Genomic DNA, 59,237 nt, shown 5'->3' on the forward strand with positions numbered 1-59,237 from the left:
TAGAGGGGACAGAAGACACAGGAGGGATAGCAGACATTAAACACTTCACATGACAAGAAACGTTCCAGGATAGGATAGAATTACTAGACCAATTAATAGAAGGATTATGACATACTAGCCAGGGATGACCCAAAACAACAGGTGTAAAAGGTGAACGAAAAATCAAAAAGGAAATGGTCTCACTGTGGTTACCAGATACTGTGAGGGTTAAAGGTAGTGTCTCACATCTGATACTGGGGAGAAGACTACCATCTAAGGCGAACATGGGCGTGGGCTTCCCTAACTGTCTGAGAGGAATGTCATGTTTCCGAGCCCATGCTTCGTCCATAAAACAACCCTCAGCCCCAGAGTCTATCAAGGCACTGCAGGAAGCAGCCGAACCGGTCCAGCGTAGATGGACCGACAAGGTAGTACAGGATCTTGATGGAGAGACCTGAGTAGTAGCGCTCACCAGTAGCCCTCCGCTTACTGATGAGCTCTGGCCTTTTACTGGACATGACATGACAAAATGTCCAGCAGAACCGCAATAGAGACAAAGGCGGTTGGTGATTCTCCGTTCCCTCTCCTTAGTCGAGATGCGAATACCTCCCAGCTGCATGGGCTCAGTCTCTGAGCTGATGGGAGAAGATGGTTGAGATGCGGAGAGGGGAAACACCGTTAACGCGAGCTCTCTTCCACGAGCTCGGTGACGAAGATCTACCCGTCGTTCTATGCGGATGGCGAGTGCAATCAAAGAGTCCACGCTGGAAGGAACCTCCCGGGAGAGAATCTCATCCTTAACCTCAGCGTGAAGTCCCTCCAGAAAACGAGCGAGCAACGCCGGCTCGTTCCAGTCACTGGATGCAGCAAGAGTGCGAAACTCTATAGAGTAATCCGTTATGGATCGATCACCTTGACATAGGGAAGCCAGGACCCTGGAAGCCTCCTTCCCAAAAACTGAACGATCAAAAACCCGTATCATCTCCTCTTTAAAGCTCTGATAATCGTTAGTACACTCAGCCCTTGCCTCCCAGATAGCTGTGCCCCACTCCCGAGCCCGACCAGTAAGGAGTGATATGACGTAGGCGATCCGAGCTCTCTCTCGTGAGTATGTGTTGGGCTGGAGAGAAAACACAATATCACACTGGGTCAGAAAGGAGCGGCACTCAGTGGGTTGCCCAGAGTAACATGGTGGGTTATTAACCCTAGGTTCCGAAGACTCGGAAGACCAGGAAGTAACAGGTGGCACGAGACGAAGACTCTGAAACTGTCCTGAGAGGTTGGAAACCTGAGCGGCCAGGGTCTCAACGGCATGACGAGCAGCAGACAATTCCTGCTCGTGTCTGCCGAGCATTGCTCCCTGGATCTCGATGGCAGTGTTGCGAGAATCCGTAGTCGCTGGGTCCATACTGGTCGGATCTTTCTGTTAAGCAGATGAATGAGGACCCAAAAGCGACTTAACAAAAACAGAGTCTTTATTCCAAACATAAACAAAACGGTACTCCTGGATATATCTTAGATGACACCTGCTCACACGCAGCATCTGATGAAGGCAAAAACACGACAGGGCGGAACCAGGACACGGAACAGCAAACATCAAACAAAGATCCGACAAGGACAGAAGCGGAAAACAGAGGGAGAAATAGGAACTCTAATCAGAGGGCAAAATAGGGGACAGGTGTGAAAGATTAAATGAGGTAGTTAGGAGAATGAGGAACAGCTGGGAGCAGGAACGGAACGATAGAGAGAGAGCGAGAGAGGAAGAGAGGGAGGGGAAGAGAGAGGGAAAGAACCTACTAAGACCAGCAGAGGGAGACAAATGGAAGGGAAGCACAGGGACAAGACATGATAATCAAAAGACAAAACATGACAAAACCTTCTTGCCACAGCTCGCATTGATGTGCCATCCTGGATGAGCTGCACTACCTGAGCCACTTGTGTGGGTTGTAGACTCCCGTCTCATGCTACCACTAGAGTGAAAGCACCGCCAGTATTCAAAAGTGACCAAAACATCAGCCAGGAAGCATAGGAACTGAGAAGTGGTCTGTGGTCACCACCTGCAGAACCACTCCTTTATTGGGGGTGTCTTGCTAATTGCCTATAATTTCCACCTGTTGTCTATTCCATTTGCACAACAGCATGTGAAATTTATTGTCAATCAGTGTTGCTTCCTAAGTGGACAGTTTGATTTCACAGAAGTGTGATTGACTTGGAGTTACATTGTGTTGTTTAAGTGTTCCCTTTATTTTTTTGAGCAGTGTATATAAAAGTATGTGTACACCCCTTCAAATTAGTGGATCTGGCTATTTCAGCCACACCTGCTGCTGACAGGTGAATACAACTGAGCAAACAGCCATGCAATCTCCATAGACAAACGTTGGCAGTAGAATAGCTCACTGAAGAGCTCAGTGACTTTCAACATGGCACCGTCATAGGATGCCACCTTTCCAATAAGTCCATTTGACAAATTTCTGCCCTGCTAGAGCTGCCCCGGTCAACTGTAAATGCTGTTATTGTGAAGTGGAAACGTCTAGGAGCATCAATGGCTCAGCCGCGAAGTGTTAGGCCACACAAGCTCACAGAACGGGACCGCTGAGTGCTGAAGCGCATAGCGTGTAAAAATCATCTGTTGTCAGTTGCAACATTCACTACCAAGTTCTAAATTGCCTCTGGAGGCAATGTCAGCACAATAACTCTCAGTTGGGATCTTCATGAAATGGGTTTCCATGTCCGAGCAGCCGCAAACAAGCCTAAAATCATCATGCGCAATGCCAAGCGTCGGCTGGAGTGGTGTATAGCTCGCTGCCATTGGACTCTGGAGCAGTGGAAACGCGTTCTCTGGAGTGACGTATCTGGATTTGGTGGATGCCAGGAGGACTGCCCCAATGCATAGTGCCAACTGTAAAGTTTGGTGGAGGAGGAATAATGGTCTGGGGCTGTTTTTCATGGTTCGGACTAGGCCCTTTAGTTCCAGTGAAGGGAAATCTTAACGCTACAGCATACAATGACATTCCAGAAGATTCTGTGCTTCCAACTTTGTGGCAACAGTTTGGGAAGGACCTTTCCTTTTTTAGCATGACAGTGCCCCTATGCACAAAGTGAGGTCCATACTGAAATGGTTTGTCGGTCGGTGTGGAAGAACTTGACTGGCCTGCATAGAGCCCTGACCTCAACACCATCGAACACCTTTGGGATGAAGTGGAACGCCGACTGCGAGCCAGGCCTAATCACCTAACGTCAGTGCCCGACCTCACTAATGCTCTTGTGGCTGAAGTCCCCGTAGCAATGTTCCAACATCTAGTGGAAAGCCTAACCAGAAGAGTGGAGGCTGTTATATCAGGTGTCCACATCATTTGTGTCATGTAGTGTACCATCACACAGACGCAAACACCCACAAACACAGTTGTTGTTTTGTTGCCCTTATCTGTGCAGCATGCTGTTTCCACTGTGCTTACTCAATTAGCAGAATAGTACTCAATGTTCTCTTTATCTTTCTCAGCATTTAACAGTCTCTTTTAATCTTATTTTTCTTGAGTTACATTTTTATTTAAAAAATCCTTCAATCCACCTTTTGGCTTTACTCTCGTCTCTCTCCTTTTATATTTTTGTCCCCCCCACCCCAGTCTCTTTCCGGGTCTGGGATGTCCATAGATATCGTCCCCACGTGTCTACTGCAGGTACTGCGAACTTGTACGTCTTCTTTTCAACCTCCCTTCGCCGTCTCTTTCTCTTTATTTCCTTATACTTTGGGTGTTAAAGCATGTTTCTAAACACTGGCCCAGGGCCAGTTAGGTGATTGTTAGGGTTTGGCTAGCGCATGTGTGGTGCAAAATGGCTGCCGTAGCATCACCCAGGTGTGAGCTGAGGTGTTTCTCCTGTACAATGTGAGGTTCTGAATTATGCATTACAACCCAATACTATATGTGATTGTGATTGAATACTCAATGTGATTGAATATTAGCAACTGTTGGCCTGGGCGCCTGGGTGTCTGTGTGTGTGTGCTGGAAGTAACAGTTAGCCCCAGATAAGTGTGCTGGGAAGCTGTGGTTAGCCTTGAGCGAGAACAGTGTGCTTTTGTATACAGGTGCAAATAGCTCAGACAATGTTGCAGAGCTGTCTGACCTCAGTCTCTGGGGTGAGGGAGCGTAATCTACACAGCAACAGCGCCGGGACACCAAAGAGCGCAAAGAGGCTAGGACTAGCCTGAGCGCCGGTGATAGGCTGGGTGAGTCTAAACCACGCCCAGTCTCTACTCTGACAGGCCGGCTCGGAAGCGGGAACTATCTCTGTCATGAGTATATTATAATATCTTTGTCAGGAACAAGTCAGTTCTCTGTTCTACCCTGCGGGGTGGTGCAGTGAACCCGTATATACGAAAATTGCATTTGCCATTTATTACTTAGTTAATAAAAAGTACATAGCATACAATTAGTGACTCATTGTCATACTTGTCCTTATACCAGATTGAATTGACGCAACCCTAACAACAATGTAAAGCACTTTGTGTGCACTTAGTTCGGTTTAGCTTCACGTTTGTTTTGTTCGTTTATAAGTGTTTGTTTTTTCCTTCATTAAAAGAAGATGTCTTTTTTCCACGCTGCGCCTTGGTCCACTCATTCGTCTCATAACAATCGTGACAGAATTTCCCACCAACCCAGGACCAAGCAGCGTGTGAAACAGCAACAGGACCCACCTACACAGGATTTATGGAAATGGGAGCAGGATCTGGGCTACACTACGTGGGAGGAGATCGACAGGTGGGCGATCGACCCAGGGCGAATGCCGGAGCCCGCCTGGGATTCTCTGGCGCAGTGCGAGGAGGGATACCGGCGAATGGAGGCAGCACGACGACTCGGTAGGAAGCCTGTGAGGCAGCCCAAAAAATTTCTTGGGGGGGGGGGCTAAAAGGGAGTGTGGCGAAGTCAGGTAGGAGACCTGCGCCTACTCCCTGTACTTACCGTGGAGAGCGAGAGTACGGGCAGACACCGTGTTACGCAGTAGAGCGCATGGTGTCTCCTGTACGTGTGCATAGCCCGGTACGGTACATACCAGCTCCTCGTATCGGCCGGGCTAGATTGAGCCAGATGCCATGAAGCCGGCTCAACGCGTCTGGTCTCCAGTGCGTCTCCTCGGGCCGGCTTACATGGCACCAGCCTTACGCATGGTGTCCCCGGTTCGCCTGCATAGCCCGGTGCGGGTTATTCCACCTCCCCGTACTGGTCGGGCGATGGGGAGCATACAACCAGGTAAGGTTGGGCAGGCTCAGTGCTCAAGGGAGCCAGTACGCCTGCACGGTCCGGTATTTCCGGCGCCACCTCCCAACCCCAGCCCAGTACCACCAGTGCCAACACCACGCACCAGGCTTCCAGTGTGTCTCCAGAGCCCTGTTCCTCCTCCACGCACTCGCCCTATGGTGCGTGTCTCCAGCCCGGTACCACCAGTTCCGGCACCACGCACCAAGCCTCCTGTGCGTCTCCAGAGTCCTGTGCGTCCTGTTGCTGCTCCCCGCACTAGCCTTGCGGTGCGTGTCCCCAGCCCGGTACCACCAGTTCTGGCACCACGCACTAGGCCTAATGTGCATCTCCAGGGTCCAGTATGCCCTGTTCCTTCTCCCCGCACTAGCCTTGAGGTGCGTGTCTCCAGCCCGGTACCACCAGTTCCGGCACCACGCACTAGGCCTAATGTGCGTCTCCAGGGTCCAGTATGCCCTGTTCCTTCTCCCCGCACTAGCCTTGAGGTGCGTGTCTCCAGTCCGGTACAACCAGTTCCGGCACCACGCACCAGGCCTACTGTGCGCCTCAGCAGGTCAGAGTCGGCCGTCTGCCCAACGCCGCCTGCACTGCTCGTCTGCCCAGCGCCATCTGAGCCGCCTGCCTGTCCTGAGCCATCCGTCTGCCCAGCGCCATCTGAGCCATCCGTCTGCCCAGCGCCATCTGAGCCATCCGTCTGCCCAGCGCCATCTGAGCCATCCGTCTGCCCAGCGCCATCTGAGCCATCCGTCTGCCCAGCGCCATCTGAGCCATCCGTCTGCCCAGCGCCATCTGAGCCATCCGTCTGCCCAGCGCCATTAGAGCCGTCCGTCTGTCCCGAGCCGTCAGTGCCGTCCGTCAGTCAGGAGCCGCTAGAGCCGCCAGTCAGCCAGGATCTACCAGAGCCGCCAGTCAGCCAGGATCTGCCAGAGCCGCCAGTCAGCCAGGATCTGCCAGAGCCGCCAGCCAGCCATGAGCAGCCAGAGTCGCCAGCCAGCCAGCCATGAGCAGCCAGAGTCGCCAGCCAGCCAGCCATGAGCAGCCAGAGTCGCCAGCCAGCCAGCCATGAGCAGCCAGAGTCGCCAGCCAGCCAGCCATGAGCAGCCAGAGTCGCCAGCCAGCCAGCCATGAGCAGCCAGAGTCGCCAGCCAGCCAGCCAGAGTCGCCAGCCAGCCAGCCATGAGCAGCCAGAGTCGCCAGCCAGCCAGCCATGAGCAGCCAGAGTCGCCAGCCAGCCAGGATCCGCCAGAGTCGCCAGCCAGCCAGGATCCGCCAGAGCGGGTAGTGACTATGGTGGAGGGGGGTCCACGTCCCGCACCCGAGCCGCCGCCATAGGAAGGCCCATCCGGACCCTCCCCTTCTGTGTCAGGTTTTGCGGCCGTAGTCCGCACCTTTGGGGGGGGGGGGGGGGGGGGGGGTACTGTCACACCCTGGTCTCTGTTATATTGATTTTCTTTATTAGTTTAGTTAGGTCAGGGTGTGACATGGGATGTTTGTGTGTTTTTCTAGTTTAGGGTGTGTGTATTGTTTAGGGGGTTGTGTATGGGGTTGTGTTCAGTAGAGAGGTCTAGGAAAGTCTATGGTTGCCTGGTTTGGTTCTCAATCAGAGACAGCTGTTTATTGTTGTCTCTGATTGGGAGCCATATTTAAGGCAGCCATAGACTTTAGGTGATTGTGGGAAATTGTCTATGTTCTATGTTGCATGTGTGCACTTAGTTCGGTTTAGCTTCACGATCGTTTGTTTTGTTCGTTTATAAGTGTTTGTTTTTTCCTTTATTAAAAGATGTATTTTTTCCACGCTGCGCCTTGGTCCACTCATTCGTCTCATAACAATCGTGACATTTTAACTTAATATAATACAAAAATAACATCTATTTAGTCTCAAATAAATAATGAAACATGTTCAATTTGGTTTACATAATGCAAAAACAAAGTGTTGGAGAAGAAAGTAAAAGTGCAATATGTGCCATGTAAAAAAGCTTACGTTTAAGTTCCTTGCTCAGAACATGAGAACATATGAAAGCTGGTGGTTCCTTTTCACAAGAGTCTTCAATATTCCCAGATAATACGTTTTTTTTTGTTGTGGTTATTATAGGACAATTTCTCTCTATAACATTTGTATTTCATATACCTTTGACTATTGGATGTTCTAATAGGTAATTTAGTATTGCAAATATCAAATATCAAATCATAGACTTAATATAATAAACTCAGAAATAGAAGCCTTTGGTCATTAATATGGTCAAATCCGGAAACTATCATTTTGAAAACAAAACGTTTATTCTTTCAGTGAAATACGAAACCGTTCCATATTTTATCTAACAGGTGGCATCCCTAAGTCTAAATATTGCTGTTACATTGCATAATTATGTAAATTTCTGGCAAATTAATTACGGTCTTTGTTAGGAAGAAATGGTCTTCACACAGTTCGCAACGAGCCAGGCAGCCCAAACTGCTGCATATACCCTGACTCTGCTTGCACAGAACGCAAGAGAAGTGACACAATTTCCTTCGTTAAAATACATTCATGTTAGCAGGCAATATTCACTAAATATGCAGGTTTAAAAAAATATATACTTGTGTATTGATTTTAAGATAGGCATTGATGTTTATGGTTAGGTACACATTGGTGCAACAACAGTGCTTTTTTCGCTAATGCGCTTGTTAAATCATCACCCGTTTGGTGAAGTAGGCTATGATTTGATGATAAATTAACATGCACCGCATTGATTATATGCAACGCAGGATAAGCTAGTAATATCATCAACCATGTGTAGATAACTAGTGATTATGTTAAGATTGATTGTTTTTTATAAGATAAGTTTAATGCTAGCTAGCAACTTACCTAGGCTCCTTTCTGCACTCGCGTAACAAGTGGTCAGCCTGCCACGCAGTCTCCTCGTGGAGTGCAATGTAATCGGCCACAATCGGCGTCCAAAAATGCCGATTACCGATTGTTATGAAAACTTGAAATTGCCCCTAATTAATCGGTCAACCTCTACAATCCATGAATATGATTGTTATTTTAAGCTAACTCTAAGGAGCACTCTACCTACCTGCAGCCAGAGAGCCTACTTCATGGCTCTATGCCCATAGTCCACCCTCTCTTATGTAACAGTTGCCCATCTTTGTTGTAGCGCTAAAAGATAGGTCTGTAAACACCAAACAGTCGAGTGATGTTTACAGGCCTTTACCCTCCCCCATTACATCTCTGGTGTCAAAGGAGGGGTGAGACCGGCGTATTGTTGAGGGAACTGTATATGCATGAATGGTGTTTTCGTCTTGACTCAAATTACATGAATTCTCTCTCTCCCTCTCTTTGTTTGCTCTCCGCTCGGACTCGACTGGCCACTCAGCAGGGCGAGGATCGCTCCTCCTCCCTGTCTCCCACAGGTAAGACACCAGTCACACTATTCCTCCATTTCCCTCTACGGTTACATCACGGCTGCCATACACTGCTCGGTGCAGCTTGTCCTACTGGCTTCCAGGGAAACCAGATTATAAATGGATGTGAACTTGAGCGGCTTCCAACACACTCCTCTCTCTCCTTACTAATTTATGTATTCCAAATTGACCACTACCCCCTAGACGTTCCTGTGGATCTGAAAGAATTTTACTATTCACTCTGCCGCTCTCCCACCTGCTCACATCCTGTTCTGCTTGCAGCCCTCCAATCACCTTCTTACCCCGGCCCTGTTGCCCCGCCCTCCTGCCAGGGGCCCGCCCAGCGGCCAGACAGCTTCTTGTTTCGCCTCAGCCAGAAGGAAGAGCAGAGGAGAGGTATGTCACCGGATCACAACCTCTGGATCTTGCTGCATGGCCTTGGGAGCTTTCAGAAGAGAGTGTTGGTACCTCTTGAGCGTGCAATGCGCATGTCACAATTGAGTGTCGTATGTGACATTGTTCTGGTAACTGTGTCTGGGCTGATAGACATGTCTGGATGGGATCCTGCAAAGTCACTGAGCAACACTGTAGATAGTTGATCAAAATAGAAGGGGGGCAGTGGGGAATAATTTTCAACATGGACAGATTTCTATGTTTTAAATGGGGGAGGGGAAATTGTCGGCTTTTTGACTTGTACGTATGATGTATGATGTTCAGCTCTGTTGGTTTTCTGATCCCATCTGTTACTTTGAGTGCTGTCTGACTATAGGTCACAGCCTGTCTGTTACTGTAGAGTTCCGCCTGTATGTTGCTGTAGAGTTCCGTCTGTCTGTCTGCTGTAGAGTTCCGCCTGTCTGTCTGCTGTAGAGTTCCGCCTGTCTGTCTGCTGTAGAGTTCCGCCAGTCTGTCTGCTGTAGAGTTCCGCCAGTCTGTCTGCTGTAGAGTTCCGCCAGTCTGTCTGCTGTAGAGTTCCGCCAGTCTGTCTGCTGTTGAGTTCCGCCAGTCTGTCTGCTGTAGAGTTCCGCCAGTTTGTCTGCTGTTGAGTTCCGCCAGTCTGTCTGCTGTAGAGTTCCGCCAGTCTGTCTGCTGTTGAGTTCCGCCAGTCTGTCTGCTGTAGAGTTCCGCCAGTTTGTCTGCTGTAGAGTTCCGCCAGTCTGTCTGCTGTAGAGTTCCGCCAGTCTGTCGCTGTAGAGTTCCGCCAGTCTGTCTGCTGTAGAGTTCCGCCAGTCTGTCTGCTGTAGAGTTCCGCCAGTCTGTCTCCTGTAGAGTTCCGCCTGTCTGTCTGCTGTAGAGTTCCGCCAGTCTGTCTCCTGTAGAGTTCCGCCTGTATGTTGCTGTAGAGTTCCGCCAGTCTGTCTGCTGTAGAGTTCCGCCTGTCTGTCTGCTGTAGAGTTCCGCCAGTCTGTCTGCTGTAGAGTTCCGCCAGTCTGTCTGCTGTAGAGTTCCGCCAGTCTGTCTGCTGTAGAGTTCCGCCAATCTGTCTGCTGTAGAGTTCCGCCAGTCTGTCTGCTGTGGAGCTCCGCCTGTCTGCTGTAGAGTTCTCTAGAGTTCCGCCTGTCTGCTGTAGAGTTCTCTAGAGTTTCCCCGTGTCTGTCGGCTGTAGAGTTCCGTCTATCTACTGTAGAGTTCCGCCTGTCTGCTGTAGAGTTCTCTAGAGTTCCGCCTGTCTGTCGGCTGTAGAGTTCCGTCTATCTACTGTAGAGTTCCGCCTGTCTGCTGTAGAGTTCTCTAGAGTTCCGCCTGTCTGTCGGCTGTAGAGTTCCGTCTATCTACTGTAGTTTGTCTTCTGCATTGTTTGCCAGGCGTCTGATCATGCCATTGTATCTGTAGAGAGCTGGACTTCACCCTCTTCAGAATAAATGATTAGCACCCATTCTGCTTTCACCAGCTTTTGATCTTGTATGTGTATGTTTGAGCCTGTCTGGTTCTGCCTTCCCCCCCAGGTGATGGTGCCGCCCCCAGGCCGGAGCCTGAAGAGGTGACCCCTACCCAGCCTCAAGGCCCCATGGGAGAGGAGGCTGCTCTGGTGGAGCAACTGCGGAAGGTGAACAACACCCGACAAACAGATTCTCCCGCCTTTTGACCAAGCCATTAGGGCCTGGAGTTTCTACTGGGTTCCTTGGCCCATATACATAAAGCATTTCAGAGAAGTGCTGAAATAGAATCAGTCTTTCCTTTCAGATCATAATTAGATGGACACGGGATCTGATCCTAGAACATCACTATTACTCTAAGATGCTTTATGAGCCCAGGTCAGATCACAAAGTCAGGAAAAACTCCTGGCCCTACTTGTGCTAATCCCCCTGAAATTGTGTCCTGCTCTATTTTGTAGAACATAGAGTCGCGTCTGAAAGTGTCCTTGCCCAGCGACCTGGGAGCAGCACTGACCGACGGGGTCGTCCTCTGCCATCTGGCAAATTATGTGCGGCCACGATCCGTACCCAGCATCCATGTGCCTCCCCTGCTGTGGTGAGTGTTTGTGTGTGCACTTTATGCGTGTGCTGTGCGTGCATACCATACGTGCATTAGTGAGATGTCAGTTTTAGAATGAATTTAGTCAGTCAGGAACACTACACTTCAAGCATATCAATACAACAATGCTCCTTTTTACTTTGCCATACATTTGCATTTGGGTTATGATCAGACACTGCTTATGTCCCAAATTGCACCCTATTCCCTACATAGTGCACTACTGTGACCGTAGGCCCTGGTCAAAAGTAGTGCACTATACAGGTAATAGGGTGCCATTTGAGACAAGCCAATGTCGTTGTGCTTATCGTTGTCTCTGTCCATCAAGCCCAAACTGACGATGGCCAAGTGTCGGCGGAACGTGGAGAACTTTCTGGAGGCGTGTCGCAGGATCGGGGTTCCACAGGTAAGACCTTCACACTAGTTGAATAAAGGACTGGTATACAACTCACTAGTCCTCATGCTAAAACGTCTGTGTGTTTGTGATGGGTTAGAAAAAGCATGTGATACAAGAGAACCTGTACTGACGGACTGTTCTTCAGATTTTAATTTGCTAGTAGCAGACGGTGACATCACCAATGTAATTAAATACCTAAAGGCTACTGTCAGTGCAGGTTTTTCTCTTCTGTCATAAGATTTCTTCCCTCTACTACTCTGCTTTTTGTATCAACACTAAAGTTTAGCCTAGTTCTCTGTCCCTGCTCTTTTTATCAGCTGACTCCAGGTAACTCAACTGGCAACCTGCAGAGCTTTTGTAAACTTGACTTGGAGAGCCGCTTGCCTGTTACTAACAGTAGCTTTCTCTTTCTGCTCCTCCGCTCTTCTTCCTTTTAACCGTAACACTTCCCCCTCAAACTCATCTTCCATCTGTCCGTCCAAACACACAACTCCCCTATCTATGTAATTGTATCCTTTGCCTGCCCATTCTCTCCCCTGCTTCATCGCCCATGGGACAGGAGAGGCTGTGCACAGTGGAGGAGGTTCTGGATGGCCGGGGAGGCTGTGTTTACTGGACGCTGGGGGTCCTGCTTTCCATGGCTCCTCCCCCCCTCCTAATGCCTTCTCCCCTGGCCCAGCTGGCAGGCTTCGCCCTCTTCTATCTGTCCACCATGTCTGTGCTGTGTGCCCTGTACTGCAACCTGGTGCCCCACCTCTGAACTGTCTGTCTGGACCACACAACCCCTTCCTCACCTTACCCAACTGGCTCTCCACCACTCGTACACACACATGCGCGCTCACACACCACTCGCACTCCTACGCGCTTCTCATTTCATATTGCGCCGACTCCCATCACCACAGCGGTATCCATTCAGACGCAGCAGAACTCGACAAGGGAAAAACGCAAGAATGAGAGTGGACCTCTCTGTCCCACTCTACCATAACAAAGAGGAGCGCTCGCCACTGCCTGGTTTGCCATCCACTGAAAAGGGAACAACTCCATATGCCAAAAGCCATATAGTAGGTTTTATATTTTGTTGTTCCAGTTGTTTGTTGGGGAAGGTTACTTGCTTCCACTCAAGGAGTGGCGAGGTGGACCTTCAATGCTCCCTCGTTACCCTTCTGTGATGTACTGGCACTGCCCCCATTGAGAGAGACAGCGAGACCCGGAGGTTGCTATGTTGTCAATGAGCTGTCTGCTACTGTACCTACCTACTGAACCTCCTTCTGTGCCTTAAGTTTGTCCGCCTGCCGACGTGTGTGCGTGTGTTTTTTAGATGGAACCTTCCCACCCGAAAGCGCTTCCATTGCACAGATAACATCAAAGTAGGAGTGCTTGTCATATGTAGCCTACGTGCTTCCTCCTCCCCGACTGCCTCTGAGAAGAAACAACCACGAGTAATCTGACCATTCAACGCCCTATCGCTTCTCTTCTTTCCTGACTCGAACACGGCTTCGCCTTAGCTGCAAAGTCAGTCGGACGTTTTTGCCTAATCAAGAAGAGAGCAGGTAGCCGAGGGTAATTTGTAAGCCTTTGAGTCCTTGCTGACGCACAATCAAGTATCCTACAGGCACCTTTTTCTCCTTGACTGTCTGTGATCGAGCCCCCCTCTGTCCTAACGCTCATTTTGTGGCTCCGGGGTGATGTTACCCCTAGGTACAGATCTAGGATCTGCTTCCCCAATCCTAACCTAACCTTCCCCTTCCCCAATCCTAACCTGAAATGCTCAAATCAACCTACATTTTACATGTCGACATTAGGTAACGTTGTTGAACGTGATGTTATGAAAATGCTTTTAAAACATATGATAGGTTTTGGAGCACCTAGCACAAGCTTGGAAAGATGTGGCCACAGCCATATTGAAAAAAACGTCATGGGAATGGTAGAGCGTCCGCACCGAACTGTACGCATGGCTTTTTGTTCAAGAAGTGAATAAACGAAAAGCTAAAACTACCAATTTGAGATGGAACAACAATAAAATAATAACAATCATGTTAACAAGCCTGTATTGTCCTGTCAAAAAATCCACTTGCATAAGTTTTGAGCTTAGTCAGATGTAGGCTATATAATTGTAATTTTCACATGGGCAGGGGCATCGGATCTACTGTTTCCCGACATTAGTAAGGAGCTAAATACATGACGTCCACAATAGCAAAGCAGTTAGCTAGCATTGAATAAACTTGTATAGTCCAGTCAATAACCCAATTGCACATGTGTTTGTGTTCATTCAGCGAGCAAGGTCTAGCTGTGTGAGGCATTACAGTAGTTTAGACGGGCATCGATCGTACTGTTAGCCATCAAGCTAGCTAAGAGCAAAAAGCTTAGCAAACCGCATGGTAGTGCCCACAACAATAGTCACTTTTGTAGGCACATGGTGTACACTATGCATAAAACAGTATTCAATATGGTTTGCAGTGAGGGACTTCAGATGTGCCAAACCTAAGCGAGGCTAGCTGGGCTAGAAACAGCTGACTAGTAAAACAAGTATTCAGTTAATGCAAGCTAACGTTAGCTACAGACATGTAGGTTGTTAAATGTCCACTCCTATTAAATCAATTGCAGCTAGTAGTCAGACTTACCACACGATGCTGCCAGTATCCATAGTAAAATTCTGCACTGTCGCAAGCTGTTCTGATAACATCGCTAGCTAACTAACAAAATATCCATCAATGATAGCTGAGCTTGGAGTGGTTTTGGTCTTACTACCTAGCTATGATAGCCCAACTTGCACAAGTTCATTTTTTACTTAACTATGTAAGTCAGTTAAGAACAAGTTCTTATTTACAATGACTGCCTACCAAGAGGCAAAATACCTCCTGTGAGAATGGGGGCTAAAAAATTATAATGTAGGACAAAACACACATCACAACGAAAGAGACAACTACACAACATGACAGAAACACATGACAGCACAACATAGTAGCAACACATCATGACAACATCGCCACATGGTAGCAGCACAAACATGGTAGATAACAATAGATCGTGTTAAGCAACCACAAGTGTCAGTAAGAGTGTCCATGATTGAGTCTTTGAATGTTGAGATTGAGATAAAACTGTCCAGTTTGAGTGTTTGTTGCAGCTCGTTTCCAGTCGCTAGCTGCAGCGAACTGAAAAGACGAGCGGCCCAGGGATGTGTGTAATTTGGGGACCTTTAACAGAATAGGACTGGCAGAACGGGTGGAGTATGTGGAAGATGAGTGTTGCAGTAGGCATCTCAGATAGGGGGAGTGATGCCTAAGAGGGTTTTATAAATAAGCATCAACCAGTGGGTCTTGCGCTGGGTATACTGAGATGGGAGTATAGAGTGCAAGGATGTGTCCTATAAGGAGCATTGGTGGCAAATCTGATGGCCGAATGGTAAAGCACATCTAGCCACTCGAGAGCACCCTTACCTGCTGATCTATAAATTACGTCTTTGTAATGTAGCATGGGTAGGATGGTCATCTGAATTAAGGTTAGTTTGGCTGCTGGGGTGAAAGAGGAGTGATTACGATAGAAAAAAACAACTCTAGATTTTACCTTAGCCTGCAGCTTGGATATGTGCTGAGAGAATGACAGTGTACTGTCTAGCCATACTCCCAAATACAATTTATAGACATGTCTGGAAGCCACTCAAGTTCACACGGCACGCAGTAGTCAATGAGGCAATTTTCTAATGTTTTTTTTTGTACTGGTTTAAGGGTTTGAACTTGCTTCTTTATCACATTTGGTTATCAAAAGCCCTTTTAACTTACTACAATGTTTCACTTTGTCTTTAACCTTTAGTAGGTAAAATGCTAAACTGACCCAAGATCAGTGTAGGGGCAACTTCACTCTACCCCCATTTTGTGTCTCTGGTGTGTGATGAATGTGTTTAACACTAGCCTGGTTCCAGATGCGTTTGTGCGGGTAAGATGGCACAAACAGATCTGGGACCAGTCTATGTAGGCACAAGCTGTGGTAACAATCAGCCCCAGGATATGGCAGGACTACAGTGCCTTCCGAAAGTTTTCACACCCCTTAACTTTTTCCACATTTTGTCACAAAAACTTATTGATTTCAGCGTTAAATTTTTAATTAAAAACATAATTCCACTTTAACATTATGGGGTATTGTGTGTGTTCCAACAAAATGTGGAAAAAGTCAAGAGGTGTGAATACTTTCTGAAGGCACTGTATATCGCAATGAGTGCTCTTATACCGTTCTATACGAAGACAAAGCACATATTTTGTGAGACAGAGTGAATCTGTGGTTTGTTCCAAATAGGACCCTATTCTTTATAGTGCACTACTTTTAATCCGATTCCTATGTGCCCCCTGGTTAGAAGTAGTGCACTCAATAGGGAATAGGGTGCCATTCGGGGGACGCAGGCTGTGTGTGTAGTTTGTTGTTGGTCTATGCTGAATGACAAGGAGTAATGTCTCCTCTGGCTCTGAAGAGCGGTGTGTATGTTCTCTCTGTCAGTGGTCTGTTTGCTTCCAGTGTGTGTAACCACGTGTCTATCTCTCCTGTGTCTTCTGTTGTTGACCTTTCAACTCTTTCCCAGAGCTCCTCCTTTCACAATAAAATGAACCAAATATTTGGTGTGACTTCCTTCCTCTTTGCCGCCTGTCTTCTCTCCTCGCTACTTCTGCTTGTGTTCAGCTTGTTCTCTCTCTCTCCTGCTCCCTCCATATTTGCTCCTGTGGGATATGTTGTTCAGTGGGTGTCTCAGTTCACAAGTCCCTACTTATTGTAACCCTGTGCCTGTGTTTGCACACCTGCTCCCTGCTCCGCTTCCATGCTCTCCTAAAGGTCATGCCGTTTGGATCCCATTCACCTCCTTTTCCATCTTATGTTGAGTTTGTCTTTCCATTTGTGTTGATTTCTGTTATCTTTTGGTAGTTTGTTATTATTTACCCATCCATTGACATACCCTTTTTTGTTCTCCCGTTTTCCCTCCTCCCTTTGTTGTCTGTGTGCGTGTGCTCTTCATCTGGCCTCAGACCCAGCTGTGCCTGCCCCTCCACATCCTGGAGGAGAGAGGGCTCCCCCTGGTGGCCGGGACGGTACGTGCGCTCCTGGAGCTGGCCCCGCCCAAATACACAACCTCCCCTGCCACCACCACTAACCCTCTGGCCATGTAGGGCAGCAGAGTTCCACACTCACTCATGGATGGACAGATACAGGACCCACCCTCTCGCTCTCCGAATGTACGTTATATGGCTTTCCCTCTCGACCACCCCCCACTTCCCCTCAACCCTAGACCCCCCCCCCCCCTCAACCATACAGGGTCACCCAGCCTTCCCAGACAGGTCTTCCCCAATGAAGAGAGAAGAGGGAGCACGAGTACGTCAAAGAAAGGGATGACTGTCTCTTCCTCTTGTGTCCTCACACAGACTGCTTACGACTTGCAGCCTCTAAAGACTGACGGACGAACAGATGGACAACCGAGATTGTCCCAGACAAACAGTCAGTTGGACGGCGAGTAAGAGTGGTTTTTTATTTTCTATTATTAGTCATTTGACTTCTCTCTCCATCCTCCTCTTATCTATGTTCAGTAGGGGTTGTTTTATTTTCTATTATTATTTCATCTTATTTTTCATATTCCTTTTACTTTCACATGTTAGATCCTTGCATGTCAGAGGGGTTGGGTGGGTGTATGGGGAAGGGTTAGGAGACTAGGAAGTTGTCAGTTGCATAAGTAACCTTTTAAGGTCATGTGCTACAAAGAGCAACAATAACGGTGGTGGTCTGTCATCATGGGAACATTGATGCTGCCAACACTTAAAATGGCTGTTATTAAATGAACCCGTCTTTTTTTGTTTTGTTATTGTGGTCAAATCACGAGCTGGCTGAATCAAAAACCGATGCTGGATTAGAGAGAGAGAGGGCGCTCCGGGAATCTACGCTTTATACTTTCTCAAAATGTGTACAAAACATTACGAACACCTTCCTAATATTCAGTTGCACCCCCAGAACAGCCTCAATTCGTCAGGGCCTAGACTCTACAAGGTGTCGAAAGCATTCTACAGGGATGCTGGCCCATGATGACTCCAATGCTTCCCACAGTTGTCAAGTTGGCTGGATGTCCTTTGGGTGGTGAACCTTTCTTGATACACACTGGAAACTGTAGAGTGTAAAAAAAACAGCAGAGTTGCAGTTCTTGACACAAACCGGTGAGCCTGGCATCTACTACCATACCCCGTTCAAAGGCACTTAAATATCTTCTTGCCCATTCACCCTCTGAATGGCACACATACAATCCATATCTCAATTGTCTCAAGTCTAAAAACTCCTTCTTTAACCTGTCTCCTCCCCTTCATCTACACTGATTTGAAGTGGATTTAATAAAGGATCAGCTTTCACCTGGTCAGTCGGTCATGGAAAAGGAGGTTTTCTTAATGTTTTGTACCCTCAGGGTCATTATACAGAAGTGGTGCAAACTGGGACAAAAAAAAAATCGCATTTGTATCCTATTTTTCCCCAACTTTCAGCACACGTCTTCCAACATATTTCAGGTGGACATATATACTACTCACACACTTTGTTTGTATTGCATATTTGAAATATTTATCTGAATTTACCTTACCCCCCCCCCCCCCCCAAAAAAAAAGTGTTATTAGAAAACACAGTGAAAAAGTTGCAATAAAGGAAGAACCATGCACAATAGTGATTATTTTGATTAACCTTCCATTATAGATTCATTGGAGAAATATTTTGCAAACCAAATTGACAAAATAACAGGCGTTTCGGTGGCAAGGGTGTCAATCATAGACATAAATGGAGGACTCCGATAGATATAACTCGTTTCAGTATAGACATTACCATTGAGGGCTTCCACTATTTAAAAGTAGTCAACTGTGTGGGGATTCCTATGGGTTTGGAAGTGATCAGCCAATGATCAGAGAGCATTGGCTTCTTCAAATTGGGTTGCCTATTGTTTGTAAACCAAAGAGTAAGGTAATATCCAGAAGCCAAGACCAAGATTTCTACCAGGACTTTGTTGGTCCCAAGATCCAGACCCAGTGAGTTGAGACCATGACAAGTTAAAGACCGAATGTGGTCTTGGGGGGGGGGGGACTCAGTCAGGCTTTCAATTTACTCCTGAACATTCTAGTAGTATAATGCACAAGGTGCAATTTTGAAAGTGGGTACATGGTGGTCCTCTGTAGCTCAGTTGGTAGATCATGGCGCATGCAACTTTAAAATGAAGATGGCCTCAATGGCACTGCCCGTGCTGTCACAGATGCCATAATGGCATAGATACAAAGATGAAACCTCTGTATATCTCCATGGTGTCAATTGTTTCGGTTGTGACTTTTTCAGTTTGACTTATTTTGAACATCAAATGAGGTTGGTGGCACCTTAATTTGGGAGGACGGGCTTGTTGCAATGGCTGGAGCGGAATGTATGGAATGGTATCAAACACATGGTTTGTTGCCATTCCATTTGCGCTGTTCCAGCCATTTATGAGCCGTCCTCCCCTCAGCAGCCTCCACTGGCTAACATATTGCTAGCTATCTTTAATTTCCACATCTTCTTACGTTACAGCCTTATTCTAAAACATACAATATTTTTTTCACCTCATCAATCTACACACAATACCCCATATTAACAACGCGGAAGCATTTTCTTTGTTTTAAAATGTATCTAAAAAAATATTTTTTAATGAAATATCTTATTTACGTAACTATTCAGATCTTTTGCTATGAGACTCGAAATTGAGCTCAGGTGCATCCTGTTTCCATTGATCATCCTTGAGCTGTTACTACAACTTCATTGGGCATGATTTGCAGAGGCACACACCTGTCTATATAAGCTCCAACAGTTGACAGTGCATGTTAGAGCAAAAACCAAGCCATGAGGTCGAAGAAATTGTCCGTAGGGGAAGGGTACCAAAAAATGTCTGCAGCATTGAAGGTCCCAAAAAACACAGTGGCCTCCATTATTCTTACGTTTGGAACCACCAAGTCTCTTCCTAGAGCTAGGAGGTGACCAAGAACCCAATGGTCATTCTGACAGAGCTCCCGAGTTCCTCTGTGGAGATGGGAGGACCTTCCAGAAGGACAACCATCTCTGCAGCACTCCACCAATCAGGCCTTTATGGTAGAGTGGCCAGACGGAAGCCACTCCTCAGTAAAATGTACTTGACAGCCCGCTTTGAGTTTACCCAAAGGCACCCAAAGGACTCTCAGACCATCAGAAACAAGATTCTCTGCTCTGATGAAACCAACTCTTTGGCCTGAATACCAAGTGTAACGTCTGGAGGAAACCTGGCACCATCACTAAGGTGAAAGATGGTGGTGGTGGCAGCATCATGCTGTGGGGACATTTTTCAGTGGCAGGGACTGGGAGACTAATCAGGATCGAGGGAAAGATGAACAGAGCAAAGTACAGAGATCCTTGATGAAAACCTGCTCCAGAACACTCAGGACCTCAGACTGGGGTGAAGGTTTACCTTCCAACAAGACAATGACCCTAAGCGCACAGCCAAGACAACGCAGGACTGGCTTCAGGACACGTCTCTGAATGTCCTTGAGGGGCCCAGCCAGAGCCTGGAATCTCTGGAGAGACTTGAAAATAGCTGTGCAGCGACGCTCTCCATCCAACCTGACAGAGCTTGAGAGGATCTGCAGAGAAGAATGGGAAGAAACTCCCCAAATATAGGTGTGCTAGGCTTGTAGAGTCAAGGCTGTAATCGCTGCAAAAGGTGCTTCAACAAAGTACGAACTAAAGGGCCTGAATACTTAGGTAAATGTGATATTTCCATTTTTGTATTTTTTATACATGTGCAAAAATGTTTTTAAAAAACTGTTTTTGCTTCGTCATTATAGGGTATTGTGTGTAGATTGATGAGTGGGAAAAAGTCATGGGGTCTGAATACTTTCTGAATGCACTGTATGTACATCCCAAAAGCGTACTTTACACATTTCTTGATATATGAGATGTTTGGTACTGACACTATTTAAAAATAGATTAAGATTTACCAACTTGCTCAAAAATTTTATCGGAAATGTTTGCAGATAGACTACTCACCATGTGGTCATGCTGGAGAGGGGTGCAATCCCAACACCTGGTGATATTTGTAGGAGTTGCTTAAGGCACAGTCTTTTATTGTGTGTGTTTAGTTAGTGATGTCAAAATGTGGGACAGCATTCTTTTTTTGGAAAGATGTTTAAAAATAAACAACTGCTTATTAGATCAGTATCTTTCAATATAATAGAACACCTCTCAAAAGAAATGTGTATAAACAATTACTTTGTACTATAATAATTTAACAATATATTTGGTATTGCCTTAGAACATATTGTGATGTATATAGATGTCCTAAGTTTGGAGACTTAGCTTTTTATTTTTTTTATATATATATATATATTTTTTTCGGGGTGGGATTGCAATTTGCACCGCTTCTGTAGAATCACCCATGTATAAAGCTGTAATTCATGTGTTTTTCCACAAGGAGTTGCGTTCTCGTGTAGCTACATGGATTGGACGATGTCCCTAAGCGCTGGGCCAGGGAAGTAAAATAAAAAGTACTATAAGAAAAGAAAACAGGCCTCTTAAAAGGTTAGTGTTACGAGTGGGATTGGTTCAAGCTGATCCTAGACCAGCGTTTACAGGCAACTTCTTCCTTGAGCACAGCTCAGTCAAGTCTCTAATCAAGGGTGTGTGTATGGGCAGGTTGACTGACAGCATATGGGCAGGTTGACTGACAGCATGACATCAAGGCCTGCAACTTTGCATTAGTATCTGTGTTTTTATCTTGCAGTAACGGTTATTTCTTATTGTAGTCCACTCTACTGATGAGCTGTTGGGGCCGGCCAGGTTCTGGGGCTAAGGCACTGGGGATAAACATACACTACCTTTTTTATTTTCTACAAACAAACGTTTCTTTTTTTCTTGTATTTTTTACAAACCACCTCATCACCTTCACATTTGAGTTCAACATGGAGAGTTGAGACCGTAGACAAGTAGTAGTGAATATGACAGTGTCTCCCTCATGCACAGAACTAATCTTTTTATCACTACATGTAGCCAAGTTTGTATGACATTCAAATGGATCTACAGATTTAACTATTGACAGTGTTCGAGACACCTTTCCAATTCTTCTCATGATCAAGTTGTTTTTGGTGAATTGTTCAAACACATCTTATAGACACAAATGTGGCTCTTGCTACACACACAGGTGTGCATATTGCTAATTTGGTCTGGCAGCGGTTACAGTAATCTGCCAGACCGGAACAGTATTTATTTGTCACTAGCGCTGTCCTTAGTGAACCCCATTGACAAGGTCGTGCTCATTAGGCACCAAACAGAAGAAAACACACTGAAACAGGGATTACCTGTACTTGTCCAATAAGAAACATTGCAGTTCAGTTGCATGCCCTAATGAACATGGCCCAGCTCTACATAGAGCAGTGTTACCCACAGAAAGTCAGGTTAACGGACTGACTCTTAGTTCTAATGAGGCAGACACAACCTCTCGTTCCCAGGGAGGGGGATGAGGGAGTGCTAGCCTTAGAGCTGACAATAATACTCTGGTGAAGATAGACCCAAGGACCACTGATTGATGGGGTCGGGGATCTTGTAGGCAGATTCCCAGCCTCCCTTTTCAGAACTCTTATCTAAAAGAAAGTTAAAATGGTAAAAACATACCTCTGATATATATTTTTCCTTTCAGAAGCTACGTAGGCTGCCTACTTTGATGCACATTCCTACAGTAAAAGCTACGTAGGCTGCCTACATAGATGCACATCCCTACAGTAAAAGCTACGTAGGCTGCCTACATAGATGCACATCCCTACAGTAAAAGCTACGTAGGCTGCCTACATAGATGCACATCCCTACAGTAAAAGCTACGTAGGCTGCCTACATAGATGCACATCCCTACAGTAAAAGCGATGTAGACTGGGAATCTGCCTACATAGATGCACATCCCTACAGTAAAAGCTACGTAGGCTGCCTACATAGATGCACATCCCTACAGTAAAAGCGATGTAGACTGGGAATCTGCCTACATAGATGCACATCCCTACAGTAAAAGCGATGTAGACTGGGAATCAGCCTACATAGATGCACATCCCTACAGTAAAAGCGATGTAGACTGGGAATCTGCCTACATAGATGCACATCCCTACAGTAAAAGCGATGTAGACTGGGAATCTGCCTACATAGATGCACATCCCTACAGTAAAAGCGATGTAGACTGGGAATCTGCCTACATAGATGCACATCCCTACAGTAAAAGCGATGTAGACTGGGAATCTGCCTACATAGATGCACATCCCTACAGTAAAAGCTACGTAGGCTGCCTACATAGATGCACATCCCTACAGTAAAAGCTACGTAGGCTGCCTACATAGATGCACATCCCTACAGTAAAAGCTACGTAGACTGCCTACATAGATGCACATCCCTACAGTAAAAGCTAAGTAGACTGCCTACATAGATGCACATCCCAACAGTAAAAGCTACGTAGCATGCCTACTTAAATGCACATCCCTACAGTAAAAGCGATGTAGACTGGGAATCTGCCTACATAGATGCACATCCCTACAGTAAAAGCGATGTAGACTGGGAATCAGCCTACGTAGCTTCTGAAGTGAAAAAATATATCAGAGGTATGTTTTTGCCATTTTAACTTTTGTTTTTGATAAGACTCAGAGTTCTGAAAAGGGAAGTTAAAGGTGATTTTAAATATATTATAAATGTTTTGTTTAGATATTTTCCCCCCTCCTAACTTATGTCGACTGACTTGGGCTTTCTCCAGCAGAAATCATGTGCCCCTACTGCTGGGTCTGGACCCTGTGACATTTGTACAGTAAAATAGATACATTCCATATGTTTACAAGTAGGTACCAGATAAAGAGAGGACCTTCTTTCATGACCGCAACATGGTCTTTTTAACTTTTTACACCGTTTGCTGAGAAATTGTCCCTGAAAACATGTACAAAATGGAATTATTATTTTCTGGAATTAATATTTGGAATTCTTTAAAGTGCATTAATAAAAGTTACCCATTTCAGTCTCATGAGTACGCTTGTTTATTACCATTCTTGCCCTTGTGTTAGACTGCATATAAGTAAGAACCTGGCAATGGTGGTAGTAGTATTCAAAATGACCATGCCAACTTTACTCTGTTGAAGAAAAAAAAAAGCTTTTCTCATTGAAGATATATTTGCCTACAGGCCAGTGTCGACTTAGATTGTCTGTAATCAGGAATTGAACATTGATGAAAAGTAACATGTCTGTATTGAGATTTTTTTTTGGTTTCCTTTCACTGGAGCTCTTGAAGAAGGGACACCTCACTTTTTCTTCTTTCCCTTCTTTCCCTCCTTGGGCTTCTTGCCTTTCTTATAGGGGCTCAGGCCACGTCGCACTAATGTTCCCCTCCACCACGACTGGATCTGCAAGTGACAGACAGGGAATAAGAAAATGATTTAGTGTAATGAACAAAAGAAGAGGGGAGTACAGTTGTGAACAAGATGCATGGCATTAAACACTGCACTGCCACTGGATGTGATTGGTTTCCTTGCTGGGCAGGTGGTGGTGATTTATTAAAGATTGTTCAATGATTACCTTGGTGGCTGCGTCTCGCTCCATATGTTCCTTCTCCAGCTTCCTGCGTAGGGCCTCTTTCTCCATCCTGTCCTCGATGACCACCTGCTCAATGTCTCTGTACTGGAACAGAAGAAAGTACAAAGACCGAGTCAATATCCAGAGTACAATTTCTGTTCCATACGGGTATACTTTCTAAAAGCGGCAATTTGCAGTCTATTTTAGTAAAAAGCTATGTATGGAAACTCATTACATGGAGCTCCTGATGAACAGTTCTTGTGCTGACGTTGCTTCCAGAGGCAGTTTGGAACTCGGTAGTGAGTGTTGCAACCGAGGACAGACATTTTTACGCGCTTCTGGACTCGGCGGTCCCATTCTGTGAGCTTGTGTGGCCTACCACTTCGCGGCTGAACTGTTGTTGCTCCTAGACGTTTCCACTTCACAATAAGAGCACCTACAGTTGACCAGTGCAGCTCTAGCAGGGCAGAAATTTGACAAACTGACTTTTTGGAAAGGTGGCATCCTATGACAATTCCACGTTGAAAGTCGCTGAACTCTTCAGTAAGGGCCATTCTACTGCCAATGTTTGTCTATGAAGATTGTGTCACAGAACAATGAGACAGATATTTCACCAGATGTGAAGCATCTGCTTGGCGTTTCCACTCAGTACCAAATATGGTAGTGAGAGGAAGCCCAATGACCTGCAGTTGGAGAAGGTGGATTTTGGCCGTCATTCTGCACATTTTCTCCTTGATGAAACATTTGATCTCAATACAGTTTTCTGTTCCCAAAACTACAATCTGTTATGAACAGAGTGGACTATGTTTTGTAGACTTTGCAAAAGGGTAAAAGTTTTTTTTAAATTGCGTTGTTTAGGAGTGCAAGGGTGAATTGAGTTATTGCACAGGCGCACTTCACAGAGTAGGCGTTCCCCGACGGAAATATGCAGATGCATGCTAGAACGCGCCAATATATTGAAAACGACAGACTGTGGTCTATCTCGGGTTTAGTTATAGAATCCACTACTTTGAAGGGGTGTCCACATACTTTTGGCTATGTAGTGTACAATTCATTTAAAAGTTAAAAAAACGTATGTAGCAACTGCAGATTTCCCCTTTAATGATCTGAGGACTTGTAATAACAGTTTATTTGCAGGTGGGATGTGCAACTCAATAATAGGACGGTGTTCCTAATGTTTGGTATACTCAGTGTATATCAGGCCTACTATCCTATTCATTACCTAGTGTCAGTGCGCTAAACCGTATACTACAGAAAGAAATGGGTTGTGAGCCATGCAGACCAGGCTTGTATTCATTAGGGCACACCGAAGCAAAACATTATTCAACGGAAAATGAAAACTACTGTTTCTTTTTAGAAAAGTCCAGGTGGTCCCTCCCTATTTCAGTCTGTTTTTCCCTGTTTGGTGCCTAATGAAATCAACCCAGGCTTTGTCCTCACCTTCTTGGCCAGCTCCTGGAGCTGGGAGAGATTGTTAGCTTTTTTGTTCCTCAGGCTGTTGAGCTCCTGCTGCTTGTCCTCCATGTCTCTCTCATAGCGCTCCATCCACACCTCCAGCTTCTCATCCAGACTCTGAGAGGTGCACACAAACACACATTGTTGCAGCTTCACCTGACAGACAAATATGGCTCTGCTGACGGCCGCTGTCCACTGTTTTGTGGTTCTGAAAGTCAGATTTTGCAGTGATTTGATCTGCAGCTATTCGTGGTGCTAAATCCCAGCTATGGCCGCTATTGCTCTAGAGACAAGGGCTCATCAATTTCTTGTACAGCTCCCCCAACACATTTTTTGTGATTAAAAATGTTTTAATTGCTATTGCTGTCGTAAAGGTTGCCGAACCCTGAATAGGTGCTAGGGATTGATTTGGGATTCTACTATTGCAATAAAATAACAGCATTTAGATGGCAGCTCAAAGAATGTACCAAGTCATCCTACTACACCCAATATACAATACCGGTCCAAAGTTTTAGAACACCTACTCATTCAAGGGTTTTCCTTTATTTTTAACTATTATCTACATTGTAGAATAATAGTGAAGACATCAAAACTATGAAATAACACATATGGAATCATGTTGTAACCAAAAAAGTGTTCAAATAACTCATTATATTTTATACTTTAAATAGCCACCCTTTGCCTTGATGACTGCTTTGCACACTCTTGGCATTCTCTCAAACAGCTTCACCACCTGGAATGCTTTTTCAACAGTCTTGAAGAAGTTCCCACATATGCTGAGCACTTGTTGGCTGCTCTTCTATCACTCTGCGGTCCGACTCATACCAAACCATCTCAATTTGGGTAAGGTCGGGGTTTTTGTGGAGGCCTGGTCATCTGATGCAGCACTCCATCACTCTCCTTCTTGGTCAAATAGCCCTTACACAGCCTGGAGGTGTGTTGGGTCATTTTCCTGTTGTTTTTTAACACTTTTTTGGTTACTACATGATTCCATGTGTTATTTCATTGTTTTGATGTGTTCACTATTATTCTAGAATGTAGAAAATTAGTAAAAATAAAGAAAACCCTGGAATGAGTAGGTATTTTAACACTTTTGACCGGTACTGTATATGTCACACAAAAGATAAATTATGCTCCTATACACAAGTCATGTCATGCCATTTTCCAACCACCACTGCACACGTACTGTCTGATGTTTCTTGAGGAAAGTCTCCATCTCCATATGAACTCTCCTCTCCTCCTCCAACCTCTCCTGCAGTAGCTGAGGACAGAGGAACAATGATTACACAGATGCACATGTAGTGGTAACCATCTCTGTACATCCAAACCTCACAGTTACTACAAAGTCTGTAGCCAAGTCACACCAAAGGCTCTGTCCAGAAACACCCCCTAGCCACTTGTGTAGATCTGAAAGGATGGGATAGCTACAAGAAATGTGTAGGTATTAGCAAAAAGCAATACCTACCCAATTCTATGAGATCTTCATGGGTGGCCTGGAACAAGAATTCATCCCTGGCATTTCATCCACACCAGCCCCCATCACTACATGCGCCGACAACTAACCCCCCCCCCCCCACACACACCCCACACACACACCCTGACCCTACACACCCTAATTAGACACTGGGAGCAGTGTTGACACATGACATTTAAATACATATGTGCACTAAGTAATATCATAGGCTAATTAACTTGAGGTTCAACATCAGAGGAAGTGGAAACTCAATACACATTAACTAGATGGCTGTTGCCCACTGGTCAGCCAAAAGCTCATTATAGATTAGTAGAACATAGAAATTGCGCAAAACTCTGTACAACAAATCTTAACAGGCCCATGGGCCGCCGGCCATGTCTTTATATAAAAATATATATTTGTGTGTGTGTGTCAATTTCGACCAGCCTACCCAACAACAAAAATGGTCCAGCCCATCTGGCATTTGTCAGAATTGCCAATCCGCCACTGCATGAGGCACTTAGACTGCGTTTACACAGGCAGCCCAATTCAGATCTTTTACCACTAATTGGTCTTTTGACCAATAAGATCAGATGTTTGCCACTAATTGGGCAAAAGATCAGATTTGGGCTGCCTGTGTAAACACAGCCTTAGGGGCTAGGGGATGATTCTGGACAGTGCCACAAAGACACACACCCTGATCTCTTCCTCCAGCTGCTTCTCAGAGTGTGTGTTGATCTTCTGTCCCTGGTACACCAGCAGCTCCGCGCTGCTCTTCACATACTTCCTCTCCAGCCCAGTCTTAGCTTTCCTCCCGTGTAGCTGGTCCTTCAGGTGGGCAGTCATCTCCTCACGTCGCTAAAGGGACAACATTAAGACAGTTTGCGCAAAGTATTACATAAGTTGCCAATACTTTGTCATGTATTTACCTGAGAATGAAAAACCGGGAGGCACCCCGATTTTCAAAGACATCGACGTCTGACACCCTCAAGGAACTTGGAGCACCACCAAGAGTCAGTCAATGTGTAGCCTAATTCTAATCTTGCCCATTACTAGATTGAAAATCATATCGGGCACGTGAAGGAATGTGTCTCCGTTGTCTTCCTCAGTTATGGTACCTGCAGCTCCAGAGTTTTTTCCTTGCGGATGTCAAGCAGCTGTCTCTGAAGAGCTTTGGTCCTCCGCCGGCTGCCCTCCTCCCTGCAATACACACAGACAGCAATCAGGCTCAATGTGTAAGTGTGAGTAGACTCCTGGCATTCTCTCAACCAGCTTCATGAGGTAGTCACCTGGAATGTATTTCAATTAACAGGCGTCCCTTGTTAAATTGTTGAATTTATTTCCTTCTTATTGCATTTGAGCCAATCAGTTGTGTTGTTTCAAGGCAGGGGTGATATACAGATGATAGCCCTATTTGGTAAAAGACCAAGTCCATATTATGGCAAGAACAGCTCAAATAAGCAAAGAGAAACGACAGTCCATCATTAAGACATGAAGGTCAGTCAATGTGGACATTTTCAAGAACTTTGAAAGTTTCTTCAAGTGCAGTCGCAAAAACCATCAAGCGCTATGATGAAACTCTCTCTCATGAGGTCCGCCACAGGAAAGGAAGACCCAGAGTTACCTCTGCTGCGGGGGATAAGTTCATTAGAATTACCAGCTTCAGAAATTGCAGCCCAAATATATGCTTCAGTGTTCAAGTAACAGACACATCTCAACATCAACTGTTCAGAGGAGAATGTGTGAATCAGGCCTTCATGGTCGAATTGCTGCAAAGAAACCAATACTAAAGGACACAAATAATAAGAAGAGACTTGCTTGGGCCAAGAAACACGAGCAATGGACATTAGACTGGTGGAAATGAGTCCTTTTGGTCTGATGAGTCCAAATTTGCGATTTTTGGTTACAACCGCCGTGTCTTTGTGAGACGCAGAGTAGGTGAACGGATGACCTCCGCATGTGTGATTCCCATCGTGAAGCATGGAGGAGGAGGTGTGATGGTGCTTTGCTGGTGACACTGTCAGTGATTTATTTAGAATTCAAGGCACACTTAACCAGCATGGCTATCACAGCATTCTGCAGTGAAACACCATCCCATCTGGTTTGCGCTTAGTTCCACTATCATTTGTTTTTCAACAGGACAATGACCCAACACACTTCCAGGCTGGGTAAGGGCTATTTGACCAAGAAAGAGAGTAATGAAATGCTGCATCAGTTGACCTGCCTCCACAATCACCCAATCTCAACCCAGTGATTACTACATGATTCCATATGTGTAATTTCATAGTTTTGATGTATTCACTATTATTCTACAATGTAGAAAATAGTAAAAATAAAGAAACCCTTGAATGAGTAGGTGTGTCCAAACTTTTGACTGGTACTGTAAGTATTCAGACTCTTTACTCAGTACATTGTTGAAGTACCTTTGGCAGCGATTCCCACAGCATGATGCTGCCACCACCATGCTTCACTGTAGGGATGGTGCCAGGTTTCTTCCAGACATGGCACTTGGCATTCAGGCCAAAGAGTTCAATTTGGTTTCATCAGAGCAGAGAATCTCGTATCTCATGCTCAGAGTCCTTTAGGTGCTTTTTGGCAAACGGGCTATCATGTGCCTTTTACGGAGGAGTGGCTTCCGTCTGGCCACTACCATAAAGGCCTGATTGGTGGAGTGCTGCAGAGATGGTCGTCCTTCTGGAAGGTTCTCCCATCTCCACAGAGGAACCCTGGAGCTCTGTCAGAGTGACCATCGGGTTCTTGGTCACCTCCCTGACCAAGGCCCTTCTCCCCCGATTGCTCAGTTTGGCCGGGCGGCCAACTCTAAGAAGATTGTTGGTGGATCTAAACTTATTCCATTTAAGAATGGAGGCCACTGTGTTCTTGGGGACCTTCAATGCTGCAGAATTTTCTTTGGTACCCTTCCCCAGATCTGTGCCTTGACACAATCCTGTCTCGGAGCTCAACGGACAATTCCTTTGACCTCATGGCTTGTTTTTGCTCTGACATGCACTGTCAACTGCGGGACTTTATATAGACAGGTGTGTGACTTTCCAAATCATGTCCAATCAAATGAATTTACCACAGGTGGACTCCAATGAAGATGTAGAAACATCTCAAGGATGATCAATGATAACAGGGTGCACCTGAGCTCAATTGCGAGTCTCATGTCAAAGGGTCTGAATACTTATGTAAATAAGGCATGTTTTTTTTTTTATATAAAAAAATTGTTCACGTCATTATGGGGTATTGCGTGTAGATTGAGGATTTTTAAAATTTAGAATAAGTCTAACGTAACAAAATGTGGGAAAATCAAGGGGTCTGAATATTTTCCAAATGCCTTGCACAGTGCTTATTCTACATTTTATTCTGTTACTGCCTGAATTCAAAATGTATTAAATAAATAAAAATGCTCACGATGTACACACAATAACCCTTTTTTTTTATTTTTTAGAAATGTTGGCAAATGTATTTAAAATTACACCTACTCATTCAAGGGTTTTTCTTTGTTTTTACTATTTTCTACATTGTAGAATCATTTTGAAGACATCAAAACTATGAAATAACACATGGAATTATGTAGTAACCAAAAAAGTGTTAAACAAATCATTTGAGATTCTTCAAATAGCCACCCTTTGCCTTGATGACAGATTTGCGCACACTTGGCTTTCTCTCAACCAGCTTCATCTGGAATGCTTTTCCAAAAGTCTTAAAGGAGTTCCCACATATGCTGAGCACTTGTTGGCTGCTTTTCCTTCACTCTGTGGTCCGACTCATCCTAAACCATCTCAATTTAGTTGAGGTCGGGGGATTGTGGCGGGCCAGGTCATCTGATGCAGCATTCCATCACTCTCCTTCTTGGTCAAATAGCCCTTACACAGCCTGGAGGTGTGTTGGGTCATTGTCCTGTTGAAAAACAAATGATAGTCCCACTAAGCCCGGGTGGCAGGTAGCCTAGTGGTTAGAGCGTTGGACTAGTAACTGAAAGGTTGCAAGATCGAATCCCCGAGCTGACAAGGTAAAAATCTGTCGTTCTCCTCCTGAACAAGGCAGTTAACCCACTGTTCCTAGGCTGTAATTGTAAATAAGAATTTGTTCTTAACTGACTTGCCTAGTTAAATAAAGGTTCAATAAAAAATAAAAAGATATGTATTATTTTGACCTAAATTGCTTTTGTTTTAGAGATGAGTACTGAATTGGATTTAAAATTGTCCCATACAATAAGGGGCTCTTCTATACCTATTAGAGGTCGTCTGATTAACTAGGGCCGATTTCATGTTTTCATAACAATCGGTAATCAGCAGCATGCGCGTAAGAATTCATTCAAACAGCACTTTCCTGCATTTTCCAGCAGCTCTTAGCAATGCTAGAAGCACTGTGCTGTTTATGACTTCAAGCCTATCAACTACCGAGATTGGGATGGGAATACTAAAGTGCCTATAAGAGCATCAAATAGTCTAAGGTACATTAAATACAAATGGTATAGAGAGAAATAGTCGACGCGTCATAATTCCTATAATAACTACAACCTAAAACTTCTTAACTGGGAATATTGAACCACCAGCTTTCATATGTTCAGAGCAAGGAACATAAACGTTAGCTTTTTTACATGACACATATTGCACTTTTACTTTGTTCCCAACACTGTGTTTTTGCATTATTTAAACCAAATTGAGCATGTTTCATTATTTATTTGAGACTACATAGATTTTAGTTATGTATTATATTAAGTTAAAATAAAAGTGTTAATTTAGTATTGTTGTAATTGTCATTATTACATACACATATATATAAAAATCGGCCGATTTAATCGGTATCAGCTTTTTTTGGTCCTCCAATAATCGGTATCGGCGGTGAAAAATCATAATCGGTCGACCTCTAATACCTACAGTGGGGCAAAAAAGTATTTAGTCAGCCACCAACTGTGCAAGTTCTCCCACTTAAAAAGATGAGAGAGGCCTGTAATTTTCATCATAGGTACACTTCAACTATGACAGACAAAATTTGGAAAAAAAATCCAGAAAATCACATTGTAGGATTTTTAATGAATTTATTTGCAAATTATGGTGGAAAATAAGTATTTGGTCACCTACAAACAAGCAAGATTTCTGGCTCTCACAGACCTGTAACTTCTTCTTTAGGAGGCTCCTCTGTCCTCCACTCGTTATCTGTATTAATGGCACCTGTTTGAACTTGTTATCAGTATTAAAGACACCTGTCCACAACCTCAAACAGTCACACTCCAAACCCCACTATGGCCAAGACCAAAGAGCTGTCAAAGGACACCAGAAACAAAATTGTAGACCTGCACCAGGCTGGGAAGACTGAATCTGCAATAGGTAAGCAGCTTGGTTTGAAGAAATCAACTGTGTGAGCAATTATTAGGAAATGGAAGACATACAAGACCACTGATAATCTCCCTCGATCTGGGGCTCCACGCAAGATCTCACCCCGTGGGGTCAAAATGATCACAAGAACGGTGAGCAAAAATCCCAGAACCACACGGGGGGACCTAGTGAATGACCTGCAGAGAGCTGGGACCAAAGTAACAAAGCCTACCATCAGTAACACACTACGCCGCCAGGGACTCAAATCCTGCAGTGCCAGACGTGTCCCCCTGCTTAAGCCAGTACATGTCCAGGCCCGTCTGAAGTTTGCTAGAGAGCATTTGGATGATCCAGAAGAAGATTGGGAGAATGTCATATGGTCAGATGAAACCAAAATATAACTTTTTGGTAAAAACTCAACTCGTCGTGTTTGGAGGACAAAGAATGCTGAGTTGCATCCAAAGAACACCATACCTACTGTGAAGCATGGGGTGGAAACATCATGCTTTGGGGCTGTTTTTCTGCAAAGGGACCAGGACGACTGATCCGTGTAAAGGAAAGAATGAATGGGGCCATGTATCGTGAGATTTTGAGTGAAAACCTCCTTCCATCAGCAAGGGAATTGAAGATGAAACGTGGCTGGGTCTTTCAGCATGACAATGATCCCAAACACACCGCCCGGGCAACGAAGGAGTGGCTTCGTAAGAAGCATTTCAAGGTCCTGGAGTGGCCTAGCCAGTCTCCAGATCTCAACCCCATAGAAATTCTTTGGAGGGAGTTGAAAGTCCGTGTTGCCCAGCAACAGCCCCAAAACATCACTGCTCTAGAGGAGATCTGCATGGAGGAATGGGCCAAAATACCAGCAACAGTGTGTGAAAACCTTGTGAAGACTTACAGAAAACGTTTGACCTCTGTCATTGCCAACAAAGGGTATATAACAAAGTATTGAGATAAACTTTTGTTATTGACCAAATACTTATTTTCCACCATAATTTGCAAATAAATTCATTAAAAATCCTACAATGTGATTTTCTGGATTTTTTTTCTCATTTTGTCTGTCATAGTTGAAGTGTACCTATGATGAAAATTACAGGCCTCTCTCATCTTTTTAAGTGGGAGAACTTGCACAATTGGTGGCTGACTAAATACTTTTTTGCCCCACTGTATGTTTTGTCGGAAATAGTCAGTTATAAATACTTCTGTCCTAGTTAAAAACAAGTTGTCATCCATTAGGCTTTAACTACATTTTCAATATCCTCGCCCACGTGGAAATTCTGTAAGAGTAATATATATGGCAATTATTTGATGCTCCGACTGCAATCTGTCCCCTATCAACACTAACTTTTGGTGCCAGAGAGAAAGTAGTCAAGACGACTAAATTGATTGAGCCTCTGCCATGTATATCTCACTAGGTCAGGATATTTAAGCCTCCATATATCCACTAGTTCCAATATATCCATGATATTCGGGATTTCCTTAAGTGTATGAAGGGGATAGTTTGTAGTGTAATTTCCTTTACGGTCCATAGCGGTATTTAAAACCGTAATATAATCTCCCACCATGATAAAACAGTCTTGTATAGCTTGTATGGTTGATAAACTATTATATATATTTTCAAAGAAGCGTGGATCATCATAATTTGGTCCGTAAAGGTTAATGAGCCATATCTGTTTATGGTCCAATAACATACACTGCTCAAAAAAATAAAGGGAACACTTAAACAACACAATGTAACTCCAAGTCAATCACACTTCTGTGAAATCAAACTGTCCACTTAGGAAGCAACACTGATTGACAATAAATTTCACATGCTGTTGTGCAAATGGAATAGACAAAAGGTGGAAATTATAGGCAATTAGCAAGACACCCCCAATAAAGGAGTGGCTCTGCAGGTGGTGACCACAGACCACTTCTCAGTTCCTATGCTTCCTGGCTGATGTTTTGGTCACTTTTGAATGCTGGCGGTGCTTTCACTCTAGTGGTAGCATGAGACGGAGTCTACAACCCACACAAGTGGCTCAGGTAGTGCAGCTCATCCAGGATGGCACATTAATGCGAGCTGTGGCAAGAAGGTTTGCTGTGTCTGTCAGCGTAGTGTCCAGAGCATGGAGGCGCTACCAGGAGACAGGCCAGTACATCAGGAGACGTGGAGGAGGCCGTAGGAGGGCAACAACCCAGCAGCAGGACCGCTACCTCCGCCTTTGTGCAAGGAGGAGCAGGTGGAGCACTGCCAGAGCCCTGCAAAATGACCTCCAGCAGGCCACAAATGTGCATGTGTCTGCTCAAACGGTCAGAAACAGACTCCATGAGGGTGGTATGAGGGCCCGACGTCCACAGGTGGGGGTTGTGCTTACAGCCCAACACCGTGCAGGACGTTTGGCATTTGCCAGAGAACACCAGGATTGGCAAATTCGCCACTGGTGCCCTGTGCTCTTCACAGATGAAAGCAGGTTCACACTGAGCACGTGACAGAGTCTGGAGACGCCGTGGAGAACGTTCTGCTGCCTGCAACATCCTCCAGCATGACCGATTTGGCGGTGGGTCAGTCATGGTGTGGGGTGGCATTTCTTTGGGGGCCGCACAGCCCTCCATGTGCTCGCCAGAGGTAGCCTGATTGCCATTAGGTACCGAGATGAGATCCTCAGACCCCTTGTGAGACCATATGCTGGTGCGGTTGGCCCTGGGTTCCTCCTAATGCAAGACAATGCTAGACCTCATGTGGCTGGAGTGTGTCAGCAGTTATTGCAAGAGGAAGGCATTGATGCTATGGACTGGCCCGCCCGTTCCCCAGACCTGAATCCAATTGAGCACATCTGGGACATCATGTCTCGCTCCATCCACCAACGCCACGTTGCACCACAGACTGTCCAGGAGTTGGCGGATGCTTTAGTCCAGGTCTGGGAGGAGATCCCTCAGGAGACCATCCGCCACCTCATCAGGAGCATGCCCAGGCGTTGTAGGGAGGTCATACAGGCACGTGGAGGCCACACACACTACTGAGCCTCATTTTGACTTGTTTTAAGGACATTACATCAAAGTTGGATCAGCCTGTAGTGTGGTTTTCCACTTTAATTTTGAGTGTGACTCCAAATCCAGACCTCCATGGGTTGATAAATTTGATTTCCATTGATCATTTTTGTGTGATTTTGTTGTCAGCACATTCAACTATGTAAAGAAAAAAGTATTTAATAAGAATAGTTCATTCATTCAGATCTAGGATGTGTTATTTTAGTGTTCCCTTTATTTTTTTGAGCAGTGTATTTACATTCACCCATCTACCTTGATGATCTGTTTGGACAATTTGCACATTCGGATCAAAATTACTGTTAATTAATATCATTACCCCTTTCGAGTTTCTTTGCCCATGGGAGAAATATATTTCGCCTCCCTAGTCCCTTTTTCCACACAACTTCATCTAAAATAGTTGAATGAGTTTCCTGTAAACAATATATATTAAACTTCTTCTCTTTTAGCCAGGTAAATACTGATCGTCTTTTCTTATTATCTGCTAAGCCATTCATTATAACTGGCTATACTTATTTCACCATTTACCATATTGAGATACAAGTTTCAAATCTATTTATCATAATATATGTTTGTAAACTCACCATTTAAAAGTACCATAGTGATTGAGTATCCATATAGCTATACCATGATATTTGCATTGCTACTAAGTAAACCTCCAATTGTTCCCCACTATTCAGTTGTTCCATCACTGAGCCCAACTCAAGAAAGAACTTGATATACAGTTGAAGCTGTTTGAGAAGGCATGCAAAACGTAGCAATAATAGGGAGATTTGATTAACCATTGTCACGTCCTAGCTGATGAAACTCAGCTACACCCCAACGGTCCCCCGTTGTGACCATATTCCCAAGCATCTCTGTGTTGTCAGACCTTTGCCACCAGGGCCACAATAATATGCCCCCTCTCTGATTGTCCGAGTGTGACCCCCTCCCCATTGGTTACTGCAGCTAGTGTTGCCAGCACTGCCACTGCCTGGGTGGGGACACCCCACTGGAATCTCCACCAGTTAGGTACAAGGTCTTCAAGGTTCTCATTAGCAGCTTTGAGAATTTCCTTGTATATTATGCTCTCCCATCAGGGGGATTTGGCTTTGTAGGACCAACCCTGCCAGGCAGGCTCAGAATCTTGAGTGTGTGGTGCTGCTTTAGTAGGTCTCAGACCACATTCATCTTTCTGATTTGGCTGCGTATAGGCTACTTACGGTAGGTCCATAAAACAGATAAGGACTTCTCCTTAGCGTATGGGTCGCTCAGGTATAGGGTTGGGGATAGGCCAATAAATAAATCAACTACATGTATGATATATTTTAAAATGTATATCCCACATCTGCACAAAATTGAAAGCTCTCATAACCCCTGCTCACAAGCACACATGGGCTCTGGGATTTGCAACCACTATCCTTTTTCACTGACTCAACTCCACACTTTTTCAAACACAAAAACACACACCCCACCTTCCATCACAATACTCCTGCACATACCCACATACTGTGTCCTCTGTGTTTTATCTCTTCCATGTTGATTCAGTACTTTTGTGTTCCAGTTCCTTGTATTTTAAGATGTACAATTTAGTTAATTATCCTTTCTTCAATGCTATCTTATCAATTCATAAAATACAATAAATGGAAAGTCTAATACTAATTATTTTTCCAACATTCCCTACCTAGAATGGTATAGTGTAGTTGTAGTATATTTATTTAAATTGTTGTATTTTATTGCTTTTCTAGATATTTTTTTAAATTACAATCCCAACCATGGCTAATATTGAGTGTTTCATTATTAGAATCCTCTATGGGAACTTTGTAATATTTAGAATAGCCATGGAGTAGTCTGTGTCTCGGAACATTTGGTTATCAATATACAGTTTATAGACTACGAGAGCTACACTTTTCCTTTTTAATATCTTCTCCTTGAAGATTGGGTACAGAGCTTTGCGCCGTTCTGCAATTTCCTTCGGAACTTATCATTCATGTCTATTTTCATGCCAGTGAGTCTTTTACCCAGGCTTTCAACCATTATTTTATCTTTAAAGAAAGCAAATTTGGCAAAGATTGGGCGCTCATATCTCGGGTCCTCTCTGTCCGAAACAGTGTACACGTTCAAGTTGGATTTTGTCAACAGCTTCGCGTGGGTTCTGAAGCGCTGTAAGAAGGAATTCCTTCACCACATTTTCAGGAACTTCTCCTTTTTCTTGGATAGCAGTAAGTACCATATTTTCTCTCATAGATCTATTCTGTATGTCAAGTAAGGCTTCTCTCAGAAAGATGTTCTCCTTTAAGTTCATTTAACGTCCATTTCAATCTTATTGACTGTCCCTTTAAGCTTGTTTGTTTCTTTCTCCATTGTCGCAGCTTTTTCGTCACTCGTCTCGAGGCTCGCCTTCAACTCCTTTATATCTTTCCTAACTAATTCAAGTATGCAGTTTGTCAGTCGATCGATTTTAACAGATTGGTTTCCACCCGTAACCATTCCCGGTAGTGAAAAGCATAAATCGTCTGTGTCCGTCAGTCTCATTTTCTTTTGGAGATTGGTTCTCCTTGTTTATTACTCTGTCATGTTTGGTGTTGCTTGTTGTTGTAATATTTGTCGATACATTTCTTAAGCCTGATGAGTTGTTTTGTGTTATCCAGATTGAAGGTTATTACCCACGAGTATGTAAAGTTCTAATATTTAGTCTTACAGATATTGAATATTATGATTTTATCTTGAGGCAATCTGCACCGCTGTGTAGAGTCTGCCATCTTACCTCCGTTCCCATCTAGTGGATTTTTTTTTAACACCGGCTATTTCTTTTCACTTTGTCATACAGGCCAGGAATATGGAGTGAATGCAATGTTGTTGATCTCTTTGTATTTCCAAGTATTGGGATCATGTTATGGGTATGCTTGTCACCGGCAGGAACTGAGGAGTTTGTTAGGATCAAAATAAATATGAAAGAAGAAAAGCCCAGTTAAAAAGTTACAGAGAAACCAGCCTCAGTCTTCTGTGAACAACTACACACATTTTTATGCAAAAGACACCAGAAGGGCTTTCCAAGAGGTGTTGACTGTTCCTGAGTGGTCTAGTCTCAGTCCTGACTTAAATCTGCTTAAAAAAAATCAGAGACGAGGTTTAAATATCGCTTTCCGTCAATGATCCCCAACCAAATGTAATGAACTTTCGCAATTTTGACAAAAACAATGGATATATTTTGCCCTAAGAGTTGTGCAAAGTTGGTAGAATTCACAGCTGTAATGTCTGCTAAAGGTGCTTCCACCAAGTATTTAAGATTTACGTCGGCCTCAGCCCGATCAAATCCTGCCAGTCTGCACAGCGCGATATCAACCCAGAGCATATCGGACTGATTTTTCTCCACGATATCTCCGGATTCCTACCGCAAGCTCTGAAACTTTACACCGGATCATCGCAGCTAGCTAGCTGCTATCCGAGTGGCTAAAACTGGCTAACGTTTATGTCCCGAAGCAAGCACCAGTTAGCCTGGAGCTAGCCTCGAGCTAGGCCCATCACCTGGCTAGCCGCAGAGATCCATCAGTCAATTCCTGGGCTACAATACCTCTTTTGCAATTGGCCTGGACCCCTTTACTGCCGACACGGATCCACGCTGATCCATTACAACTGGTCTGCCGACGTAACCGTCCGAGGGGGTTTCTACAGGCTCTTCCGTTGCGACGTCCCCCTGAAGGCCCATCTGCTAGCCTGCTAGCCCCGGCCTGCTAGCTGTCTGAATTGCCGTGTCTTCAGCTCGCCAACTTACTCAATGGACCCTATGATCACTCGGCTACACATGCCTCTCCCTAATGTCATTATGTTGGTTAGTGATTATTGTCTTATTTCACTGTAGAGCCTCCAGCTCTGCTCAATATGCCTTAGCTAGCCCTTTTGTTCCACCCCTCACACATGCGGTGACCTCACCTGGCTTAAATGGTGCCTCTAAGAACAAAACCTCTCTGATCGTCACTCAATGCCTAGGTGTACCTCCACTGTACTCACATCCTACCATACCCTTGTCTGTACATTATGCATTGAATCTATTCTTCCGCGGCCAGAAATCTGCTCCTTTTACTCTCTGTTCCAAACACACTAGACGACCAGTTCTTTTAGCCTTTAGGCGTACACTTATCCTACTCCTCCTCTGTTCCTCTGGTGATGTAGAAGTTAACCCAGGCCCTGCAGCCCCCAAGCATCACTCCCAATCCCCATGCGCTCTCATTTGACTTCTGTAACCGTAAAAGCTGGTTTCATGCATGTTAACATTAGAAACATCCTCCCTAAGTTTGTTTTATTCACTGCTTTAGCACACTCCGCCAACCCGGATGCCCTAGCTGTGTCATAATCCTAGATTAGGAAGGCCACCAAAAATCCTGAAATTTCCAATCCCTAACTATAACATTTTCCGACAAGGTAGAAGTGCCAAAGGTGGCGGAGTTGCAATCTACTGCAGAGAGAGCCTGCAGAGTTCTGTCATACTATCCAGGTCTGTGCCTAAACAATTCGAGCTTATACTTTTGAAAATCCACCTTTCCAGAAACAAGTCTCTCACCGTTACCGCTTGTTATAGACCCCTTCAGCCCCCAGCTGTGCCCTGGACACCATATGTGAATTCATCGCCCCCATCTATCTTCAGAGTTCGTACTGTTAGGTGACCTAAACCTGGGACATGCTTAACACCCCGGCCGTCCTACAATCTAAGCTAGATGCCCTCAATCTCACACAAATTATCAAGGAACCTACCAGATACAACACTAAATCCGTAACCAACCTCTTAGATATCATCCTGACCAACTTACCCTCTAAATACCTCTGCTGTCTTCAACCAGGATCTCAGTGATCACTGCCTCATTGCCTGCGTGCGTAATGGGTCCACGGTCAAACGACCACCCCTCATCACTGTCAAACGCTCCCTAAAACACTTCAGCGAGCAGGCCTTTCTAATCAACCTGGCCCGCGTATCCTGGAAGGATATTGACCTCATCCTGTCAGTAGAGGATGCCTGGTTGCTCTTCAAAAGTTCTTTACTCACCATCTTAAATATGCATGCCCCATTCAAAAAATGTAGAACTAAAAACAGATATAGCCCTTGGTTCACCCCAGACTTGACTGCCCTTGACCAGAAATGTGCATCCTGTAGCACTAATTCCAAAAAGTTTTGGGACACTTAAGTCCATTGAGAATAAGAGCACCTCCTCCCAGCTGCCCACTTCACTGAGGATAGGAAACACTGTCACCACCGTTAAATCTCCGATAATCGATAGTTTCAATAAGGATTTTTCTACTGCTGGCCATGCTTTCCACCTGGCTACCCCTACTCCGGCCAACATCTCAGCACCCCCTGCAGCAACTTGCCCAAGCCCCCCCCCCCCCCCCCTCGCCGCCTCCCCCACCCAAATACAGACAGCTGATGTTCTGTAAGAGCTGCAAAATCTGGATCCCTACAAATCAGCTGGGCTAGACAATCTGCACCCTCTCTTTCTAAAATGATCTGCCGAAATTGTTGCAACTCCTATTACTAGCCTATTCAACCTCTCGTATCGTCTGAGATCCCCAAAGATTGGAAAGCTGCCACGGTCATCCCACTCTTCAAAGGGGGAGACACTCTAGACCCAAACTGTTATAGACCTATATCCATCCTGCCCTGCCTTTCTAAAATCTTCAAAAGCCAAGTTAATAAACAGATCACTGACCATTTCAAATCCCACCATACCTTCTCCACTATGCAATCTGGTTTCCGAGCTGGTCATGGGTGCACCTCAGCCACGCTCAAGGTCCTAAAAGATATCATAACCGCCATCGAAAAAAGACAGTACTGTGCAGCCGTCTTCATTGACCTGGCCAAGGCTGTCGACTCTGTCAATCACCGCATTCTTATCGGCAGACTCAATAGACTTGGTTTCTCAAATGACTGCCTCGCTTGGTTCACCAACTATTTCTCTGATAGAGTTCAGTGTGTCAAATTGGAGGGCCTGTTGTCCAGACCTCTGGCAGTCTCTATGGGGGTGGCACAGGGTTCAATTCTCGGGCCTACTCTTTTCTCTGTATATATCAATGACGTCGCTCTTGCTGCTGGTGATTCTCTGATCCACCTCTACGCAGACGACACCATTTTGTATACATCTGGCCCTTCTTTGGACATTGTGCTAACAAACCTCCAAACGAGCTTCAAAGCCATACAACACTCCTTCCGTGGCCTCCAACTGCTTTTAAATGCTAGTAAAACTAAATGCATGCTCTTGAACCGATTTCTGCCCGCACCCTCCCGCCCGACTAGCATCACTACTCTGGACGGTTCTGACCTTAGAATATGTGGACAATTACAAATACCAGGTGTCTGGTTAGACTGTAAACTCTCCTTCCAGACTCACATTAAGCATCTCCAATCCAAAATTAAATCTGGAATAGGCTTCCTATTTCGCAACAAAGTCTCCTTCACTTATGCTGCCAAACATACCCTCGTAAAACTAACTATCCTACCGATCCTTGACTTCGGCAATGTCATTTACAAAATAGCCTCCAACACTCTACTCAGCAAACTGGATGTAGTCTATCACAGTGCCATCCGTTTTGTCACCAAAGCCCCATATACTACCCACCACTGCGACATGTTTGCTATGCTCTCGCTGGCTGGCCCTCACTACATATTTATTTTTTGGGAAAATGTTCTATAACTTTCTTTCACTTTGAAAATGTGGAGTAGGTTGTGTAGATCTATCGGAAAAAACATCAAATGTAATCCCTTTTTAGATTGAATTTTAAGGCAGACACTGTATGCAAGTCCTATAATAAGCAAAGACAAATTATAGCTCTGTTTTCAATCAAAATAAAACAGGCTCATAGAAATGGCTGGAACGGTATCATACACATCCATGCATTTGATACCATTCCATTTACAACATTCCAGATATTATTACAAGCCACCCTCCCCTCAGCAGCCTCCTCTTTGTGTGGGATTTGAAAGAATTTGACTATTGCCTGCACAGACAATGAATTATTAGCCTACATATTCATATTGACCATAACCTGACCTGATTATTATGTCCTGGAGGTTGGCCTTCCTTCTTTTCTCTTCTTCCACAGCGAAAAGCAAGCTGTGAAAGGTCCCTTTCTCTTGCAGCTCTGCCAACACATCAGCAATCACGTGACCCACAAACTGACTGTATGCCAGGAAGACAGAGAGAGAGAGAGAGAGCATGATCGTTATGTATGAGGTAGATGGCATACAGGGTACTTTTTGGATTCACAGTTAATACAGTCTGCTCTGCACCTTGGAAATGTTTGACAAATGTAAACAATGGCAATGTGTTTAGTTCAGTGGTTGACCTGAAAAAGATCCCAATGAAAAGTTGTCTCGTGTGCATAATAAATCATAATACATCTCTGTTTGAAGCACAGAGTTGTGGGCTTCTATTTTATTAAATTGTCTGGAACCTAGCTCTGGTCCAAGTCGGAACGTGCACTAAAGCCCCGAACAAGAGCTATCTGGAACCCACCTGTCTCTCTGCACCTTGGCCAGGTTGTCAGGGGACAGTGGGTCCTCCTCTAGCGTGCGGTTCAGTTCCTTCTGGGATCTGTGCAGCTCACGGGTGGCATCTGACAGTCTCCCAGACTCTCTCTCAAACTGACGGGCTGCTTTCAGGTTCTGCTCTGCCCCTTTCTGCTGTTCAAGGACCTGTCCAATGTCGGCTGACACAAACTTCCACAAAAACATATGAATACGGGCTGAATAGGAGAAAATTACAGCTTAGATAGCAAGCATACCATTAATTTGCTAAAGACGCATCATCGCTTGAAAAAGCCAATTGACATTAGCTCCGCGTATAATGTTAGCTGAGGATAATCAGATAATACCTTATCAGCTTCTGGACGACCCCTGTAGGTGTCGGGCATGATGTGACCCAGCACTGACAGCTGTGCAGAACAGTCCTGGAGCACTGTACACACTCTGAGCAGCTCTACCCCAGACAAAGGAACCGACATCCTGATGGTCTGTGAACACTGAATTCGAGCGAAATTAGCCAAGCAATTTACAACATCGCCTATCTAGCTAGCTACTAACGATACCGTTTTCTAACTGTGACATTTTTGTGTTAGAAAATATCCTGGGCAAAATGCTCAATAACACAATCAACAGATTCGTAGCTAGGTATATTTCTTACGTGTCTTCACGGAACGTGTTGAAGTTTACTAGCTATATTTATGCACAATAAAAGGCCAGTAGTTTAACTAGAGCATAGTTTAGCTTGTCTAGCAGCACACTTGGTAGTTTACCCCGGTTACCCTGGTAACGCACAACATTTGATTATTGTTTTCAAAAAATGACAAATTCTTATCTACTTTGATTATTATGTTGTGTGAAACGCACGAGAATGCAATAAAGTGACAGTTAAATAGTTAGATACAAATAAATACATGTTTTGATTATGCGTTTCTGTCGTAACCGACTACGTGAATTTCCCAGCATTCCATTCCAACTTCCTTTTCTGCCATTTTTCTTACAGTGAAGGTGAGAATTACAAAAGGCCACTTTTATAAAATCGAAATGTCTATGTTATTAAGTCTACATTTGGCATAATGTAGTATAACTCACTCACACAAACACGAGTCCAGCTCTTTGGCAGATTTTCAGTCTGTGTTGTCTCTCTGTTCAGTTTTTCACAAATGTTTTTTGGCCTCCTCCACGTCTCCTGATGTACTGGCCTGTCTCCTGGTAGCGCCTCCATGCTCTGGACACTACGCTGACAGACACAGCAAACCTTCTTGCCACAGCTCGCATTGATGTGCCATCCTGGATGAGCTGCACTACCTGAGCCACTTGTGTGGGTTGTAGACTCCGTCTCATGCTACCACTAGAGTGAAAGCACCGCCAGCATTCAAAAGTGACCAAAACATAAGCCAGGAAGCATAGGAACTGAGAAGTGGTCTGTGGTCACCACCTGCAGAACCACTCATTTTTTGGGGGTGTCTTGCTAATTGCCTATAATTTCCACCTTTTGTCTATTCCATTTGCACAACAGCATGTGAAATTTATTGTCAATCAGTGTTGCTTCCTAAGTGGACAGTTTGATTTCACAGAAGTGTGATTGACTTGGAGTTACATTGTGTTGTTTAAGTGTTCCCTTTATTTTTTGGAGCAGTGTATTAATACATGGCTATAATCAGTAGGTGTTATATGTAGAGTTAGCGACCAAGCCTATGTGTTGAGGTGCTCCCACAATAATGTGATTTGTACCACATCTAGGGCTGTGGCGGTCATAAAATCTTGTCAGCTGGTTGTCATGCAAAAGCTGCCTGTCTCACGGTAATTTACTGTTAATTAACATCAACACGTTTAACATTTCCAGGTATCCATGCAAACATGACGCCGATGCACACCTTTGGAACATCTACATTTAAAAAAACGTATAATAAATCAATTCAATATACACCATCACAGTAAATCCATGATTTGTTCTAGGCAGGTCTAAAGAAACATGATGATATGAAGAAAATGTATTTCAGAAGAACAGAACATGAGTTATCCTACTGTATGTTATCTGGCTGTGAGCCATGCCATAGGCTGTAGGTTTGTTCATTTAGCAGACAAGATACTTTTGTATATATAGTGTATGTGGACACCCGATGAATGAGTGGATTTGGCTATTTCAGCCACACCCTTTGCTGACAGTTGTGTGAAATGGAGCACATAGCCATGCAATCTCCATAGACAAATATTGTCAGTAGAACGGCCTTTCTGAAGAGCTCAGTCACTTTCAATGTGGCACCGTCATAGGATGCTATGGCTATGTTGAGCATAAAAGTGATAATTTGAACAGGTCCTATACACTAGATTTAGAGTTATTTGGCAACTTTAGTTGTGAATGATATAAACCATAGAATGTCTTAGAAATCAAAAGATATATGGGCTGCATGTGACTATAGGCTATTGATCATTTGAGAAAGTCACAAAAAAAGCTTGCCACTTTTCCGCTGGTTCATTTCACTCATGTCAGGTAGGCTACTCCGGTTATTTTGCCTTGACAGGTGATATTCCGCCCAAACTCTGTATGTCATGGCCTCTCCAACCCTGTTCCTGCAGCTACAGTATGCTTAATTTGGGAAACCAAGTGAAAACTGTTCGGGAACATCGATAGTGACATGTTTTCACAATGCAACTTATTTAATTAAATGGTTGACAGCCCCTCTGCATGCTGGAGAAAGGAATGAAGGAGAGAGGGGAGGAGATAAACGCACGGTGGTGAGATTCTGTAGCGAATGGTAATGTAATGCCTATTAATTATGAAAACATTTTTTTAAATATATTACTAGCCTATTCAAAATCAAATACAAATTCTCTATAATTGTAGGGTAACGCTGCATTTATTTAATTTAGGCTAGACCAATTATGTACCAAAGATATCTTAAATCAGTATTTATTTGTATGTTTTTCTGCCATGTGTAATATGCGGTAGGCTATATTTTGTATAATGGCACAATCATTATAATTCAGGATTTTTGGGGGGCTTGGGCTCATATATAGGCCAATGCGTAATCATAAGCTCTAATATGCATATACAGTGCATTCGGAAAGTATTCAGACCCCTTGACTTTTACCACGTTTTGTTAGTCTTATTCTAAAATAGATTAAATACGTTTTTTCCCTTATTAATCTACACACAATACCCCATAATGACAAAGCGAGAATAGGTTTTTAGACATTATTGCACATTTATATAAAATTTTAAAAAACAGATACCTTATTTATGTAAATATTCAGACCTTTTGCTATGAGACTCGAAATTGAACTCAGGTACATCGATCACCCTTGAGGTGTTTCTAACTATGGTAAATTCAGTTGATTGGACTTGATTTGGAAAGGCACACACCTGTCTATATAAGGTCCCAGAGTTGATAGTGCATGTCAGAGCAAAAAAACAAGCCATGAGGACAAAGGAATTGTCTGTAAGCTCCGAGTTAGGATAGTGTCAAGGCACAGATCTGGGGAAGGGTACCAAAACATTTCTGCAGCATTGAAGGTCTCCAAGAACACAGTGGCATCCATCATTCTTAAATGGAAGAAGTTTGGAACCACCAAGACTCTTCCTAGAGCTGGCTGCCCGGCCAAACTGAGCAATCGGGGGAGAAGGGCCTTGGTCAGGAGGGTGACAAATCAAATTTATTTATATAGCCCTTCTTACATCAGCTGATATCTCAAAGTGCTGTACAGAAACCCAGCCTAAAACCCCAAACAGCAAGCAATGCAGGTGTAGAAGCACGGTGGCTAGGAAAAACTCCCTAGAAAGGCCAAAACCTAGGAAGAAACCTAGAGAGGAACCAGGCTATGAGGGGTGGCCAGTCCTCTTCTGGCTGTGCCGGGTGGAGATTATAACAGAACATTGCCAAGATGTTCTAATGTTCATAAATGACCAGCATGGTCAAAAAATAATAATCACAGTAGTTGTCGAGGGTGCAACAAGTCAGCACCTCAGGAGTAAATGTCAGTTGGCTTTTCATAGCCGATCATTCAGAGTATCTCTACCGCTCCTGCTGTCTCTAGAGAGTTGAAAACAGCAGGTCTGGGACAGGTAGCACGTCCTGTGAACAGGTCAGGGTTCCATAGCCGCAGGCAGAACAGTTGAAACTGGAGCAGCAGCAAAGCCAGGTGGACTGGGGACAGCAAGGAGTCATCATGCCAGGTAGTCCTGAGGCATGGTCCTAGTGCTCAGGTCCTCCGAGAGAAAGAAAGAGAGAATTAGAGAGAGCATACTTAAATTCACACAGGACACCGGATAAGACAGGAGAAGTACTCCAGACACATAAACTACTGCAGCATAAATACTGGAGGCTGAGACAGGAGGGGTCAGGAGACATTGTGGCCCCATCCGGTGATACCCCCGGACAGGGCCAAACAGGCAGGATATAACCCCACCCACTTTGCCAAAGCACAGCCCCCACACCACTAGAGGGATATCTTCAACCACCAATTTACCATCCTGAGACAAGGCCGAGTATAGCCCACAAAGATCTCCGCCACGGCACAACCCAAGGGAGGGCGCCAACCCAGACAGGAAGATCACGACAGTGACTCAACCCACTCAAATGACACACCCCTCCTAGGGACGGCATGGAAGAGCACCAGTAAGCCAGTGACTCAGCCCCTGTAATAGGGTTAGAGGCAGAGAATCCCAGTGGAGAGAGGGGAACCGGCCAGGCAGAGACAGCAAGGGCGGTTCGTTGCTCCAGAGCCTTTCTGTTCACCTTCACACTCCAAGGAACCCAATGGTCACTCTGACAGAGCTCCCGAGTTCCTCTGTGGAGATGGGAGAATCTTCCAGAAGGACAACCATCTCTGCAGCACTCCACCAATCAGGCCTTTATGGTAGAGTGACCAGACGGAAGCCATTCTTCAGTAAAAGGCACATGACAGCCCACTTGGAGTTTGCCAAAAGGCACCTAAAGGAATAAGGCTGTGATGTAACAAAATGTGGAAAAGGTCAAGGGGTCTGAGTACTTTCTGAATGCACTGTATATAGAGGTCTATAGAGCCTGTCTGCATTCCTGATTTCTGTAACCTCCAAAGCCCTAGATGCAGTGCAAATCACATTATTGTGGAAGCACCTCCTCTAACAGTATGAATTAGGCTGTTTGAGAAGGTTTGAATCGTAAGCAACCTGCATACACATTGTTTGAAGTACAGTAGATCAACATAGCTACTGTAGTAGGTCAAAGTTGTGTACTGGAAAATTGTTTTATTTTTACTGCGCAAAGGTTGTATAAGCAAGCAATGATGTTGTTAACCAGTCAGCGTAAATGTGTATTATAATGACAAAAATAAAATTGCATTGACAGAGGGTGTCAATGCATACTGAGTCTATGCATAAGGTACAGGCTGTAACATTAGCTAGCTACATTGCTTAGCAATGGTAGAGCATTGGTTTCGTAGGCATTGTGTGAATTGTCTTTCTGCTTCAGACCAATGCCTACTTCTCACTTAAAACACATTATTTCCATGGTTGTTGCAACATTCTCATACAACATAACACAACAATACAAGTAAAAAATACACAATGACAAATGACAGAAGTAATGTAGTTATTAGAATTGATTTAATATTAACAGCTGATTTTACAGACGGAAGTGAAAAACCAGAAAAGTATCTAAGCCAATATTTTAACAAGAAAATCAACATGTAGCCTACCCATTACTTTACTGACTTTATTGTCCCGGTGGGGAAATTGTTGCAGTGTCATGTACACGTTTAAAGTGACATTTAAATACAAAACAAATTGACAATACAACTTTCATAATAGTTACCTTTATTTATTCATTTCATTTTTATTTAACTAGGCAAGTCAATTAAGAACAAATTCTTATTTTCAATGACGGCCGACCGGGGGACAGTGGGTTAATTGCCTTGTTCAGGGGCAGAACGACAGATTTTTACCTTGTCAGCTCAGGGATTTGATCTAGCAACCTTTTGGTTACTGGCCCAACGCTCTAACCACTAGGCTACCTGCCGCCACTGGTTTGATTACATACCAATAAAAAGAGACCAGCCTGCTGGCCTTACTGGGTGGATAGGAACATTAAACCACTGCTATTTTTATTTTACTTACATTTTTATTTGATGTGAACGAAAAAATGATTACCTACCTGTGTTGACCGGCTTCTTCAAGCTTTGCGAAAATAACAAATTTCTACATTTGCCTGCTCTATTCCAAAACGGACAACTTTTGACTGCTATAATGTGTACATTTTGTCAGGTTAGAGTTGATTTTACAGGGAGTTTTTTTTTGTCTGGCACAAATGATTGTCTAGTTGTGTTTTTCCTGCTGAGGGGTGCCCTATACCTGCGCCCAGAGGGGAGTAGTTCAAAGTCCAGGTACAGGGGGTGGCTTTGGTCTAAAATGATTATGTGAGCCTTGCGGAGGGCCCTGACCTTAAAGATCTCATCCAGGCCTGTCTGTTTGACTCCAAGTACCTTGCTTGCTGTGGTGATAATCCTTCTCAGCATATTTCTCTGGCTGACAGTGGCATTGCCAAACCAACAAACAATACAAAAAGTTAAAATACTCTCAATGAAAGATTTGTTAAACAGAGTTAATATAGTACAGTCTACATTAAAAGATCCCAGCTTTTTGAGAAAGTGCAGTCTCTGTTGGCTCTTTTTGTAGATCAGGTCTGTACATTTACTCAACTGAAGCTTATTGTCCAAGAGGACACCCAGATATTTGTATTCCTCTACAATCTCTATATTCTGACCTCTGATAGATGTTGCAGAGGTAGGTGTTGTACACTTCCTGAAGTCTATGCACATCTCTTTGGTCTTATTGGTATTGAGGACCAAATGTGATTCGTCACACCACTCTACCAAGTCATTTAGGACCGGCCATGGTGTTCCTCGTCATCATGCAACAGGCTGATCAAGGCAGTGTCATCAGCGAACTTAACAAGGTGTGTCAGGATGGGAACTAGTACAACTATTAGTGTACAAGATGTACAGGAGTGGGGACAAAACGCATCCCTGAGGAGAGCCAGTGTTGGTGTTGCGTATGTCTGACACTTGGGGACTTATTTTGACCTGCTGTGACCGTTGGCTCAGGAAGTCCAACAGCCACAAAACCAGCCCTCCGTCTGAGAAGTCCCGAATGAGTCTCTGTGCCAGAATGTAAGGCTGGATTGTGTTGAAGGCAGAAGAAAAGTCAACAAACAAAACCCTGACATGGGATTTGGCACCCTCTAGATGTCTGTAGACCATGTTGATGAGAGTAAGAATGGCATCATCAACTCTGCTGGGCTGAGGAGGAGCCCCTGGGTGATGCTGAGAATGACAATTTACTAATTTCATTACTAAGGTTGACAAGGTGGTAGTCATTCAGCACAGAGGGATTAGAAGCTTTAGGAATTGGTATAATTGAGTTTTTACACAATACTGGCACGTGTTGCTGGTCGAGTGAGGATTGGAAATTGTCTGTAAAAACACCAGCAAATTGTTCAGCACAGTGCTTTAACACATGTCCACTTATTTTGTCTGGGCCTGGGCTTTTGTGTGCGTTACATCCCCTGAACAACTTCAAAACATCAGCCTGTTTAACTTTTTATGGCTGCAGGGGCAGTATTGAGTAGCTCTGTTTAAGGTGCCCATTTCAAACGGCCTCGTACTCAATTCTTGCTCGTACAATATGCATATTATTGTTATTATTGGATAGAAAACACTCTCTAGTTTCTATAGCCGTTTGAATTATGTCTCTGAGTGGAACAGAACTCATTCTACAGCACTTTTCCTGATATGGTGTGAGATTTCAGACATCTTGGCCCCTGCTCCCAGGTCAGTTCATAAGTCCCTGTGAAGGCTATGATGCTACAAACACTGCCTACGCCTTCCTCTAGATGTCAGTAAGAGGTGACAATTTGAATGGAGTCGATTGCGCAATCAGGGCCTGTATAAAACGACAAAGACCGGATGTACCGTTCTTTTCCTGCTGCGCCTGACGCACGATGTACGTTGGACCTGCTCTCTTTCCAAGCTTGGGTTTAGCCAGTAATATTTCGCCGGTCATGTTTTTACTCGTTATAGGTGTTAAAGACATCATAAGGTAGTTAATTTAAACCGTTTTATAGCAATTTATATCCGTTTAGTGCGATTTTGAGGCAGTTCTATGTGACGCCCATCCAAGAGCTGGGCACGTTTCGGGGTCCCGGTCGAACGTTAGTGGGCATTTCGACGGACAGAGGACATCTTTCGACCAAAAGAAGATTAGACCCAAGAAAGGATACATTGCCCAAGATTCTGATGGAAGATCACCTCATAGTAAGAAATATTTAAGATGATAAATCGTTGTTCTGTCGAAAAATTTTAAACGCATATTCCGCCATTTTGTTTGGTATAGCTTCGCTTGGCGAACCCTGTATTGCACAGTAAGGATAATTTTAGAAATGTAATTCAGCGATTGCATTAAGAACTAATTTGTCTTTCGATAGCTGTCCAACTTATACTTTTTTAGTCAAGTTTATGAATAGTTATCCATGAGACAAGATCACTGTGAAAGATGGCGTCCGACATTTTCAGGCTAGTTTTGCTAGTATTGTCATTGTATAACCACGGTTGTTTGTGGCTAAATATGCACATTTTCGAACAAACTCTATATGTATGTTGTAATATGATGTTACAGGAGTGTCATCGGAAGAATTCTGAGAAGGTTAGTGAAAAAATTAATATATTTTGGCGATGATTACGTTATCGCTCTCTTTGGCTTGAATCGATGCTCTGGTAACGTTTGCACATGTGGTATGCTAATATAACGATTTATTGTGTTTTCGCTGTAAAACACTTAGAACATCTGAAATATTGTCTGAATTCACAAGATCTGTGTCTGTCCATTGCTGTGAGCTGTGTATTTTTAAGAAATGTTTTATGATTAGTAATTAGGTAATACACGTTGCTCTGTGTATTTATTCTAGTCGAGTTGTGATGGTGGGTGCAATTGTAAACTATGATTTATACCTGAAATATGCAAATTTTTCTAACAAAACCTATCCTATACAATAAATATGTTATCAGACTGTCATCTGATGAGGTTTTTTCTTGGTTAGTGGCTATCAATATCTTTATTTGGCCGAATTGGTGATAGCTACTGGTGGAGAGAAAAAATGGTGGACAAAGAAAAATGGTGTCTTTTGCTAACGTGGTTAGCTAATAGATTTACATATTTTGTCTTCCCTGTAAAACATTTTAAAAATCTGAAATGGTGGCTTTATTCACAAGATCTGTATCTTTCATTTGGTGTCTTGGACTTGTGATTTAATGATATTTAGATGCTACTATTTAATTGTGACGCTATGCTAGCGATGCTAATCAGTGTGGGGGGGGTGGGGGATGTTGTCATAGGTGTACCGACCTCGGGCTTGCAGCCATAAGATTAATCCCTTGCCAGGCCACCCTTGAGTTTCCTGAGGAGAGGCTCCTCTCCACCCTTTGCTTGTATGCCTCCTTGTCCACCAGTATCTGTCTTTTTATCTCACATTGTACATCTCTTAAAGCCTGTCTATCACCCTCAGCATAAACTGCCTTCTTCCTATTAAGTTGTGATTTTAGATTTTTTTTGATACCCAAGGCTTATTGTTAGGGAAGATTTTACAGGTTTTAGTAGGCACAACTGACTCAACAAAGAAGTTTTCATAGTCTTAAACAACATCTGTGAGTTCATCAAGATCAGAGCTGCTGTCCTCAAATACCTCCCACACAGTACAGTCAAAACATCCCTGGTGACCAAATACCTCCCACATAGTACAGTCAAAACACCCCTGGAGACCAAATACCTCCCACATAGTACAGTCAAAACACCCCTGGTGACCAAATACCTCCCACACAGTACAGTCAAAACACCCCTGGTGACCAAATACCTCCCACACAGTACAGTCAAAACACCCCTGGAGACCAAATACCTCACACGCAGTACAGTCAAAACACCCCTGGAGACAAGTGGTACTGTTGTCCTTCCAGATCTGGACAGTTGTAACTGTGGGTTTCTCCCTCTCCAGGAGGCGACAGTAGATTGGCCTGAGGTAGACAACATTGTGGTCTGATGTCCCCAGGGGAGGTCTGGTGGTGGCAGAGAACGCATTTGGTATTGTCCCATAGCACATCAAGTCGAGTCTTATTTTTCCTAGTGTGACATTTCACATACTGGTGGTATGTGCGCAGGACTTTGTACAAAGTACAGTTGTTAAAATCCCCTAAAATAAATGTGGTTGCGTCGGGGGAGATGGAGTCCAGTTTCTGTGACAGATTATAAATAATCTCTGATGCCTTTGTTATATTAGCTTTAGGTTGAATGTACACAATGGTAACAAACAATTGGGGCAACAGTAGGGTCGCAGTGACACAGAAAGCAGTTCAATGTCGGGGGTACAGAGATCTTACCAGGATCCATTTACACCACTGGTCCCTGAAAGCAGGCAGACCGCCAGCCGTGATGTTTCGGTGTGACTATCAGATCACGGTGCGCTCTGACCAGTGTAAAGCCGGCCATCTCCACTTCCCTCTCCGGGACTCTGTCATCCAGCCAAGTCTCAGTAAACGCCAGCAAACAGGCCTCCCGGTATTTGTGTTGGAAATGCAGATTCGCTGACAGCTCACCCGCTTTCCCCCTCAGTGACTGGCTATTGATCAGCAAGGTGGTGGGTAAGGGGAGTTGGTTCTTTAATTTTTGAAGTCTTTGTCTGATTCCCCCTCGTTTTCCAGGTTTGCATTTGGGTTTGTAATCCACTCACAGACAATCAGGGATTAGATGGTCCATTGGGATATCCATGGCGTTTGAGTTGCATTGTAGTAAGAACTCCCTGCTGTATTGGATTCCGCTGCCAGATGCGTTTTCATAATTTAGTCCGTTCGTAGCGGGTATGTACACGATCAACAAGATCAGTCCAACACCCCACCACTGTAAATCCTTGGTTGGCAGATTGCTTGTAAACTAAGTGTACAAATTGAAAACATAAAAGAACGGCACACGAAACGCCACGCCACACTGCAGGTCGCACCAGAGCCGCGCCCCCCATTAACTATTTACATACATTATTGACTGTCACATTAGGTGGCTCAGAGAGCAAGGCATGAAATGGTACAAACTACTCGATGTTCTGCACCAGCAGAGGGCCTGTGCTACTACTCCCCCTGACATCATAGTCATCCACCTCAGTGGAAATGACTTGAATACACCAACGGGTATATCTGCCGCACCAACGGGTGCGAATGTTTCCCTGGACAACAGTGGTCTTCTCTGATATCGCGCAGTGGAGGAGCTGGATGTTCCAGTAGGAACAGAAGTGCATAAAGGGGGCCCAGCGCTCCCTCAATCAGCTGGTGTAGGCATTTAAGGGAACACAATCTACCACCCTGCCATTAAGCAGTGTGTCCCTGGGATGTACCGTAGGGGTGGAGTGCATCCTGACGGATGAGGGCAATGACGTATTCCTTGAGAGTTGGTCTCAAGTCTCCACCGTTCTCTCCTTCTTAGTAGGAAGACGGAGAAGGGTGCAATTACGGCCTGCAATTCGGGGCGTTCCTGCATGTGGGCATTCCTGTATCTGCAGGAATCCCTCCTTATACTTCTATTGGTCCATTTTTAAGATCGTACTCCAATACACAGGTGGGAGTGCTCCAATACACTGTGGTGGTAATGCAACTTAACATTGGATGCTAACTTCCGATAAACCCCACAGTAGAAGATGCACGGATGACAACACCGTTAGCTAGCTAGCTAGGACAACTGTAGACAGTGTCCTTTGCCCCTGCTGTCAGGTACTGTTTTTCCTCAGTTCTGTTAATGGCGAGGGCAAGTGTTAGCAAAGGACACTGGGTGCTAGCTTGCTAGTTAAAGCTTCTTACGGCTGAAATCCTGTTAACGGGATCGATTTGACAACAGCCAGTGAAAGTGCAGGGCGCCAAATTCAAACAACAGAAATCTCATAATTAAAATTCCTCAAACATACAAGTATTATACACCATTTTAAAGAAACTTGTTTTTAATCCCACCACAGTGTCCGATTTCAAAAAGGCTTTACGACGAAAGCATACCATGCAATAATCTGAGTACAGCGCTGAGGCACCAAAACAAGCCATACAGATACCCGCCATGTTGTGGAGTCCACAGAAGTCAGAAATAGCATTATAAATATTCACTTACCTTTGATGATCTTCATCGGAATGCACTCCCAGGAATCGCAGTTCCACAATAAATGTTTGTTTTGTTTGATAAAGTCCATAATTTATGTCTAAATACATCCTTTTTGTTCGCGCGTTTAGTTCACAAATCCAAATTCACGAGGCGCAGGCACTTAGCCCAGAAGAAAAGTCAAAAAGTTCCATTACAGTTCGTAGAAACATGTCAAACGATGTATAGAATCAATCTTTAGGATGTTTTTATCATAAATCTTCAATAATATTCCAACCGGACAATTCCTTTGTCTTTAGAAATGAAAAGGAACGCAGCTCACTCTCACGGGCCGCGTGCATGACTTAGCTCATGGCATTCTGCCAAACCTCTTAGTCAAACAGCCCTTATTCGCTCCCCCTTCACAGTAGAAGCCTGAACCAAGGTTCTAAAGACTGTTGACATCTAGTGGAAGCCTTAGGAAGTGCAATGTGACCAATATCCCACTGTATATTCGATAGGCAATGATTTGAAAACCTACAAACCTCAGATTTCCCACTTCCTGGTTGGATTTTTCCTCAGGTTTTTGGCTGCCATATGATTTCTGTTATACTCACAGACATCATTCAAACAGTTTTAAAAACTTCAGAGTGTTTTCTATCCAAATCTACTAATAATATGCATATCTTAGTTTCTGGGCCTGAGTAGCAGGCAGTTTACTCTGGGCACCTTATTCATCCAAGCTACTCAATACTGCCCCCCAGCCATAAGAAGTTAACTAGTGAGGACTCCAGTGCACAGCTGGTGGGAAAGGTAGCTAGCTAACATTAGCTAGGACACCGGTGGACAGTGTCCTTCGCCCCTGCTTGTCGAACACTGTTCTCCCGCAGTTCCGTTAACAACAGCGAGGGCAAGGTGTTCAGCAGGCATTGGCGAAGAGCACTAGGTGCTAGTTAGCTATCTAACTAGGACTCCGGTACACAGCAGGTGGGATAGCTAGCTAGCTCGCACACCGGTAGACAGTGTACTTCCCCCCCTGCCTGTCAAGCACTGCTTTCCCGCAGTTCTGTTAACTACGGCGAGGGCAGGTGTTCGGCAGGCGGAATCAAAGCAAATTAGCTAGGTAGCTTGGAGGACTTGTGTACACAGTAGGTGGGAGGCGAGGGTGACACCGGTAGACTGTGTCCTTCGCCCCCGAAAAACTCAGATAATACTTTTATTTCCCTTTTCTTTTGACTCACATTTAATCGCATAGACAATCAGGTGAAATCTCAAATATCAAGGGTAACAAAAGCATGAAGAGGGCGTGTGTGGGGTGTATGCAGGAACCAATAGGATGCTCGAGGGGGGTCACAATGACACACTATAAGCAAGATGCTCACATAGTCCCTGTCCATTGTCACAATGATGCTATCTATAAGAGCCCACTAATAATTGAAATTAAGCACACACCGTGTGTGTGAAAGAATACCATGCCATTTTTTCAGAGAGCACAATTATGAACTTGAAAATGTATCAATAAACCAGTTAGGCACATTTGGCAGACAATACATTTTGAAAAGTAATGCAACCCTTCAGTCTAAAACTTTGCACATAAACTGCTGTCATCTAGTGGCCAAAATCTAAATTGTGCCTAGAGTCCTCAATCATATAATGACCTTTTTCTTGCATTTCAAAGATGATGGAACCAAAAGAATATAGTAAATGCATCTTTTTTTTCTTTGTTATCCTTTACCAGATCAAATGTGTTATATTCTCCTACATAAATTTCACATTTCCACAGACGTCAAAGTGTTTCCTTTAAAATGGTATTAAGAATATGCATATCCTTGCTTCAGGTTCTGAGCTACAGGCAGTTAGATTTGGGGATGTCATTTTAGACAAAAACATTTTTTTTTAAAGGGTCCAATCCCTTAAGCAATAAGGCACAAGGGGGTGTTGTATATGGCCAATATGCCACGGCTAAGGGCTGTTCTTAGGCACGAAGCGGAGTGCCTGGATACAGCCCTTAGCCATATGGTATATTGGCCATATATCACAAACCCCCAAGGTGCCTTATTGCTAGTTTAAACTGTTTACCAACTGAAAATGTTAGTGACACCAGGGGAAAATGTTAGTCTGGAGCCCTGGCTATATATCCTAGCTATATCCCCCTCCTCTCCATCCTCACCTCCTGTCTTCTTGTGTGTTCTGTCCTCATTCCCTCTCTTCCACTCCTCCCTGCCAGAACGCGTACCCCTCCAGGCGTTCCACCCACACGGACAACTCAGCCCTCTTCATGGTAAGGCCCCGGGGCTGTGCTCCCATTCTCTTCTTCCCTTCACTCCTCCTCCACTGATTTTAAAACAGTGGTCAATTTAGGTTTTACATCAACAAATAACCTTCGATTCATTGCATGTGCATCTCTTATTAAAGAGACCCTGCAATTCCCGGTCGCCTCCACATGTGGTGTTACCTGCTCTCTTTCCGTCCTCTAACCACCCGTCAACACCCAAAAACCTTTCATTGTCCTCCCTCCTTCTCTAACTAGTCTTCCAGGGTTGGATTGACGCTCTTGTCTGATTTATAGTGTGAATGTGTGTAGCTATATAACCAATCTATAGACTTACAGGTAACTGACAAATGAGGGATACAAAGTATATTGAAAGCAGGTGCTTCCACACAGGTCTGGTTCCTGAGTTAATTAAGCAATTAACATCCCATCATGATTAGGGTCATGTATAAAATGCCCAGTTAAACATTATTTTGGCCCTCATGGCTAGAAGAAGAGATCTCAGTGACTTTGAAAGAGGGGTCTCAAAGGAGCATATGGGGTTTAAAGTGTGTGTGTGTGTGTGTCTCTCAGTCACCAGATCTCAACCCAATTGAACACTTATGGGAGATTCTGGAGCGGCGCCTGAGAGTGTTTTCCACCACCATCAACAAAACACCAAATGATGGAATTTCTCATGGAAGAATGGTGTCGCATCCCTCCAATAGAGTTCCAGACTTGTAGAATATCTAACTGTGACGTTTTCATTACGCACCAAACTGCCAAGTGGGACTAAGATGAAACGCTCATTTTCATTTTCTGTCAAGTGCCTAATGAACACCACCCTGGCTATTATACATTTTTCACACAAACGTTCCTCTGACCCAAACTGTACTCCTCTGGCTCACTTTTCTCTGAGCACAGTATGGTCTAACCCAAGGATCAGCCTGCTTTGTTACACACAGCTTATTTAAAGCCTGGTTTGGGCGGGACATGGCGAGCTAACCATGCCCCTCTGCTCACTTAAGGAAATGTAAAATGTAAATATCCACACCAGCACGGTATGGTTTGGGTCGGCACGATAGTGTGAAAATGCTGTTAGTATAGTTATTAGATGACCTGCTGCTATTGGATTCCTTGCCTGTCCCCTTCTTGGTTTCATTCACCTGTTCAATAGACAATGGTCATATCCCAAATGGCACCCTGTTCCCTATATAGTTCACTAATTTTCTATGGAGAGCCCATGGGCGCAGCAAATAGGTCTCTTTGTCTTCCTGGCGCATTGTAACCAGCTTACACATGTCCTGGCTTAACCCCTCCACTTCTCCTCCACTTCTTTCCCTTCTGATTCCCCTCTTTCTGTATTTCTTTTCTGTCTCTCTCTCTTCCGTCTCCGGCTGGTTCACTGTTAGAGCGAGTACCAGCCTCGCATGGTGTTTGAGATAGACACTGACACCAACACTATAAAGAGGAGGCCTGGCATTTACAAGCAGGTGAAACACTTTTGGTTACAGTACTACATACGCACAAACATTTGACTTGTTTCACACGCACATTTAGGGAGAAACTATGTGTACACAGCATACATACACACACGCAGTCACACATTGTTGGATTAATGATACACAGCAATACATACAAACAAACCAAGTCATAATTGTTTCTGTAAATTGCTCTGGATAAGAGCATCGGCTAAATGACTCAAATGTAAAATGGTGTACATGCGCTGTCTGCAAACATACACTACAGTGCATTCGGAAAGTATTCAGACCCCTAAACCTTTTCCACATTTTGTTATGTTACAGCCTTATTCTAAAGTGGATTAAAAAATAATGTTGTCGGCGGGTACAAAGAAACGTTCTGGGACCTACAGAGAGTAAAACATTTCTAACCAAAGCAATGATACATTTAATGCAAATAGTCTTTAGTCACGTGCAACATTTTTTTGTTATTTTCTTTTTATTGAAAATAAATAGATAAATGTGATGCATTCCTGATGTAACATAAGAACAAAAAAAGAAACAAATGTGAAGGTCATATGACAGGTG

General features: G+C 44.3%; 2 protein-coding genes and 1 long non-coding RNA gene across 3 annotated transcripts; 1 reads left to right on the forward strand and 2 right to left on the reverse strand.

Moving 5' to 3' along the window:
• The first annotated feature begins 11,067 nt into the window (after nucleotides 1-11,067).
• Nucleotides 11,068-17,302, forward strand: LOC120042554. Its single transcript, XR_005476139.1, has 3 exons — nucleotides 11,068-11,081; nucleotides 11,410-11,487; nucleotides 16,488-17,302. It is a non-coding gene; the product is annotated as an uncharacterized LOC120042554 (long non-coding RNA).
• Nucleotides 17,303-23,534: 6,232 nt separating this feature from the next.
• LOC120042537 (dynein regulatory complex protein 9-like) lies at nucleotides 23,535-27,892 on the reverse strand. Its single transcript, XM_038987377.1, has 5 exons — nucleotides 27,665-27,892; nucleotides 26,702-26,776; nucleotides 25,501-25,632; nucleotides 24,064-24,165; nucleotides 23,535-23,891 (listed from the first exon to the last, which is right to left on the reverse strand). Exons 1-5 carry the CDS (start codon nucleotides 27,812-27,814, stop codon nucleotides 23,790-23,792), a joined length of 561 nt encoding a protein of 186 aa, XP_038843305.1. The 5' UTR covers nucleotides 27,815-27,892; the 3' UTR covers nucleotides 23,535-23,789.
• Nucleotides 27,893-27,940: 48 nt separating this feature from the next.
• LOC120042538 (dynein regulatory complex protein 9-like) lies at nucleotides 27,941-43,577 on the reverse strand. The gene is made up of 4 exons (XM_038987378.1): nucleotides 43,159-43,577; nucleotides 42,801-43,003; nucleotides 42,336-42,464; nucleotides 27,941-28,168 (listed from the first exon to the last, which is right to left on the reverse strand). The coding sequence occupies exons 1-4, from the start codon at nucleotides 43,285-43,287 to the stop codon at nucleotides 28,078-28,080; spliced, it is 552 nt and encodes a 183-aa protein (XP_038843306.1). The 5' UTR covers nucleotides 43,288-43,577; the 3' UTR covers nucleotides 27,941-28,077.
• Nucleotides 43,578-59,237: the final 15,660 nt, after the last annotated feature.

The sequence above is a fragment of the Salvelinus namaycush genome, unplaced genomic scaffold (assembly GCF_016432855.1).
Source record: "Salvelinus namaycush isolate Seneca unplaced genomic scaffold, SaNama_1.0 Scaffold71, whole genome shotgun sequence".
Lineage (NCBI taxonomy): Eukaryota > Metazoa > Chordata > Actinopteri > Salmoniformes > Salmonidae > Salvelinus > Salvelinus namaycush.

Excerpts from the sequence above, each read along its gene's own strand:
- LOC120042538 (XM_038987378.1), bottom strand. The coding sequence starts at position 43,287 with ATGTCGGTTCCTTTGTCTGGGGTAGAGCTGCTCAGAGTGTGTACAGTG. Across the intron at positions 42,465-42,800 it reads GCCAAGGTGCAGAGAGACAG|TCAGTTTGTGGGTCACGTGA; the intron begins GTGGGTTCCAGA and ends CCTGGCATACAG. Across the intron at positions 28,169-42,335 it reads CTCCAGGACATAATAATCAG|GGAGGAGGGCAGCCGGCGGA; the intron begins GTCAGGTTATGG and ends TGTGTATTGCAG.
- LOC120042537 (XM_038987377.1), bottom strand. The coding sequence starts at position 27,814 with ATGACTGCCCACCTGAAGGACCAGCTACACGGGAGGAAAGCTAAGACT. Across the intron at positions 26,777-27,664 it reads AGCTGGAGGAAGAGATCAGG|CTACTGCAGGAGAGGTTGGA; the intron begins GTGTGTGTCTTT and ends CTCTGTCCTCAG. Across the intron at positions 24,166-25,500 it reads TCCAGGAGCTGGCCAAGAAG|TACAGAGACATTGAGCAGGT; the intron begins GTGAGGACAAAG and ends CTTCTGTTCCAG.